At 45.8% G+C, this 71,696-nt stretch overlaps 1 protein-coding gene across 1 annotated transcript; it reads left to right on the top strand.

Moving 5' to 3' along the window:
* The first annotated feature begins 19,385 nt into the window (after positions 1–19,385).
* On the top strand, positions 19,386–56,224 carry GFRA4 (GDNF family receptor alpha 4). Its single transcript, XM_063310436.1, has 7 exons — positions 19,386–19,653; positions 37,266–37,346; positions 38,529–38,874; positions 42,952–43,064; positions 44,198–44,332; positions 48,525–48,682; positions 55,861–56,224. Exons 1-7 carry the CDS (start codon positions 19,386–19,388, stop codon positions 56,002–56,004), a joined length of 1,245 nt encoding a protein of 414 aa, XP_063166506.1. The 3' UTR covers positions 56,005–56,224.
* Positions 56,225–71,696: the final 15,472 nt, after the last annotated feature.

The following is a 71,696-nucleotide window of genomic DNA, read 5'->3' as shown; positions in this document are numbered from 1 at the left end:
CAGTTCTACCAGCAATGTGGCACTTCTCCATCTTCATTCAACTCAGAGGTGCTTCTGTAGAAGACTTGATAGCTACAGTCTGATGGATAGAGACAGAGATGATGGAGGAAAACCTTCTCCAAAGCTGGGGGTTTGCTCCTGCTCTCTCAGGACTGGTCTCCTCAGACTCATCCAGCTCCAGTTCCTCCTCAGAGGAGGCCACGCCAAGGGGTCTTAGTTGAGGGAAGCCTACCTCAACTGAATATAACCCTTCCTCCCGTCCATGTCCCATAAATTGTCCCTCTCCAACCTGGTGCCCTGTTAGAACTGGAACTCAGAATTCTTGGTCTGTATTTTGGCTAAGGATTCTGGGACTTGCAATCCAACGTAGTTGAAAGGGATCAAGTCAAGGGAGGATCTCTTAAATGAATCAGTATGATCCTTGCTCAGAAAGAGACGCAGACAGGCAGACAGTGGTGTGGTGGTTAAGATACTGGCTTAGCAGCAGGGAAACCCAGGTTCTAGTCCTCCATTCGACACAAAAATCAGCTTGGTGACTTTGGGCCAGTCGCTTTCTCTCTCAGCCCAAGACTGGAAGTAAAAAAAAAATCTATCTACCAACCTGCACTGGACCAGCTTGGTAGATTATGGACCGTACACATACAAATAGAGTACCTGTGTACAAACATACCTTAAATCAGTCTTCACCACGCATGTCTTCAACTGCAACTGCCAAAAGGTCCACCTAGCCTTTCAATGGCTACGCAGGGTCAGAAATTCTGGGAACTGTGGTCTAGCTCATCTGGAGGGCAGCAAGTCAAAAAAGGCTAGCCTTCGTTTACCCTTCCACTTCCACTTGAAGAAATGTCTTGACCTACAGAGGCACCTGCCCAGAATCCAATTTCGTCTTACTTGCCCACAGCCAAATTTTCCCCTAATTGTGCAATTTTCTCTGCAAACTGCTACTACCTGAAATATATCTGTTATCCTAGGAGATGATAACTCTGGGGGAAACACTGCGACTGGAATCTAAGAAATAGTTTGGTAAATCAAGAATGCTCTATGAACTCAACCATCTGCTTGCCACTTTTGAACATAAGAGCACAGAGAAGGGGCCCACTCGTGAAGATAAAGATGTCTTCAAGCTGGGAAAAACTGCTGAAATGCATCCCTACAGTTTTCTTGGCAACAATATGGAAGTGCTTTGTGGTTGTCTTCGTCTGGGATGTTCTTTTTAAATTCCCACCCAACCTTACACTCTTGATGTTCCTGGATCCCATCCAAATACTAACCAGGACTGACCTGGCTTGGACAATTTATGGAAATCCATGTCCCATAAATTGTCCCTCTCCAACCTGGTGCCCTGTTGGAACTAGAAAGAATTCTTAGTCTGTTGGCTAAGGATTCTGGGACTTGCAATCCAACATAGTTGAAAGGGGCCAAATCAAGGGAGGATCTGTTGGCTAGGTGGCTAGGTTCCAAGGTTGGCTAGCTGGCGCCACTTGCTGTAGTTCATCGCTCATAATAACTGCCTTGCAACATTCCCCAAATGGTTCTTCTTAAACTCAAGGTTGGTGCTGGGTTTGAAGTTTCTCCATGGTGGAATTGTCCATCCAAGAGGTCATTTCAGGGCAGAACACAAAAAGCTTCTCTGTTGACCCTAAACTTTGTATGTCCTCACTGACATCCCACATGGTGCACCTAATCTTGATTTTGCAGAGTGTCCTGATGCTCAGAGGGCCTCTAAAGGTGTGCAAACATTTGCATCCTTTCTCACCCTGCACCCTGCAGTCAACAGATGGTTCATTTCATAAAGGGAGAAAACACACAAAGCTACATGCAGCACACACACTATTTGGCTCACTAGTACTCTTGTGGAACGGGTCAAGCCACCTTCCAGTTTGTGCCTCCACAAAGCCCTGGCTGACTTAAGAGAGATCTACTCAGCCATCTATTTGCAGGCTAAAATTTTCCCAGGATACCAGCCTTCTCGTATCTGGGCTGCAAAAATGCAGGGGGTTGTGAGATGGCCAAAAAGAGGAAGTTTAATACAGTGTTTTTCAACCTTGGCAACTTTAAGCTGTGTGGACTTCAACTCCCAGGATTCCCCAGCCAGCACTGGTTTAATCTGGTAGACTGATTGTTGCAGCCCCAGTATGTATGTCTACTTAGAACCAAACCAAATTGCTTGGTTAATATATTTTAGTTACCACTATTTATATCGTTGGGATTGCACTGATATCCTGCCTATGCCCAATATCTAAACACAGCCCCTTTTTTTCGCTCTTAGAATCACTGCCCCTTGTTTTTATCTTCAGCTGTTTTTCTCTGAGCAAGCCTAGGAGAAAAAGCAGTATCACTCTTGCTGACACGCTATATAAATTTTTTAAAACCCCACTTCAGGATTGTGCAGGACTGCAACAGCAGTCAAACAGAGTTAATAAAAATTATTGTTTCGTCTGAGATGCCACAGCTCAACGTTACCCTTTTGTAAAATGAGCATCCTGCACAGACCATGGACATTTCTGGCGATGCTTGCTCTCTCTCGGTTGCAAAGATGTGACTAGACATGATGCAACTAGATCTGGGCTGCCAAGATCCAGGCAGCCATGAGATGGCAATAATGGTCAATTAAAATCTGATTGCCCAGATTTTCCAGTTTAGGTGCAGTAAGCCTATGTTAGAACTTTAGGTTTAAAATAGTTGCGAAGTTGCGAAGCAGAGAGGATAGTTCTCAGCCTCAGTGACTGAAAGATGTGTGGACCTCAACTCCCAGAATTCCCCAGCCAGCATGACCCAACGTCAGACCCACATTAACCCTATTTGTGGAGTCTATGGGTCTGCCTATTCAAGCCAACCCACACACAGCACAGGCAAGGCCTTAGCCAAGGTTAACAACTAATCAAGCTTAGTGGGTGTGTCTATGCAACAGCTGGGTTTTTACCGGACCTGGTTGAATCACTCCCTAATTTGCAGGAAAGGAGCTAAGCAAGCATGATGCAAATCTGGAGCTGCTGGGGGTGGGGGGTGTCAGACAGTAACTCTTTTTTGGGGTGGGGGGCAATATACGAGAAGCGGTGGCATTTTCAAGCTATCCAGTTCCTGCCTCTTGATTTAGCTCCACACTTAAAAGACTTGACACCCAGCGGTTGTGGTAACTGTGAGTTTTTCCCCAGAAAAGGGGATATTCCATCTTTGACCTTGGATGGGGTGGCACTCCCCCATTCAAGGGTGGTGAGCAATTTGGGGATGTTTGTGGAGTCACAGCTCCTGCTTGATGCGCAGATGGCAGACGTGGCCTGGAAGGCTCTTGCTCAGCTTCACCTGGTGTGACAGTTGTGCCCTTTCCTAGATCAGGGGGCCCTTCAGTCACTCAGGCCCTGTCACCTTGTGGCTGGACTACTTCTTGCAGAGTGCTGGAAGCATTTGGCCCAGAGAGATCAGAAAAATCACACACCAGGCATTTCTATAAAAATAAATTTATTTACAGAAAGCACAAAAACATATTTACAGGCTTGTGCATGGACACACGCTCTCAGAGAGAAGCGACCTACTTACTCGGCTGCAAGGCTAAAAACAACTAAACAAAAGTCCTGCAAGCTGCCTTCCCCTCAGGCAATGCAACTATTAACACCTAAACTGAGGACAATTAAATTCGACCTCTTCACCCGGCCAGAATGATTAAGGAAGTACTTAATTACCGTGGTAGCCAAGAGCAGAAAAAAATGCCAACACTCCCCCTTTTTTTATGCTAATGAGTAAGACAAACCAATTTTCTTTGTCAACTCTGTATGTCTTGGTAGAGCAAGAGGTTTGGTTAAAATACCAGCCATCATGTCTTTTGATTCACAATATTTTAACATTATTTCCCCTTTGGCTTAACAGAAAGCTACCATCCTTCTCCCTGTGTATTTCCAAGCCTAGGTAATTTGTGACAGTTCCAAGGCTTTTTTAATGTGAAATGGCTTTTCATGCAGTCTTCAAAATCAAGCCTTTGTTTTTCTGTTGATGTGAACAGCAGCAAATCATCAACATAAATGCACAGATACATACAGCCTTGTTTGTCCTTCTTCACATATACACATGGATCTGCTTTTCCTTTTTCAAAATGAAAATTCTGCAGTTTTTCATCTAATTTTTGGTTGCAGGATCTAGCAGCCTGTTTTAACCCATAGATTAACTTTTGCAGTTCACAGACTAGATTCTCCCCTTTTTCATAGCCAGGGGGTTGCTGCATGTATAATTTGTGGTCTAAATCACCATAGAGAAATGCAGTTTGAATGTCATAGTGGTGAACTGACATTCCCTTGAGTGCAGCAACTTTTAACAGTAATCTAATTGATTCACCTTTAGTAACTGGTGCAAAAGTCTTGTCAAAGTCTAAATCTTTCCTGTGAGTGAACCCTTTTGCAACCAACCTTGCTTTATATTTTTGGATTTTGCCATCAGCATCCCTTTTCAGTTTGAAAACCCACCTACAACCCAGACAGCGTTCATTGGGAGGTAGATTTACCAGTTTCCATGTTTTATTTTCTTTCAAGGATGCTAACTCCTGTTGCATGGCAGAATGCCAATTTTGGGCAATCTCGGGTGGTAAAGCATTCACTTGTTCTAAAGACTCAGGTTCTGTGAATATGTGAAAAGCCTTTACTGTTTCAGCCTGAAAACGTGATGGAGGAACGCCTTTATTACTCCTCTGAGATCTGCGAGGTAATACAGGGCTTAAATTTTGACTCCTATCACTTTCCTGAGAAGCATCTGTCTCACCAGACCGATCTTCAGTTTGCTTTTCTGGTTTAATGTCCTCATCAGGCAAAAAATCACCATCAGCAAGTCCTTGCTGTTCTCTTGTGGTGGTCAGTTCAACTGGAGAGCTAGAGTTTAATCTCCCCCCGTTTTGTTCAGCAAAAGAAGCGCTTTTGCTAATTATCAATTTCTCTCCCATTATGAACCTGTAGCTCCTTTGGCTTTGTTGATAGCCAACAAAGATGGCTTTCTTTGTTGTGGGGCCTCCTTTCCTTCTCTGTTGTTTTGGAATATGAACCCAAGCAGTGCTACCAAACACTCTAAGATGGTTTACCTTTGGTTTCACACCATAAAACAAATGGAATGGAGTGTCCTGAATCACAGAGTTATACGATCTGTTTTGCACATAACAGGCAGTGGACATTGCCTCTCCCCAATACTTAAAAGATAAATGGGAATCTTTAAGCATGCATTCCATTGCATTTTGCAAGGTTCTGCCCTTTCTTTCAGCAACACCATTTTGCTGAGGGGTGTAAGGGTTAGAAAGAATTTGTTCTATCCCCTTTTCCACTAGGAACCTTTTGAATTTGTGAGAAAGGTACTCTCCTCCTCTATCACATTGGAGTGCAGATACAGGCCTAGGGAATTTTCCATTTGCCCATGTCACAAAACTTTTAAATTTCTCAAATGCCTCATTTTTATGTTTTAAGATGTAGATAAATGTGTATCTTGAGAAATCATCAATGATGGTCATTGCATACCTTGCTTGTCCAAGACTTGGAGCAAAAGGACCAATAATGTCAGAGTGTACAATTTCCAAAGGTCTAGTTGTAACTCTGTCACTGTGCTTACTCACAGGAGCTTTTAGTGTTTTGCATTCTTTGCAAACTACACAATCTAAGTATTTGTCACAGGGTTTTATCTTTAGGTCAGCACACAGCTGTGGCATTTACTGTTAAGTAGGTAAGGAGGGACCTACTTACTTGGCTGCAAGGCTAAAAACAACTAAACAAAAGTCCTGCAAGCTGCCTTCCCCTCAGGCAATGCAACTATTAACACCTAAACTGAGGACAATTAAATTAGACCTCTTCACCTGGCCAGAATGATTAAGGAAGTACTTAATTACCATGGTAGACAAGAGCAGGAAAAAAAATGCCAACACTACTGCAATGCACTGTATATGGGGCTGCCCTTGAAGACCACCTGGAAGCTTCAAGTGGTCCAGAATGCAGTGGTGTGGGCAATGATGGGCATGCCTTTGCTTTGCAAGCTGCATTGGTTGCCAGTTTGCTTCCAGGTGCAATTCAAGGCTGGTTGCTATAAAGCCCTACATGGCATAGGGTCTGGTTATTCAAGGGACTGCCTGTCTCCCAATGTATCTGCCTGGCTGACTTGATCTGGCAGGGTTGGTGCACTCCAGGTTCCTTCAGCTAAGCAATGCCACCTATCAGGACCCCAGAAGTGCACCTTCTCTGTAGCAGCGCCTGCCCTCTGGAATAAGATTCCCTCCAAGATTCGAATGGCCCCCACCTGCAGTTGTTTCAAAGGGCCTGAAAGATGTGGATCTTAGCCCAGGTGCTTGGCGAGGACGATCGATGCCCCTTTACTTCCTTTCACTTGTTCCCATCTGGCTTTGTTTTCTCTGCCATCTCTGTTCTTTTGTTTTGAGTTGTTTTTGTGGTTTTTTTTTTTGTATTGTTCCTTGTTTTTACGTTGGTAACAATTTGCAAACCATCCAGAGTTGCTGGGAGTCAGGCAGCACTTACATTTAATATATTATGGTTGATCACACAGTCAGCCAGATGTTTAGACTGGATTTGGCATTTTTGTCCACCTAGCGAGACCTTCCCAAGGACCTGGGATAGGCAGATCTTGTTGTTTAATAATATTAAAGGTATTGTTGCAGGATGTGAGCTGTTCCAAGTAAAGCTGCCTTTTGCAGTTGACTGGTGGTGACCTTGTGAACGCTGATGGTGTTCCAGTGGCGCTCCAGATGTTTTGGAGTTGCACCCATTGCTATTGGGACGACCTTTGCTTGCTTTTGCCACAGTCGTCCTACTTCTATTTGCAGGTCTTTGTGTGTTGTGATTTTCTCCAGTCCTTTCTCTTCTCTTCTGCTGTCTCCAGGGATTGCAGTGTCCACTACCCAGACCTTTTTGTCCTTCTTATCAACAGTGGTTAAGTCTGGGGTGCTGTGAGGCAGATGCTTGTCCGTTGGCATTCTGAAGTCCCAGCGCACTTTGGCGTCTCCATTTCCTGTTCCTTTGTCTGTTTGTGGTCCCAACAGTTCTTGCTTGCAGGCAAGATTCTTGCAGATATCCCGATGCAGCGTTGTGGCTACTTCGTCATGCCGTTGTTTGTAGTCAGTTGTGCAATCTTCTTGCAGCAGCTAACTAGGTGGTCCACTGTTTCTTCAGTCTCTTTGCAGGGATGGCATTTGCTGCCTGCTGCTGTCTTCTCAATTCTGGCTTGATGTGAGTCTGTTCTTAAGTCTTGGTCTTATGCAGCCAGAATTAGCCCCTCTGTCTCTTTCTTCACCTTTCCTGCTCTTAGCCCTTGCCAGGTCTTTGCCTGCTAATTTTTTTTATGTCCTGGCCTTGCAATACTTTGCCTTGCCACGTCTCTTTTCCATTCTTCCTTTGGTCTTTCTTATAGGCCAGTTTGTTCTCTTCGGTATTCTGTAAGCCTTCATGGTGTAGCAGCTTCAGAGTTCTCTTCTTTGCTGCCCTTCAGATAGTCTTCCAATGCCCTTTTTTCTTCTTCAACTGTCTGGTGTACTTGCAACATTTCACGCCCGCCTATGCTCCTTGGTAAATCGAGTCTGTCAACATTGCCGCATGGATGAAGAGCATGATTCATTGTCATTATTTTCCCCCAGTGAGGCACTACCTTGACGTGGTTGTAGGGCTTATGTGCTCTGAGGAAGATGAGAGCTTTGCCAGAGGTTCAACCATACTGGACAGGTCCCATCAGGCGAGCCGGATGAAGTGTGTCTTTTCCATAAACAATATGGTGAGACGTAACCTATAGAAACCCATACCAGGTTGGTCATCACCCAGGTCAACATGGACAGCAGTAGATGTTGGTGTTCGTGGACATCTGGTGACACGTAGGCCCCAGGACTCGGGACAATTGGCTGAGCAACTAGGGCCAGCAGCTGTAGGACTACTGGAAGAAAAGTTGCTTAGTTGTCGCAAATATACAAAGACTGAAAACAAAGAAATAATATATTAGTGTGGTTGGTCACACAGTCAGCCAGCTGTTTAGTTTGGATTTGGCATTTTTATCCACCTATCAAGTCCTTCCCAAGGACCTAGGATAGGAAGATGTTGTTGTTGTTTGTTGTTGTTGTTGTTATTTCCCTCTTAACACATCAAAAGGTCCTCTCTCCTGGTGGAACCACGCATGTTTTAATGCGTACTTCTACTAAGTGCCTGTTTACGCTGCAGTAATTAAAAAGTAATTTCAGAAGAGTGGAGGATCAGTGTCTTCCTTCTTTAGAGGTGCTCAGTAGAGGCTGGATGGTCATCCACAGAGATGCTGGAATGGATCAGCTGAGAGGAGAGTAGGACCAGATGACCTCTGAGGTCCCTTCCCACTCTACCATTCTATGAAGGTTTATAATCTTCAGTGGCTGGCTTGGAGATGGAGAACACCGGTCTGTTTGTGCTAAAGGAAGTTATGGATGTTCTCATTATTTTTATTTTAGCATTGGGGGATTTCAGAAACAAAGTGGTTGCATGGCTTTTACTCTAGAGGAGATTTTCAGAGGTTTCCAATGTCTGCTTCCTGCCATGTCATTACTATGAGATAAACTTCCAGAAGATGGTTGCCTTAATTTTTTGTACTAATTGCAATAAAATGACCATTTTCATAGCACACGTGCTAAATCCTTCTTCATCTTCCAATTTCCCTTTACTTTTTGGATAGTAAAAGTACATTCATCATGCCCAACGCAATCGCGTAGAAGTATATCTTACCCCTTTTTCCCCATTATGTCATTTTATTTTATTTATTATCTACCCTCCACTTCCTATTCCCTGCTAGAAAGCCCTGAAGAGGTTTCTGAGAAAATGGGAAGCCATAGATTAAAAATAATAAAGCAGAATAAGAAAACAAGAAGAAATAGCAATGGATCATCATGAAGCGGCAGACGAAATTGCTCTAGTAAAACAGCCGTATCAGAGATCTGGCTCAGCTCAGCCCCCCACATGCAGGCCTCCTGTTCCCATTTCTACCTACCAATCCCAAGAAACAACCCCAAGAATTCAGTTCCACCCAGGGAAACCGGGGAGGGTGTGTGTGTGTCAAAAAAGTCAAGATGGCATCCAGAACCCCATGATCAAAGCTCCAGCCTTTTGTACATGCATTTACAGATGATGCAGATTAAAAGGGTCAAGGTTTTGATCACGCAGTTGTGGCCATCATCATCTTGACATTTTTGATGCCTGCCCTGGACACCCTTGACTCCACTCATTGTGGGGATATCCTAGCACCCCCAGATAGCCTGTTAAGTCCTCTAGAAGATTGAGAGACTAAGGCATAGCCCCCAATCTTCCTAGCATTGCTCACCCCAGATTTTGGGGTCCCAATACATTAGAAAGGGCTTCATTGCAGCACAGAGAGGCACCAGTGAATGGGATCCATCTGCCCACTTACGTCATTCTTCACCTCCCAAATCTGTACACAGATATCTGTCTGGAGGGAGCCATTCTTTAATGGCATATGTTGGGGTCAGGATGGAGTTGTATAACATTCTGTATGTTGCAAAAACTTGCGCATCATTTATTAAAAATGTGCATGTTTTGAAAATGATTCAGAAGAGGGTCTTCAAAACATTTTGGAATGTAATTTAAAAGACGTGCTGCTTTTTCCACCCAAGTTGGGGAAAAAAAAATACATGGCTTATTTAAGGGCTTGATTCATTAAAGCAGCTGTCTCGGCCGTGTGACTGGTTAAAGCAGCTGTATCTTTCTGCAAGGTTTCCAGAAGGAAGCCTGAGGAAAGATCTGGCTGCTTGAAAGAGGTGCTGCCCTTGGGCTTGTGTGTGTTGTGAAGCTCCTCTTCTAAAACATTTCCAAAGTGTGCGTAGGCACCTGCGGGGCCAAGCAATGACATGCGAATTCCAATGGCACGGGGCAAATTCCTCACATTATTTTCTCATGTGCGATATTGCAAGGCAAGTACAAAGCAGCAGAAGTTGCTGTATCACAATGCACTTGTTGGCATATTGGCATCATTGTGGTTTGGAATGGATGCCTATGGCAGAGGTGTCCCCGGGAGGATCGGGGAACGAGGAAAGGAACACTGTGCATGTATGAAAGGGGTAGAGCTTGCATTGCAGCAGCACGTCTGACGTCTTCACAAAAGCATTGGATCCTGCAGACACCTTTGACTCTAAAGTGAAAGGTTGAGGATCTGTACATTTCCAGCTGCAATCTTGGTGCAACTGACTTTCTTAACCCTGCAAGGGGACCTGCCCTTTGTCCCCCTTGAGGAGACGTTTCACAAATAGCAGTCTGGAAGAGTGCCATTGGGGTGGTCCAGACACTGGACTCACCGGGGAGATCAAGAGTCACTTCTGCTTTTTGGAATGGAAGCTCAGTTGCTTGGTTTTGGACAAGTCCCTCTTGCTCACTCCCACCTCACAGGACTGTTGTCAAGGAGGAGAGGGCATGGAAATGTCTTATAAATCTAAGACAGAAATGGCTGCTCCCTGGAGGAAGGGAGAAAAAGTTACTTCAGGTTTATTTGTCCTACACCCAGATTCTTCTAACAATTCCAACGTGGTTGAGCTTTTTCAAAAAAATTGTAACTGCCAACGCTGCCACTTAGAGGACAGCCTTCCTTATCTTCTCCTGCATTCAAAGTGAGTGGAGAGCACCACTCGGCAGCTTTGCTCCTGAGGCAGACTAAGGCCCAGGGTTCAAGGCAGCACATCTTATGCCAGCCTGGCTTAAGGCCTGCGGGGTAGCCCATTAATGTAGCCCTTAGTCAGGGCCACTGTGAAGAATATGCCAAGCAGATAAAATCTCTCAGATCCACTCAGGGTTAGGGTTAGGGAAGGTTCTGATGAGCTGGCCAAGGCACGGTCTGCCTGCTTACCCAGAAAATGTTTGATCCTGTGATTCCTGAGGAAGGGGACAGGTCCTCCCAACTCTTACTCCAGCCACTTGTTTTCACATCCCCATCCCTCCTGGTTGGTTAAGGCTTCCTAGGCGGTGTTATGTGGTTGGATCCATCTGGGGGTTAACTCACCCTTGAAGGAGGCAGCGGTCCATCCCTCTTCAGGAAGCCATCACTAGATCCAGTGGTTCTGCACAATTTTCTTCCAGGCTCCAAAATTCTGTTTTTGGAGAAGGTTGTGGAGAAGGTGTTGTACTACAGCTCCAGAGGGCCCTGGAAGAAGTGGATTATCAAGTTTTAGGCTGGGACATGGTCCAGAGAGAGCATCGATCACACTGGTTGATGGCTTCTAGCACAGCTGGGATAGGGGTGTTGCAACTTCCCTGTTTCTTCTGGATTTCTCAGCAGCATTTGATACCATCAGTCCTGGTATCCTTCTGAACTGGCAGCAGGGTCTAGGAGTCTGGGAGGCACAATGTTGTGATGCTTCTTCTTTCTCCATGGCTGGATTCAGCTGGTGTTGACAGGTGGGGAGAGGTCTAACCCAAAGCCTCTGGTCAGTGGGGTGCCTCAAGTTCAGTGCTCTCGCCTCTCCTACTTAACGTCTACATGAAACCGTGGGGTCTGGTACAAAACTGACACTAATGATATCCAGTTGCATATTCGACCCCTGTCAACCAAGGGATGCTTTTGAAGTTATGTCCCAGTGTTGGGGTCTGGATGGGGAGGAACGGGCTCCAAGTCAACTCTGACAAGTCAGTTAGGTGCGCATGGCTTTTCTAGTGCTGGTGGTCTTCCATTATTGGTTCTGAATGGGGGCACTTCCCCATTCAGAGCTGGGGTACAATATGGGGGTCCTTCTGGATGCACTGCTCCTGTTTGATGACGGACTTCACACAGATTGATCTGATGTGCCAACTGTACCCTTTCCTGGACTGGGAATCCCTTCCCACAGTCATTCATGCCTTGGTCATATCACAATGGGACTACTGCAAAGTGTTCTACATGGGGCTGTCCTTGAAGACCACTTAGAAGCTATAGCTGGTCCAGAATGTAGCAGTGTGAGTAGTTATGGGTGCACCTTGGTAAGCCCAGATGACATCTCTGCCATATGATCTGCACTGGTTATCAATGACCTTCTGGATACAATTCAAGGTGCTGGTCACGCAAAACCCTTCATGTCATGCTGCCTATCTATCTTTCTTGTGATTTCTGTCCTTCCCATAAAATCCAACAGAGAAGGCATGGTTGGTGTACCATCCACCAAGCAATGCCATCTGATAGGACCCCCAAAAACCACTTTAGAAGGCATTGCTGAAATATCCTGGTTTGTTCCTAAGGTGGAGGTGGAAAATTAGAATGATAGATGAGATTAGATAGATAGATAGATAGATAGATAGATAGATAGATAGATAGATAATAGATGGAGATGAGAGAGAGAGAGAGAGATGACCTAGGATGGATGGAGAGAAAGTGAAAGAGAACCTAGGATGGCTGGCTGGCTGGCTGGCTGGATGGATATAGAACAATGTCATTTCTTCTTTCGGCATCTCCTTTTTGAAACATGCCCCCCTCCCGCCGCCCATTTAAGTCCCTCCTAGCCTAGAATCCAGTCTCCTTTTGACTGAAAACATATTTTCTTTGCATCCTGGTCTTTCCAGCGAATCGCTCTGGCGTTTGGGGTGATGTTTCTTAATCAGCAGCACTGCTCTGCTTTTAATTGTTTTATTGACTTGTTTATTGTTTGCATAGATTTTCAGAAAGCCTCCCGGAGCTCTTTGTCAATTGAAAAGGAGGGTCAAAAGCATTTAATAAGCAAAGTGCCTCTGGGGGAAAAAGGAGGGGGGGATGTTTAAAAATACTACAGGCCGCCCCCCCCCCAATATCTCAATATACAGAAGAGAGGAGCTGGATTTTGTGTGACTTGTTGCATTTCTGAAAGAGAGATTATATAATTTCGTACAATATGCTTTCCTTAGTTATTAAAATAATTCATTTTATAGATTCTCAGAATATACTAGCTCCCCACCATAACCAAACTGGGTAAGCTTTAGAAACCTAAGATTTAACCATCAATCTTTAAACCCAATATTTAAATAAGAATATCTGACATTCCTCCACAATTTTTTCCAGTGCATTGGAAGAGGCCTGGTGACATCCAGATCACGCCTGCAGAGGAAAACTTTCCATGGGGAATTAATTCTATCAGGACATACCAAGAAGTTGCAAGCCAGCATATTCTTTCAATACTTTGGCACCTAAAATCTTGGCTTATCTGTGAATATATACAGTATATACTTATACAGGTAGTCCTCACTTAACAACCACAATTGAGACTGGAATTTCAGTTACTAAGTGAAGTGGTCATTAAGCAAATCTGACCTGATTTTATGACCTTTTTTACGGTGGTTGTTAAGTGAATCACTGCAGGCATTCAGTGGACCACACGGTCATTAAGCGAATTGAGTGGTTCCCCATTGATTTTGCTTGCCAGAAGCCAGCCGGGAAGGTTGAAAATGGCGATCGCATGAGAACCACAGGAGGCTGCAACGGTCATAAATGCAAACTGGTTGCCAAGCGCCCAAATTGTGATCATGTGACCACAGGGCTGCTTGATGGTTGTAAGTGTGAGGACTGGTCGTAAGTCAGTTTTTCCACCACCATTGTAAGTTTGAACCATCACTAAATGAATGGTTGTTAATTGAGGACTACCTGTAATGACTTCTGGAGTCTCAGTTATCAAGCCAAGATTTATAGCAGTGTTTTTCAGCCTTGGCACCTTGAAGATGGGTGGACTTCAACTCCCAGAATTGCTGGCTAGGGAATTCTGGGAGTTGAAGTCCACCCATCTTCAAGTTGCCAAGGTTGAGAAACTCTGATTTATAGCCACAGAAGCTCCACTCACACGATCTGCTATCCTTGGGAATTCTGTTCCTTGCTTCCTCTTTTAATTAATCCCCCAGCCTGGATTCAGACGCTACACTAAGCGGAAATCTCATTGGCTCATTAGAGGTTCGCCATATGTACGGAGAGCCCAAGGTCCACAGGGGCCCCTTCGGATCTCGCTCGCTAGCGCTTGAGCGCCTTGGAAGCAATTGTGGCCAGCCATATGCCGAGGGAAATTGGCTAAATTAGTGGGAAGGGAACTTTAAAATGCTTTATTAGAGGAATCCCATCTGTAATTGGGCTTGATGAAACCCTTGCCTTCCTCTTGCAAAGACACTTTCTCCAAAGTCTTCCCAGCCCTTCGCCTCTGATTAAGCGCTAAATTTCCAGAGAAACGGCCAATTGGAACAACAAGAAGAGGGAACGGGCTCCTGAGAGGGCCCATTAACCCCAATTGATTATGTAATAGAAAATGTAATTTTCCTTTAAGGCTCAGTCGATTGAAAGGTTGAAAAACAAGCTGATGTGCAGTGGCGGTTTTAATAGCACGCGGGTTCCCGGTGAAACTCCCTAATCAATTTTCCTTCCCTCTTGCAAATCTGCTGGCATTGTCTCTCACAAAGCACGCCTCTGCCAGGCCAATTCAAGGGGAAAAATGTATTCCGCACCCCCAACGTGTATGGACTTCAGCAAGATTAGCTTCACAATGGATCAGGGAATGAGGATTATTAATAACAAGGCATGCTCCCATTCGAAGGCGGGGGAAGTTAAATGGTGGGAGTCTCCAGGGCCTTTCTCTTTCTTTTCCATGGCCATCGCTCTGACTGAATGATGGGAGGGCTGTGAATGAAGTACATTAGCTTCCTCTTTGCTTGGGTGTCTGTATGGGCAGCTCTGTCTCTGTATGCCTCTTGCTGCCTCCCCAGGGGATTCTGGGATATATCAAGGGAGAGCCCACCACCATTCTCTAGAGACTACAGGGTAATCTTGGCAAACTACAACCTCCAAGATCCTTTGCAAGGGCTTCTAAGCTGGTAGAATGCTGATTTATGTACATAGAAGGTAGTGTTTCTCAATCTTGGCCACTTTAAGACGTGTGGACTTCAACTCCTAGAATTCTGGGAGTTGAAGTCCACACATCTTAAAGTGGCCAAGATTGAGAAACACTGCCATAAAGTACTGATGGGGAAGCGGCAGCTTGCCAGACCTTCCCAAACCACAGTGTCCCTTGCCAATGGTCCTATTAGCAGGGGCTGCTCTGTGTTGTCATTCAGCAACTTTTGGAAAACTCACAAGTTACCACTCCTGTCCTAAGTAAGGCTGGGAGTCCAAGTTGCAGAGGGACAGGCTTCACACCCCTGCAGAACCTGGGTTAACCAACCACAGTTGGTGCATTCCTGTCTGGGCATAACCCCAGAGAAAATTTCCCCTGTCAATCTCCTGTTTGCACTCAAGAAAACAAGAAAGAAAAAAAACTTCCCCTGAGATCCAGCAGCATCTTTACCACATGCGTTTCTTATGGCAAGATGGTACCCTACGAGGAAGAGAACAGCCAGATATACTTGCTACACTTTGGAGTAAATTAATGCATCCTAGGCTGGTTTGGAAAGTTGTCGAATTTCCACTGTTCTTTTTTCCTTTACAAAAAAAGTTTGGGTGATTTCCAAGTCAATCCTACATAAAACGAGAGTCTCCGGAATGAAGATGTTAGCCCCACTCAGGAAGCCAGACTAGGAAATCCACTCCCCTCCTTTTATTGAGATTGGCTCTAGGAACAGCATCTTGCAAGTCTGGTTGTGCTGTTCCTCCGCCCCCTCCTTATACTGCTGTGAATCAGGGAGGTGTCTGCCTGAGCCACTTCTGAACGTTATCTGGCTGTTCTGGACTTAGAAAATGCTTCAGTCCCTTTTTTCCTAAGGAACGGTTCCTACATTTCTCCATCGAGGTCCTCTTCCTGACTCTCTACACAAGGTCTGGCAAGGGAAAGGGTGGTTAGATGGTCAAAGTGGTGGGGAATGAGAACCCTTTTATGGATCCGGGCTCAACAGGCATTGCTGCAGGTTAGTTTTATATTGACTCCCTTAGGCCTTCTACTTCTCTTTTTCCTAACGTCCTGAAGACAAGCCAGGACTTGCTGGAGAGACAACCCATAAGCTCAGCGCGTGAGAGCTGAAGTCTTTAGGACCCCGTTCGAATGAGTCCCCAGGGAATTGGCCTCCAGCAGTTCTTAATGATGGACTTTCACAGTGGAACGCACACCGAAAAATGGTGCCGTGGCTAAAAGCAAATGTTCTCAGCATGCCTTCGTTGTAATGTTCCCAGCTCCCCTTTCAGAAAAACGTACTTGCAGAGAGACGGGGACATTGGCTTATTGCAAGCTTGGAAGCACAGTCCCAACGTCCAAAGCTTGAAGGAAAAGGCCTTGGAAGGGCAGGCGAATATTTACCTCCCCATCCAAAAGGAACATGCGCCTCAAGAGCCTGGAGGTACAGGGCCACTGGATGCCCGAGAGGCATCCAGATTTTTCCTTTGAATATTTCCTTCAAATGTAAAGTTCTGATTTCCTGGTGGCCTTCTTCTTAAAGAAGAAGCATCCAGCCCTTTCTCTGCTGTCCCATTTTTAAAGAATTTTTGGGCATGACGATTTGAGAGGTAACTTCGGGTCACTTCACTTGGATCTTTTCTGCCCATGGCATTAGCTGTGCCCCATCCGGTTGCATTAAAGACAGCCACAGTGCCGACTTGGTGGGGATGGCATCGATTTCCTTTCCTGCCTGGACTTTTACTGATGGGCAGCCTTGCTGGTGTGCACTGACAGAAGGTTAATGCCAGAGAAATCTTGATGTGGCCATACGTGTGTGTATGCGCGCTGTTTTCCAAGACACAGTTGCAGAGTTGCACATCTACTTCCCTTCTTTAATTAACTCATTATGGGTAATGAGGCTGAGTCTTAGGCGGTGAGCTAAGACCGTAGAGTTCAAGCAGAGGTGAGATCCAACCTGGGAATTTTTCATTTGCGGTGCATCCTTTCAGGCAACTTGCCACCTCAGCTCTTGGAACACCATTTTGGGTGGCCAAAGGTCTTTAAACTGATTCTAAGTACCAAGAACGCTCTCCAACTTCACCGGATGCAGAAGAGAAAAAGAAGCCGAGCCAATCTAAATCTCACTAGGTTTTTTTTTTCCAACCTCTCTCTTTTAGTAATGGTGCAAAGAAGAAAACAGGTCATTTGCAACACTCCAGTTGCCCACAGCACTTAATTCTGACATAAATATAAACTACAAAAACTCAGGGTGCTAAATATTTGCCCTGCTGCTCTGTCTGTTGGAGCAGAGATCTTCCCGGAGGGCGCTGCTGGTTTATTTCCGTTGTCAGTTGCATTTCTGACCTCTGTGCCAATCTTGCTTAATGTTTGCAGGCCAGGTCCCACCAACAAATCCGTTGAATTCAACTGCAGTGCTTTAGTTAAGACACGCACGCATCTATACACCACCCACTGGAGGACATCACAGTTGCAGAAACTGGGGGGCTCCAACGTGTCATCCACTGGCCAACCCTGGACATTGGCCACTGAGAAAAGGTTGTGGACACCAGTTTCTGCACCCCCTTTCTGCACTTCTGTATAAGGTTGCTTATCCCACAAAGGAGTAACATGATGCATATGTACGTCTGTATGTTCTCCAGAAGGTGTGATTGATTGGTTGATTATGTGCCATCAAGCCATTTTTGACTCCTAGAAGGTGTAGCCTTACCCAGTTTGGGATTCTCCTGCATCTCAGTGAAGATGATCCTGGGGAAGTGAAGTCCAGGATGTTTGGAGAGCTCCAGATTAGGTGGGCTTCCTAAGACGCAGGAAGTTCAGTGTTTTTTGCACCCAACAGCTACCATCCGATCTTCTGGAAACCTACCGGTATCCTAACCTGTTCATCCTCCATTGTATTGGACTTCCATCTCCCATAATCCCTCAGAAAATATTTTATTAATCATTGTCCCATGTTCATTGTCTTGCTGGATCCGATCCCTTTAGCCCAGTTTTAGTTTCCAATAGGACACTATTCCAGGGTTTGTGCATCACTAAATGCCGTCTGCATGTAGCTTATTGCCTTTGATTTCTGAGTCTCTCCTGGAGCGCAGCCCGAGTTAAGGTTCAAAAGTTGCTCCAGGATCATCCAGAAAGTTTCACAGCCCACTCAGGGTCAAAATTGGGAGCTCCCAGATCAAAAATTCATGATGTTCTCATTTGAATTAAGCTTCCATTGGAAGAATTCTTGCCTGGAGCTGCCACTTCACACAAAACACTTCAGCTGATATAGAATTCACCCCTTTGCTGAGTTCACCCAACTTGCCAAGCCACAAAAAACTAATCAAAGTTAAAACTAATCAAGCTTGGGAGTTTGCACCCATTCCGTCTTTACTGACCTGGCTGAGCATGTTGTGTGAACCCAGCCACTGACCTGCTTTCTTAATGTCCCTCTTTCCGCATCACACTTAACTTGGGGGAGGAGGGACCATGTGATGGGAACTCCCAAAAAGGGGTTAATTGACTGTTTACATTAGACCAATTACATTTAGCCCTAGACTGTTTCCTATACAGCATGAAGTTAACTCCACCCAATCAGTCATGTGGTAGAAATACCTATCAGTTGTCCCATTTTGCCCATTGTAATGGTAGGTGCGAATGACCTTGAGAGACGGGGCAAAGACATGCTGCCTAGAGATGGTCAGATAAGAGAGGGCATAGCCCACAGATGCATAATGGGTAGAGAAAGAGGCTTAGAAGGGATTTCTCAGGCTGTAAAGGAGACGGCGGGAGATTTGTACTTTCAGACTTGCCGGATTCTGTTAATGTAGCTTTACAATAAAGTTGAATTAGCTCATCTGGTCGTGTTTCCTTTCTGGTCTACCTGGAAAGGTGACATCTATCTGTTCCTCCAACTCAAGAGGTGAAGAGAAAGCGTGGCTGAAAAGACAAGCTTTTCCACTGGAGAACTCATTCCAAGATTTGGATGCACCAAATGTCTTGAAGGAAATGGAGGGGAATTCTGTATTCCCCCCCTACCCCCCCCCCCTCTTGGCAGTTTTAGACCCAGTTAGTGGGACTGTCTCCTGCCAGAACTGTTGATAAAGAGGTTTAACTGGGTTCATGATATGCTGGATTAAATATGTGACAGGAATGGGACTAATATGTGACCAGCACCTTAGCTGCTGAGCAGGATCAAGGAATACTTTCTTTAATGAGTTTTAATGCCAAGAAATAGAGAATAGAGTACAGAATCTTGACACCTGAGGTACAGTAGGAGCCCTCCATGCCTCCTTTGTTAGTGGGTTCATGAGAGCAGAGTGTCTCTGAAGTGGCTGTAATGACATCTCCCATTTTTTATTGCTTGGATGTACAGATATTTCTCTTTCTTGCTCAGCCTCTACATCAGGTTTTTTCCAAACTTGGCCACTTTAAGATGGGTGGACTTCAACTCCCAGAATTCCCCAGCCAGCATGGGAATTCTGGGAGTTGAAGTCCACCCGTCTTAAAGTGGCCAAGTTTGGAAAACACTACTCTTCATAGTACCTTCCAGTATCTTCTCCCAGCAGATCCAGTTGGAGAGAATTCTCATCTGTCTTTCTCCTTTTCTTGCTAATTTCCAGAAGGTATGACCATCAGCTCTGCTCGCGACTGCCTCCAAGCCGGAGAATCTTGCACCAATGACCCCAGCTGTAGTTCCAAATTCCGGACCCTCCGGCAGTGCATCGCTGGCAATGGCGCCAACAAGCTGGGGCCGGGAGCCAAGAGCCAGTGCCGCAACACGCTGACCACACTTCTGTCCAGCCAGCTCCATGGCTGTAAGTGCAGACGTGGGATGAAGAAGGAGAAACACTGCCTCAGTGTCTACTGGAGCATTCACCACACCCTGATGGAAGGTCGGTCCACCAGGAGGGGTGGAGTGGGATGGTGGAAATAGTGCGTAATAACAAGAACGGTGCATAGTGGTGCTCAGCAAGCCACAACTCTCTTCTTGATTCTGTAATGTGCATCTGTACTATAAAACATGGGCGGCATTTCTTCACCAGGAAGTCTGTGATGTTGGTGGGATCTAAGAGTGGGAAGTTGGGAGTCCTCCAGAAGCTTGGGATAACGATTCCCACTACTGATGGGGAGAGGAACAAGGTGTGAAAAATCAGAACAGGTGGGGGCAGTGTATTTTCTAGGAATGTTTTGGGGAAGCGTGACCCCTTCTGATTCTCATCCCTGTCTCCTGAACCCCAGCTCTGGCTGAGGCAAACTGATGGGAAGGGACACTTTGCAGGTGCTCAGGAACATCCTTGTTTCAATTGGTGCTACCTGAAGGCTAAGAACCAGCATCTGTGACTGCAGCATACCTTTGTGAGGTCTTCCAGACGTGAGGCCTTCAGTAAACTTAGTTTTGGGTTGGCTGGTTTCTGCTGTGATGACCTTTTCTGGTTGGCTGGGGAATTTTTCTGGTTGGCTGGGGAATTCTGGGAGTTGAAGTCCACCCATCTTAAAGTTGCCAAGGCTGAGAAACACTGATCTAGATCGATTTGTGATGGCCTCATACCAAGATTGTCCAAACATGGTCATCAGGAAGGCTTAAGATGCAGGGTTCACAGCAAATGTATGGACCACAGAATTATAACACTGGAAGGGGCTATTTTAGCCATCAAGCCCAAACTTCTCTTCCTGTTCTCTGCAGGAATACAAATGAAATAAAATTGTAGCAGAATCCCAGACTCAATTTCTAAGCAATCTAGTAAATCCCAGATGTATTCAGATACTATTATTCCAACATCTAATTTCACAGCCAAATACGAAAATCACACCCACCCACCCTTGCTGTCATTCCGATTTCTAATGTCTTTTTCTGCATTATGTATCTTTTTCGAAGTGACATACATTACTTCATCTCACATGTTTTCCTGCATAGCTATCCTCTTCGGCGTTAGGGGGTGGGTCATTTGTCTCCTCGATGCAGGTTTTACGTGCCTTCCTCAAGGGTATGTTGGTCCTTTTTGCAGCCTTTCCAAAATTTGTACAGATTTCCAACACCAGAAATGGTGAGCAATGCCGTTTGCATGGCTGACAGCTACAACAGAGTTTCGTTTGGCCTTTTGCAGCCCTTGAATTCATGACAGCGTGCTTTTCTGTTGATGGCATCCAGGGGTGTCCATGGGGAGGGGGTCAAAAAAGTCACACACGCAGGCTGGGGCCATGCAGTCAAAGCCTCACCCCCGTTTATGTGTGTCATAACACCTGGCTGAAAATCTACATGTAAAGTCTTTTTGACTCTGCTTCAACCTTGTCCTTCTCTTGCAATTCCTGCGCTTATTTCTTTATGCTTATTTCTGGCCCGTGGCCTGGAAAAAGTGGGTCTTAAAAATACCAAGACCATTCCTTGCTCTTACTAGCACCTGCCTGTGGTCCTCCTGAGGACAGGAGATCTGCGAGGAGGAGAATATTTGCAAAGGAAGAGCTAACAGAAGCTACGCAAAGTGTTTTCTCTGAATCTCCTTTACGATTTTGCAGAGCAGCCTACATGACGGAGGTTTGCCATACTGTCAAGGTAGTGGGCCATAGAAATCCCAGAATCTTAGGACTGGAAGGAATCTTGGAGGCCTTGGATGGGGATCCTCAGACCATCTCAGATCATTGGTTCTCCAACCCTGGCTTGAACATCTCCAGTGATGGAGCACCCATGACTCCAGGAAGGAGGCTGTTCCACTGCTTCATAGCTCCCACGGTCAAGAAATTCCTCTTTATTTTGAGTTCCTTCTGTAAAGCTATCCCCAGTCGTTCTTGTCCTACCCTTGGGCAATGCAGAAAATAAATCCACAGTCTCTCCCCTGTGACAGTCCTTAAAGAACTGGAAGACTGCTATCACGTCTCCCCTTAGCCTTCTCCTCTTCAGGCGAAACATACTCAGCTCTTTTAACCATCCTTCCGAAGTTTTAGCCTCCAAGATCCTCACAGATCTGTGGGTTTTTAGTCTACAAGCATACAGAGTTTTGAATTTATGCCCAAATACATAAATAGCAAGCAACAATCTTCATTAATAAAATTACTCCCCAAAGCCTCTTGCATAATCCTTCTGGTTTTCTGATTCCATAATCCTTCTGGTTTTCTGATTCAACCTTTCTGTCCTAAAGCTGAAAAGGATCTAAACTTTTATCATTTTGCCCCTATTTAGATCTCAGACATCTCAAGATATTGCTTTTTTCAAAAGGAATACACCCATTTTCTTGGTAAACACAGAGAAATGGGGAAATGTCTTGCAAAGCATACAGTTACAGTACAATAAGTATTTACAGTTACGTATAAAATAAAATGCAATTTGAAATGCATGTTCCCATATAAAATGATTGGTGCAAAGCTAGTTGACTTCCCTATGTATTCCAGGGGAAAATGATATTCTTAGCACCTATTTCCTATAGCTTCCTTGGCAAGTGGGTAGTGTTAGAAATTAAAATTATAAATAAATACCGCTTAATAGAAAAGACAAGTTGGGAAATTAAAATCTACATTGAATTTGGGAAGCTTCCTTAGCTGAAAACTTGAGTTAGATTTGAAGTCCCATCCTTTTCCTTGAGTGAAAACAGATGTTCCAACAGGTCTTTCCTTATTTCAACAGAAATTCTTAGTTTGACCAAGTACACAAGCTGGTATGAATGAAAATACGGGCAGCAGAGGTCCATATCTATGGCCCCTTCTGATGGCAACCATAGCAAGTTTATCCACCGGAGGTGGGTCAAAAAAGTCAAGCTGTGGCCACCACTTTGCAAATGCACATCCCCTTTTTTGTGCATTCAATCACAAAATGGTGGCCACCATCTTGACTTTTTTGACTTCACAGAATTCTGGCTGAAAGGGTACAAGAGGTGACAATAAGCAAAATTTAACATGGTTTTTACACCTTTTTAATGCTTTTAGCACACCACCCAGAGTTAAATTATTAGTATTATGATTATGAATATTGAAATGCAGTGTGGTTTGATGCCAGGCGAGGAGTATGCAGACCAAGTTTTGCTTTTCAACTAGTCCTTAACAAATGTGTGAATGTAAGAAAGAACATGTATTGTATTTCATGATTTAGAGAAAGCATGTGATGAAATGCATCAGGTTGAATTACTGAATATTTTGCACAGATATGGAGCTGAGGGTTGGTTTCTGAATGTGGTAAACGAAGGGAGTAAAGTGTGCATGAGAATAAACAGATTGCTTAGCAAATGGCTCACCACTGAACAGGGATTAAAATAAAAATGTATGATGCCCCCTAGTTTAATTGATCTATGGATAATTGTATAAGAATTGCCTGTGGGATGTTAGAGGATGTGAAGGTATGCATATATGAAGATGATGCCAACTTCTTGATTGAGAAATGGAATTATGTGCAGCAAATGTTAGGTAGAGTATACGATACAAAGAGGATTTGAACGTTTATACTGAAAGACCAAAGGCCAAGGAAAACGTTATACATAAAGTTATACACAAATGACAAAAGAATTACAGCAGGTAGATGAATGTGTGTGCTTTGTAGAATGTTACCTAAAGGTGGGGAAATGGATGGAAACATTTCAGGACGTGCACATGTTGGGTGAGACGGACTATTCTGAGGAATGAACGTTTGTCAAAAGAAGCCTGAAGTTGAATGTGATGGAAATGAAGGGTAATCAGACAAGAAGAAATGGGCTCAAGAATTAAGGGTGTGTGGGTGAATGAATGAATGAATGAATGAATGAATTCTTGAACTGAATATAAACATGAATGACTGATACAAAGGAAATAGTTTGAAGTGGTCTCGTCACAGAGAGAGAATGAATTCGCAGCTCAGATATAGAAAGGAAGAGTGGATGGGTTGAGAGGAAGGGGGAGATGGAGAAGTCACTGTTGAGTTGATGAGGCTGAAAAAGAGAGAGGTGGGAAGTCCAAAGAACACAGTGTACAAAGTGGTGGATGGACAGAGTGGAAGAAAGGGACGGAGAGATTTAGCGAATGGTGTCTGTGTAAACTGGTTTTAGCTGAGTTCCCATCTCCTTGTCTTACTTTATGCTTTTATTATCTTAAGGTCTTATTATTTCTGACTCATTATATGAGTCAGTTACTTATGTGCCATAAGGAAGTGGAGTGAAAAATAAGGTTTTCACTTGCACTTGGCTCTCTCAGTAAACTCCCTCTTTGAACAAATAGGTTCAAAATGGAAAAAGAAAAGAAAACAGAAGGAGAACACTCGGGGCAGCTGGGGACTGAAGGAAAGGAACATCCATTGTTAGTGTGTCCTTGATAATGTGATGCTGCCAAAGAACTGGGTGCATGTTGAAACTGCCTGTCTCTTTATTATTATAGTTTCCGTTCCCCAGAAGTGAGGCAGTTGGAAATCTTTCTTCAAAGCTGTCCCATTGTTCCAGCCCATCAGCATGGGGGAGAGGAACCTCTGCTGTCCTGAGAGGGCCTCCTGGTTTGCAAATGGTTGTCTCGATGACCTTCTTTGCAAGTTCTGTGCTGCACATCATGTGGTAGCTGGTTGGCATGACAACCCCTCCAAGCCTCTTGAGCTCAAGGAGGGCCTTCCAGATGCAGGGGGAGAACATAGAAAGAGGAGGCCGAAGAGAAGGCCAACCCTCTCCAACTTCCAGCAGTCAATCTTGAGGCCATCAAAGATGCTAAGTGTTAGTAGAGGATGGACTGAAGGCTGGGACACACCTTTCCCCACCTTTTGGCTTTACAGTACTTGTCTCAAGCAGGTCCTTAGCTGAGAATCAGCATCATTCCAGCCCCATAAGGAATCTGGATGAAGCCCCTTCTCCCTTTGCTGGTGAGCCACCCATTCTTCATGTGTTGCACTAACGGACAGCCACTGATGGGAGACATGACCCTAGTTTATGAAGCTATGCATGGAAAAAGGGGAGATTTTTTTGCCCCTTCTCGAGACATGAGGACCTGGAATCATCCAACGGAGCTGATTTGAAGATGTACAACAGCATAATTAACCTGTAGAATGCATCCCCACAAGACATGGGGGGGGTGGCCACTAAATTCAAGGAGGACAGGTCTCACATGGGCTGTTGGTCTTGAAGGTTCAGTGGGTTGGGGCAACAGGCCTCCTAATACCAGTTGGAGCAGGGAAGGGGCATGTCTCCATCTCCTGCTTGTAAGCAGCCCAGCAATGTCTGGTTGAGCACCAGAAGAAATCTGTTGGACCAAGCTGAGCCTTGGCCTAATCCAGGAGGGTTGGTTAAACTCCAGCAACGAGAGTTGCATTTCCATTTTCTTTCCACTTATTTCTGAACTTCCTCATGCTGTGGTTGGGTCTGTTTATCACATCCCTCAGCAACAGTGGCTGGTTGTCTAAAGCTACAGGTAAGGTTTCCTCCAGCTGGCTCCGTCTAGGAGTGTTGGACCAGATGATGGGTATGGATGCTAAAGTCCAGCCATTCTGGAAGGAAGAAGCCAAGCTGGGGAAAACTGGTGCAGAGGTTTACAGTAGCTATTCCTGATGGCACCACAAGCCACAAAAACCAATCTACCATACACATTTTGTTAAATTTATAAGCTGTCCAACTCCATCATGACTGCAGTAACACTTAACTGCTCTGTTTGTTTGCTATGTGCACTGTACATACCAAGTCATCCAGTGCGCAGGGATTTACAGAGAATAAACCAGGACTTGTCCTCCTCCAGCTGATGCTGAACCAGTTTTCAGTAGACCCAGCTAGAAAGGCCAGCGGTGATGGATACTGGGAACTGTAACGTCCAGAAAGCCATACATTCCCCGTCCTTCATATAAACAGGCAGGCCCTAGTCCCTAGTCTGGGTTTACCAACGTGCTGAACCAAGGTTAACAAGCCACATGTAGCATGCTCTAAATACATCATAGGTTAATGTGACCTGATTCACACAACATGCTAAAGCAATTTCCACAACACCCTTGTCTCCAAGCTACTTAGTCCCAGTCTGGTGAGTTTATTTATTCCCATTTTCAATAACATGGTAATACAGAAACCCAGCCACAGTCTAGATATTTCAGCTCACACAAAAAGATAGATATTGGAGAAGAAAAGATATTGGGATAAACAGGGAAGACAAATGTAGTTGTTTCAGCCAGACACAGAAAGATGGAACTTATTTATTGTAATACTATAGAGCAGTGTTTCTCAACCTTGGCAACTTCAAGATGTGTGGACTTCAACTCCCAGAATTCTTCCCAAGCTGGCTGGGGAATTCTGGGAGTTGACGTCCACACATCTTGAAGTTGCCAGGGTTGAGAAACACTGCTATAAAGCATGCACAAGAAAAATACCACTTAGCAATTTTAGGAGTAATAATTTTGATGTTATGGAATTCTCTAAGCTCAGGAGCTGGGATAGCTCTTGGAAAACATGGTGGAGCAGAAGAGATGCACATTTCTTAACAGGCATGGAGCAGCATCTCCCCTGCGTGAAGAGACAGTTAGAAAGAGAATCAGAGGGATCATAAATACCCTACCTTAACGTACTCACCAATAAATGGGGGCTGGAGCTCAGATATACAGTTGCCCAGACTCTGAAACCGAACCCTCTTTTTACTTGCAATAAACCTGACCAGTATGACTCTGTAAGAATCTCGGTTGTCAGTGGCTAGTAGGGGCTTGATGCACCATGATCTTATCTGGGAGACCTTCAATTCAGAGGAAGGAAACTGGGCCCATTTTTGGTCAAGCTGACCATGGATATGACTGTCATTTCAACGATAGTGGACAACTTGGTGTGAGACTTGGAAGTTGGAGGAGAATCACTCCAGAAATAATGCAAAGAGAGCTGAGGTGTTTCCAGCCTTGACTTAGAATGAGTCATTTTGATAACGGGGGTCTTTCCTCTCAGGTGTAACATCAGAGGAACATGGGAAAATAAGCAGAGATTGCTAGAACTAGGAGGGTTTCTCAGAGAGTACGAGAAATCCAAAGACAACGGAGACCTTCAGAAGTTCAGCTTCCCCACCAGCATGGAAGATGATGGGACCCCATTTCCAACAGTGGGAGCTTAACCAAGATACAGTCCTTAGCCACAAAGCAAGGGGCCATCACCACAGTATACAGGGCCTGGATCCATTTTTTCCCCTATGAGAAGTGAGAAGAAGGTGGAGGACTGAAGCTCAGCAACAACCGGTGCCCTAGACATTGTCTAACCCTGTCCTGGGTCTCAAACTGATTGCAGAACCTCAGCTTCTCCAACAGGTGATTACCCAGCCAGCTGCACTGGGGGGAAAGAGGTCAAGTGGCTCAATTATCCCGCTTCTCAGCCTCCCAAGCAGCCTCCCAAGCAGCAGTTGGCTTTAACACCAACATCCTGATTAGGACCTGGAGGGCCCAGAATTGGCAGATGTTGCAAACCAAGGATCAGCAGGAACAGGGTGTGTTGCCATGCATAAATCCTCTTCCAGGCTGTACAACATCTCCAAAGACCATTCATGCCCTGGCAATGGTTTGATTTCCATCACAGGTGTGATTGGCGAGGGCACACCCACGTACCAAAATTGTAATAATAGCCACTTAAGCATGATAATTAGAGCATCTCAGCCGTAGACTATATTTTATCCCTTCAAGAGACTAATTTTGGCAAGTACTGAGTTTTTAAAGGGGCCTCGTAAAAGCGTTAACTCGGGGAACATAACTCTTGTCTTGTCAGGGTGGTGAGTGTTTTATGTGCCATGAAAATTAAACCGGGAGTGAAACATGCGCACCCAAGCGTGGGCTGGAAAATAGATGGATTAATAAAATGCCACTGGGGGCTGACAGCAAAGGTGGGCAGGCTGAGAAGGAAAAGAGGGGGGGAGAATTACAATCAACTTGGGGAAGCGGGGTGGGAAGGGAAGGGAAGGGAAGGGAAATTATTTTGCTGGGGAAAGATATGCAGAAAGACCCATCCTTGATATCTAAAGGTAATCCAGGTAGTAGCATCAGATAACGAGATTGCGACAACCAATAATTTATTGTTCTCTTAAAAGATCCAAACTCCTGTCCTGCCAGTGATACCAACACAGCTCCTTAATTATTTCTTTTCTTTTTAATCCCAGCTCCAGACCAACCCCACTGATGTAATTTTAGGCTTAATGAAGCCAAAGTGCATTTTACTTTAGATTCTTCTTTAGCTTCATCTGTTCTTTCTCCATCCAAACCAGGGTCTCTCCAAAACTCTGGGACTTCGACTCCCATCCTGCCCAGTGAGTCTGGAAAGGCATTGGAAAAGAGGCTGGGCTTATGCTATGAATTCGTGTTTTTTTTAATAAGAACTTTATTAGTTTTCAAAGTGTAGTTAAAATACGAAATAGAAAAAATAGAAAAGCAAGAAAAAAATTATAAAAGTGCAAATAGACAAAAAATAGAAACAGAAAGTGACTTCCGACTTTCTGATGTAGATAAATTTACAGATAGTATCTCTTACCATTAGTTAAACCTTAGTAATGTTATTTCTGTCAAAACAAGCCACTGCATTGCTAACACCCAAAGACAAAATTTCATTTTTTTTCCTATCACAAGAAAGTAATCTAAAAGTGGTTGCCAAGCAGAGATAAATCCAGAAACAGTCTTTTCTCTTATTAACGCTGTTAACTTGGCCATTTGGGCCAAATCCAATAATTTAATAATGCAATCTTCCACTGTAGGTGTTTGTAATGTAATTTGAGAAAGCGTCTCAGGCAGGACCCTCCCTAGTTCTCATGAAGATAAAGGGAGGGAGGGGAGAAGTGCATTCAGACTTGTTACTGTAACCTTATAATAAAAGTAGTGCTAGCATTCATAACTTTGGTTTCCTAGTCTGGTCTACCTTGAAGGGCTGGCAAGGGCATACAGGTAGCACCTCTCTGCAGCTCTTTAAAGCAGCTGTGTCCTGTTCCGGAAGGACCCTGCAGTGCAGAGGGCAGCCACACATTCCTGGGAATGGATGCGGTTGCTGTAAAGCGTTTCAGACAAGTGCTACATTTGGGCTCCATAGTGCCTTTCCTTACTCTGTCCTAACAGCCAGTTAAAAGTCCTTTTCCTGAGTTACCCCAAGACCATGAAATGCACCTGTTCAAGAGCTGTGTTGGGCCTCCACTCTTTCAGTACTTAGAAAGTCTCTTTCGCTGGGTTTTCACTTTGAGGATTTTAGCATGTATTTGATCGTGAATTTTAACTGTATTTTTCCCTTGACTCTTCAGCAGAGTAGAAAGACAAGGTATCAGTTAAAAGCATAAACATACCTTTGTCCAAACCTTTAAGCTTCGGGCTCTGAATAAATGCAGGGGGACCTCAGAAATAACCCCAGCAAGCCTGACTGCTGCTCGAGAAAGTTGTTTGAGGGTGGAACTGACTCCCTTGCGATGGCCTCCTCAGCGTTGGCTTCTCCTACTGGATATTTTTAATTCGAGATCCCTGCGCCGTTAGGGAGTTCAGGTCCATGGTCTGCTCATCTCTGGATTCTGCCCTGCTCTGATTAAATTAACCAAAGTCCTGAGAATGTAGGACTCTTAAGAAGAGACTTCAGGATAGATCAGACCAAGGACTCACTTGGTTCAGGAATGTGAAGTACAGAGGAGTCAGCCTGATGCATCTTTGAAACTCACAGGTGGAGTTGAAAGACGGCGTTTACGGGATGCTCTCTGGAACCACCGATATCCAGCCTTCCATGTATTTGCCTAAACGGGTGGCCCCTCAGCATCTGAAACCAGCAAAAGATACTTATTTAGTTTCTTCCTTATTGATTGCAATTTGAATGGCTGCCTGTCTCATCCTTGTCATTCTGGGCAGCTAACAATAATTAGAGAGACAACCTAACAACAGCAGGACAATGGATGTGTCATCGGCAGCTGGGATTAAACTAGAAGCAATCGTCCAAATCCAACACCAGCATAACCATCCCACGGAGTCTCCGATGCCCTCTGCCCCCATGCCCGGTGACCTAGCCACATCTTCAGGGCCTTACAAAAGGCCCAAGGGGTTGGGGCTAGTCCGATCTCGGCAGGGGGATGATGTTGTATAGGGCAGGCGCCACGACAGAAAAGGCCCTTTTCCTGGGTCCCACCAAATGGCACTCTTTAATCAACGGGTCCCGCAGCCTGCCACGCCTGCCACATCTGATGGGTTGGGTAGACATAATCGGGGAGAGATGATCCCTCAAAGAACCCAGCCCCAAGTCATGAGCTTACCTCTGCATTTTTCCAAGGAGTCAGGATTTTTTTTACTAATTATGAATCTCACCCCTTTTAGACCGATCTCTGAGCACGTTTTCCATCCCATAAACGATTTCAGCAGGCAACAGCGACCAGCCAACCTTGTCTGCACTCCAGACTTAAGAGCTCGGCCTGGTTAGTATGTGGATGGGAGACCACCAGAAATCTCAGGGCTGTAGGCTGTAGGCTCAGATGGAATTTCTGTCCTGCTGCCCAGAAAACCCTGTGGATATATCCAAGGAGTCACCAGAAGTCAGCCTGAAGACACCATGATTGTGCCTCAGGTGGTGTCTGGGAGCAGACAGGGGACTTGAGATTGACAAAAGCAGCGTTGCGCTCTTGCACATAGGTCCAAAGGCACAGAGCTTGCAAAGCAACCCTGCAGTGCTGCTTATGTCCTCCCGGTGAAAGTGTCCAGTTCTTGCAGACGCTGTTATCCATCTTGGTCCTTAAGTGAGAAAACTGCAAGAAAAATCATCATTTTTTCAGCTTTGGGAATGATAAAATTCAGGATAGGATTGGGCCATATTTTGTAATACCTAACGACTTGAAGATGGGTAGACTTCAATTCCCAGAATTCCCCAGCCAGCATGGCTGGCTAGGGAATTCTGGGAGTTGAAGTCCACACATCTTAAAGTGGCCAAGGTTGAGAAACACTGATCTATAAGACACAAGAATCCTCATAATTATCACATATTATTGTGCTTGTCATTCTTTTGAATTCATCATTCTTGTAGCTGCTGTATTTTTTTTTCCAGAAACCTGAATGCTGTAATCTTTCCTCAAAAAAGGGCTGCTTGAGCCCCCCAATCGTGCCAGTTGTCCTTCTGAGGACATTTGCCACCCCTGTAATAGCTATTTTTTTTCCCCAAAAAATTCCCTTGCAGAAAGCGAGGCTCGATGATTGCCCCACAACTTGGTTGTCTCCTCTTTCCAATTCTCACCGGCAGCGTTCTGGCCTCATTTTCTATGCCCAGAATGCCCCTGCTCTTTCATTCCAGCCCACTCCTCTTTCAATTGCTTCCCTTGTCAAAGACAATTCACTGCGCAGCCCGGCCTGGCCTCTTGTGATTCTTCCCAATATTTCTTTGGCACTACAAACTGGTCCACCAGGCCTTGTCTCTCTCAGAAAGGGCTGGTTTTCTGCCTTCCCTTGTCCCCAAATGTTCAAGTGATGGATGAGTCTCAGAGCGAAAGAGCTGAGACAATATAGACACCTTTGCAAAGCGTCAACTTTCTCACACGCACACCCTCGAGGGGCCATAAAAGCCTCCAAGATGCCATTTACACAATCAATTATTCCCAGGCCCTGGGAATTTGTGGAGCGTATTATTTACTTAACGCCAAAGCTAGCAAAGATGGGGTTCCAGGCATCTGAATATCGGCATCTGAAAGATGGCAAGAAGTTGTCTAAGGACAAAATGTGTCCACGCGCTTACCCGTGCAATTGGCCTGATCCAACAGGAACAATCCGTACGCGGCAACTTGGTGCAAAAATCTTCCCTGCTGGGTATGAAAATGAATGTCATAGGAAGTGACTAAGCATTCAGCCCTCAAGGGTACACATGCTGTCCTTCCCTGCCAAACAGATCTATTTTTGACCCAGAGGTAGTATTTTCAGAACTTGCAGAAAATCGCAGATTGGTCTAGAGAAGGACCATTTTGGAAAAGCTGCTTCTGGGGATCCAAAATTCGTTAAATTTGGATTTAGAAATCCAAAGTCTGTCGTTAAAATGCGTGACCTCGGCTCCTGACACGGCAAACTCTTCTCCATGGTTTACGACGGAGCCACCACCCAACCTATTTGAAGGGCACCAGCTTGGGGAAAGTTGGTGAAGATCCGGGGCTTTTCATTCACCGCTTTTCTTCCCGAAAGGGACGGAAAGAGGGTGGGAAGCAGGAGAAAGCAGCTCTGATCGATTGGGGTCATGTTCGGTTAGGCATCAGTTGCAGGCGAGCAGTTGGTTGGTTGATGGGAGTTGTAGTCTCACACTCTAGAAGGCAGTTTCCTATTTTGCACTGATTCTGACTGCTGGCCACCTCTGTAGAGGTGGGAAAGTAGTGTAAATCATCTCCTTCTAGTTCACCTCAGCTTCTGGTAATGGCACAGACATATTTTTAGGCAAAAATACAGAAATGGTTTCCTACAGCCTTCTCCTGGGATCTTTCTTTAATATCCCAAACCAACCTACCTCTGGGATTTCCTGGTGGCCCCCTATCCAAGTTCAAACTCCATCCAATCAAGCATAACCTCTTGAGATCCACCAAGTTCAACCAGGTGCTGCCACCTGCTGTACACAAGAAGGTATGGCACAAATCGAACGCATACATATCTCAGTGCTCTGTCTCAGTGTTTCTCAACCTTAGCAACTGCAAGATGTGTGGACTTCGGCTCCCAGAATTCCCCAGCTAGCCATGCTGGGGAACTCTGGGAGTTGAAGTCCACACATCTTACAGTTGCTAAGGTTGAGAAACACTGCTCTATCTGCTTCTCCAGGCTTACTTTTAAGTCGCTGTGAGCAATTTGGCGTCTCTCTCAAGATGGGAACTTTGTGGAAAATTGGCAATTTCTAGCGTAGCAAATTTCTATCTCGCTTTTCTATCCCCTCTTAAAATTTACCAGTTCTATGAAGCCCTAATACCCCATTCTGACCTAGAATTATGCACACTTTCCTCCCGTATATTCTTGCCTCCCTCTTCATCTATTATACACCCTGTGTCGAATTTTATATTCTAAGTTTCCGGGGAAGGAAAATGCCCTCTTGGACTCGATAACATCCTCTGCACACTGATGGCTTTCTGAATCTTATTCTCTGAATAAATATTCTTGAAGCTTCCCCTGCTTTCTGCTACCCATCTAGAAGTCAGGAATTTAACATCGGATGCCTTTACTTGCCTTGCCTTATAGGCTATTCCAAATTCAAGCAGCTCTGAGCAATGTATGCCCCAGCTTCCATCAACTGGGCTAAAAACAGTACAATAACAGAAGAAATCGGTGTTACGAACCCTACATATAACATCAGGAATAATCACCAAGCTTTGAGCAAAGCTTTGAAGGGCTTCCCTGCCTGGAGGGAACAAGATTGCAGCATTGCGGCCCCTGAAATCCAGGGGTTTTGAGGGAAGGGACCATCTGGAAAAGGAGGGGAGGCTGTTCCACAGCAGGGGCAGCGTCTGGGAAGGGTTACTGCCATGCTCCCTGGAGACGGTGCTGCCAGAGAGAAGGAGCGACCCGGAGGCGCTCACTATCAGATCTTTGGGGGCGTGCAGATGCTACGGCTGAAGGCGTTCCCACATATCTCCAAGGCCTGAACCACAAAGGGTTTCCAACCCGCAGCTTGAACTGCACCCAGAAGCCAACCACCGCCAGTGCGGTGCTCAGCGGAGCCGTACAGGAAAACTAGGAATGCCCCATTCTGGACCAGCCGCAGCTTCCAAATGGTTTCCAAGGGCAGCCCCATATAGAGTGCCTTGCAGTAGCCTAATCAGGAGCAGACTAAGGCATGAGTGAGGGAGGCAGGGAGGGAGGCAGGGAAGGAAGGAAGGAAGGAAGGAAGGAAGGAAGGAAGGAAGGAAGGAAGGAAGGAAGGAAGGAAGGAAGGGAGGGTGGGCGGGCTCAGGAAAGCAAGCCAAGCTGCAAGCTTCAGATCAAGTTACATTTATGGCCAGAATGAAAAAGAAAAAGGCTTCTGTAAAGCATTTATCTATTTTACAGATTGAAAAACATTGGATCTCTGAGTCATAAAGAAGTTTCAACCAGACCCTTAAATTGCACCTTGAAGCCAACAAAGTAGTGACATTCCAGGGGGACAGATTGTGACCCGCCCATTCCTCCCTGAGCTGCTGTGTTCTTGGCCTGCTCTAATTTCCAACGGGTTTTCAGTACTGTAGCACAGTGTCTCTCAAGCTTGGCAGCTTGAAGATGTGTGGACTTCAACTCCCAGGATTCCCCAGCCAGCCATGCTGGGAGTTGAAGTCCACCCATCTTCAAGCGGCCAAGCTTGAGAGACACTGCTGTATCAGAACCTCATGCAGTAGTCCAAATGAAGCATTGAACCACGAAAACCTCTTTTCGTGGAGTTGGGTGGGTGGGGGCTGTCTTAAGACCTCCTTTGTCTAAAAGAGACTGGGGCTCCGCAAAGGGAAAGCCAGCTTCCTAGGGATTTCTGGAAACCCTAAAGAAGATCCATCCAAGACAGCGATCTAATACCAGTGTCTGCTGCATTCAGAAGTTCACAGCTAGGCTCTTTTGAGGTGAGTTGAGGAACACCTACAGTATAATGACTGAACGGCTGTATCGTCAGCATCTCTTCCAAACATTCTTTAAGAATTCTTAGCCAGCTTGGCCGGGAGTTACAATTCCACCACGCAGGGGTGGCCTCAGGGGATGGTCCAAAAAGTCAAGATGGCAGCTCCCTACCAGGGAGTCCCGCCCACGAGAGATTATTCCAGGATTTCTCCTTCCCCTGAAGAAGTTTGGAGAAATTGCCCCTTCAGTTTTTCTGCCTGCAAAATTGAGAAAAACTTTGTGAATTGCCATTTGTGTTCACAGAAGTACATTTCTCAGGACGTCTTCCAGAGTCACCTTCCCACAGCAGAAGTCTACCTAAGAATCTACAGGATGGTCTTCTGGGGAGGGTGGGAAATATTTATTGGTTGGAGGACAACCACGTTTAACTTTTGGGGATGGGGGGCATGTGACCTCGCCAGAGTAGGCAGTGTTGAGACTCCCAACAAAGTAGGGTCTTGTTTTGGGTGGGTTGGTGTGTTAAATAGACTTACAAGCTTCTTGGTTTGTCTTCTGCCAAAACAGGAAAATAAATCCTGCTGCAGGTTCTTGAAAGCTTGTCTGCAAAATTCAGAGGTGTGATTTCTCAATCTCTAGATACTGTCAAAAGTAGTTTTTGCAGATTATGGGTTGCTCACACTAATCTAATCCTACATTTTATTTCCACTGTGGGCAGATACACTGAAAGAGTTGAATGGATTAAAACTAAACAAAGCCAGTATTTGTAGCTCAGGGTTGAACTGTGCAGTCTTTGGTGCTCTCTGGCTGGGGAATCCTGGGAGTTGACGTCCGCCCATCTTAAAGTGGCCGAGTTTGAGAAACACTGGTCTGGGGAGTCCTTGGTGCTCTCTGAGCCTTGTTGTTTTCTTGCAGACATTTCATTGCCAGGCTAGGCAACATCTTCAGTGTGAGGACTTCAGGACTTTTCAAGCCCCCGCCCCCTCTCCCAGTGGAAATGTTGCCTAGTCTGGCAATGAAATGTCTGCAAGAAAACAACAAGGCTCAAAGAGCACCAAGGACTGCACAGATTAAACTGGCCTGAAATTCAGTAATAGAATCATTGCATACAAGGAATGTGGCCATCCGAACTGGGAACCACTTGTGGGCCTTTTGGGCTCCATGAATATCATGTGGCAGGGAGTTCCACCAGTTAGAAATGCATGCCATTAAATATCTATCTATCTATCTATCTATCTATCTATCTATCTATCTATGTCTGTCTGTCTGTCTGTCTGTCTGTCTGTCTGTCTGTCATCTCTCTCTCTCATTCTCTCTGTCTCTGTCTCTTTCTCTTCTTTCTGAGGATGGCTGTTTATGCAAAGTAGCTACACCCCAGACAGTGCCAGGTAACTCCATACAACTGTGAGCTGAGGTTGGACATATGTAATTGGCACGGAAGACTCAACCATTTCCCAAAGACCCAGGTTTTCGATCAATGAAGCTTTGGGCTCTGCAGATCTCAAAAAGGCTTAGCAGGAAGTCAAGCAGAAGCAGGAAATTATTGGAACATCACAGGAGAACAGCGATAGGCAGAACAGATTGCTGCCGCCAACACCACCAGGATTGTAAAATTTTGGTGTGTAATTTGCAGTTCAATCTGCCCCCAGCACTGTCCCAGTTAATCCTTCTATCCAGATCAGAGCAAGCACACATGCCACTCCATTCAGCTGGGTGTGTGTGTGTGGAGAGCTTGATGTTTAGTTATTAAACATCAGCAAAGATCAAAAGAGTTACCTGCAAAAGACAGGGATAAAGAGCATGCAACATCAAGGAGAGATTATATATATATACATCTATATATCTATTTACATCTATCAAAACAGCACAGAACTTTCGAGAGCTGCTGGAACCAATCCTGTGGGTAATAAGCACAGCCAAAGGGTGTGCGTCACAGCAGCAGGATAGAGATGGAAAGTAGGACACCAGGTGATCCCTCTTCTATTCTGCACCATGAAGGACATAAATTGAGGGACGGGAATCTGTGTCCAAGAACTAGAAGTTATTATTTAGAGCACCAAAGAGAAAAGCTTCATAGAAAAGACTTTAGTCTTTTTATTTCTCCTCCCCTTGAGTATTCAGTTATTTTCTTTTAAAAGGTATGTAGCAATGTTTTCGTGTAACAGTAAAAGCAGGCTGATTTACAATGACACTAGAATGGAGTCCCCCTTTGGGAGAGATGGGCGGTAACAGAAATTTGAAAAATAAATAAATAACTCTCTAGGTTTCTTCTATCTGTGGAATTGTCTGTAGCACTATGCATTATGCATTTATTTGAAAAATTATAGATTTTTTCTCCCTCCCCTATGCACATTTTTACTGCCTCAGAAAACAAGGGATGGTAAATAGGTTACTGTTGAAATTATCTTCCCCAAGCTTAGTCAGTGAGCAGAGAGAAAATAGATAGCTGAGAAAGAAAAAAAGGATATAAGGATACAGACATGGGAAGGGTGAGAAATGCTTTCAGAAAAATTTAAAAATGCCATCTGCTTGCCCTCCAAGGAACTCACCCGTCCCTCATCTTCTTCACCTACCTACCAAGGCTGGCATAAGTCTTGCACAATAGAAACACCCAGCGTGTGGGATGAAGCCAAGAAATGGATTAATTCGGGGACTAAGGGAAGATCCCTGGCAGCTATCCCTGCTAGTGTGGGAGGGCTCAGGGTGCAAACAGGGCAGGCAACGGCCGGGTGTGTAGACTTCAAATCCCAGCATTCCACATTGCTGGGAATTCTGGGAGTTGAAGTCCACCCATCTTAAAGTTGCCAAGGTTGAGAGACACTGATCTACCTGGAGAGCTTATGAAAGGCATTTGAAGTCTGTCCAAGGGAGGTAAGAGGCCGGTCGGCTTTAACTTGTCCCCCTCCTGCTTTGTGGATTTGAGCTGCTCTCTGTTTTTACTTGTGCTACCCGGCTGTGAGATGCCCCAGGTAAGTCCCGCTCAGCCTGACGGCAGAGCCTGAGGTTTCATTCACCCACATAGGAAAGCAGAGGCACCATGATGGCGACGGCATTCTTTTTCCATAGTTATCTTGGTTGTTTCGTCCCCCTTAGGCACGAACGTCATGGAAAGCTCCCCGTATGAGCCCTTCATAAGGGGGTTTGACTACGTCCGGCTGGCATCCATCACGGCAGGTAAGTCCCTTGGCATGAAAGATGCACTGGGGACATGCTCAGAACAGCAAAGGTCAAGGGAGCATCATCAGCAACGTCAGCGTTTCCCCAAAGGCCGGCTTGGTTTCCCACCCGCGTTGCTGACAAAGGTGGACAGCGACGCAGCTTCTGAGAGGACACATCGCATGTTCTGCAGTGGCCGTAATTAGGAGTAGCACTATGCCCAGTAATTGGCCGATCAATCCTGGTGTCCGCTTTCCACTTGCAGGGTTGGGTTCAAGGTTACAGACGGACCTGGAAATGGATTCTCCACATGGTCCATTAGACACTTCCATCAGAGGGAGGTCGCCAAGCCGAGGCCAGGAAGGCTCTAGGTTTCCTACACTGAGCAGCAAGTGACACTTTGTGCTCTATAGCAGTGTTTCCCAACCTCGGCCACTTTAAGATGGGCAGACGTCGACTCCCAGAATTCCTCAGCCAGCACGCTGGCTGGGGAATTCTGGGAGTTGATGTCCGACCATCTTAAAGTGGCCGAGGTTGGGAAACACTGTCTATAGCGCCCACCCCCACTGTCTTCTTGTACGATTCACTGGGGACACCAGAATCCAGCATTTTCAGTGGTTTCCTAGGCTGATCCTGTAGGTACCCTGAGCCTACGACCTTAAAAAGTCAGCACCTGGAATTGTTCCTGGCTCACTGGAAGCCAACCCAGCATCCACAGTAATAAGTAACATATCACTGAAGCGGCTCAGTTGAGTTCCATGCAGAGAATTTGAAGTTTCTGGACGTGTTTAGCCCTGAGAAGCAGAAACTATATAGGGACATGATGGACCTCTTCAAGGTCCTGAAACAGGAGTGTCTGCAGGGAGGGAGGCAAAGAATTAAAGTTGGTGCCTGCCACTGCACAAAGTCGCCATCTTGACATTTGTGACAGTCACACCTACACCCCCATGGGAACCTTTGTCTTGAATGGCTGTCACACAAGTGGAAATTTAAGTTACGGGAAAGCGAATTCTGGCAGAATGCTAGAGAAAACGAGGAAATGGTGGGTCGAAGCAGAGGCTGGACAGCCGTGGGTCTGGGATTCTTCCACTGCAATTCCTGGCCTGAGCGGAGGGTTGGACTTGATGTCCTCAAGGGACTCTTCCGCTGTAGGACTGCATAGATCTGCCCCCCCCCTCCTGGTGCGTTTCTCCTCCGCAGGCTCCGAAAATGAGGTGACGCAGGTGAACCGCTGCCTGGACGCCGCCAAGGCCTGCAACGTGGACGAGGTGTGCCAGCGGCTCCGGACGGAGTACGTCTCCTCCTGCATCCGGCGGGGGCCCCGGGCGGACCCCTGCAACCGCTCCAAGTGCCACAAGGCTCTGCGGAAGTTCTTCGACCGGGTGCCCCCCGAGTACACGCACGAGCTCCTCTTCTGCCCCTGTGCCGACACGGCCTGTGCCGAGCGGCGCAGGCAGACAATTGTGCCCACCTGCTCTTATGAAACCAAGGAAAAGCCCAACTGTTTGACGCCGCTGGACTCCTGCCGAGGAAACTACGTCTGCAGGTATCAAAGCTTTCCGGCCTCCAAGCTCCAAGGCTGCTTTCACACAACATACTGACCCGGGTTGCCCATTTGCTAGGGCCACAGAACCCACTGAACCAACAACTAACCCAGCAGGCAGGGTTCATACCGCGCACACACACACCCCAGACTATCCCGGGTTTATCAAGCTGGGTAAACTCAGGCATTTGGTCTTTCCTCTGTCAGGTTAAGTGGGTTGTGTGAACCCGGTCTGAGTCATCGGAGGCAAAATGTTCACCTGAGGGGCACCAATTTCTCCTGACCTCACTCCAGGGGCGTGTTGGGCATTGACATCCATGGCACCACCAACGGATGGAGGGGGAAGGAACCTACTGACACAAGTTTTGCTGCCTGTACTGTAGTTTTACTCCCTGCCCAGGCAGGCAGGCAGGCTGGACTAGATGACCTCTAAGATCCCCGCAACCTTTGCATTCTGAGAGCAATCTCTGTCTTTGACATCCTGAATCACAGGATTGGAATCGCCCTGAATCTCACCCTCTCTCCTCTTGCTCCATCTGGAACAAAAATCCAAATAAAAGCCATGCTCTGAAGGTTTCCAGAGCTTAATAAAATGTTCTTTGTGCCCACGGTGGCCTTGGGGGAAAATGTGGTCTGCTGTTGCCATTGCTGGCTTCATCTTAGCAGAGGTCCCTGTGTAATGCCCAGGGCTCAGACGGGGCCAAGGCCCACTCACCCGGCATTCTCGGATGCCCGCATTCCCTGGCATCCTGGACAATCAGTCACAGGAAGCGTAATGGTACGTGGGAAAGACCTTGGGAGACCAGGCAAAGCAACGCTGCCAAGGGAGTGGCCAGATAAGAGGGAGCATAGCCCGCCCCTGCATAATGAGTAGAGCAAGGGGCTCAGCAGGGACCCTCCCTAAGTTCTCGGGCTGGGAAGGAGACGGCGGGAGACCTGCACTTTCAGACCTGCAAGATTCTGTTAATGCAGCCTTACAATAAAGTAGAATGAGCTCATCTGGCCGTGTTTCCTGTCTGGTCCACCTGTGTGGGCTGACAGGAAGCCAGCAGAAGAAGGCTTCTCCATTGGAGGAACTTCTTCAGGCAGGAGGAAGAGGAGCGGCAGTTCACCCCAAGCAGCCCTCGCCCAGATGCACATCGACAGCCCAGATTTGGGGGAGCAGAGAGCAGGAGAACATTCTGTGCGGGGAGAGGCCTCTCGGGCAGTCCTTCAATGGCTTAATTCCCAGCTGACTGAGACTGAATCCAGTGTGTTTGGGTAGAGGGACTTTCCAAAACGGTTTGGGGCAAACACCCCTACACAGTCTTGAACCCTGGACCGAAAGGCACCCAAATAGCTAAATTTGCAAAATCAGAGCAAAAATGTCGGGCAGCTCAGCAACCCCAACCTTTAAGAAAGATAGCTTGCAGCAGCCTTCAGTTCTGCAAGTCCTCAGCCTGGCACCTTCCAGCGGTGGGAAATTATAATAGGAGCCAGTTTGCCGCTGTGATCAAGATGCTGGTCTAGAAACTGGGAGTTTTAGTCCCCTCTAAAGCACTGAAGCCGGCTGGGTGACTTTGGGCCAGTCCCTCTCTCTATCTCTCTCAGCCCAACTCACCACACAGGGTTGTCGTTCTGGGGAAACTAGGAGGCAGGAGCACTGAGTACATACGCCACCTTGAGTTGTACAGAATAAAAGGAGGATATAAACCTGATAATAAGTAAAACACCCATCATTCCATCAGTACCGGGATGACCTCAAGGCGTGCCCTTAACTGCATCTTTATATTCCAGAGCAATTTTGGTTTTGTTGTAATTGCAAATAACACCAGTGATCAGGGGGACAAGCCAACAAAGATGGAGACAGAATTTAACTTCTTCCTGTCCGGAGAAAAATCCCTATTCTCAAATTCAGATTGGGGGAGGGGAAGGAGGGAATCCCCTGTTGAGCCTTAAAGAGGCCTAGTGGGATGGAAAAGATTTGTGTCAAAACACTTCAGGTCAGAAACTAAAAACCAATCCAGAGCTGCTTTGAACGTGAATGGAATCCTTTTTCTTGCAAAGCCAAATACTCAGTGCAGAGCGCACGCCCAAGCGTGTCTTGACCACTCAGAGCCGATTCCGGTTTAAGATGGGACCACCAGGGCTGCCCCCCTCCCCGATCGCAACCAAGCCCCGTTTCCGCCCTTCCCAAATTTCTGCCACCTGCCCAGGGGGCTGGAGATTTCTTACTCAAGAGGAGGCCACCAAGGGCTTCTGCAAATCCCAAGTTCCACCAAGAGGATGCAGCTGTCACCTTCCGTGGCCCTTCCATTTGCAAAGGAGAAGAAAGAGGAAATGCAACGCGTGGCGAACAGCTCTGGGTCCTGAGCTGACTTGAATTCGTGGCTGGCCATCATCAGGTCTCCTTGCAGGCCCAGCGCTGGGGAATAGGAATAACTGGCTTGTGTGGCTGTGTGTGTGTGTGTGTAAGAGTGTGTGTGTGTGTGTGTGTGTGTGTGTGCTAAAGCACAGCTTCAGCTTTGGCAAGGCTTCCCAACACCTTTTTTGTTTCCACACCGGACCATATGTTGCCACCGCTCTCACCATCACAGCTCACCATTGCTTGTGCCGTGTTTATTCTTTACGCAGCGGGTTCTGCACACCCGCTCACATCGAAAATAGCATCAGCTGTGAAGGATGTTTGTGGCTGTCACAGAAATGGGAAGCAAGAATTGCTGGCACGAGGACAAGGCGAAGAGGCGGGAGGCTGTGGAACCCAGCACCAAGCCATGCGCTTGGGCACCTTGCCTCTGCCTTCTGGCTTGCCTTGGATTACTGACTGGGGAGGTGGAAAGCCACTTTTCTGCGAGGGAAACAGTCACTGCAGATGTGCTCCTTCAAGGGGCATTGAGTAGCTTCTCCTGTCCCACCTGGCTGAGCAAGAAATGAATTCCTTTAGGCTTGCTATCTGATTAGGTACCTGCGGATAGTCGCGGATCTGCAGTTGGGAATTTCCTAGCAATCAGCCATGTGCAGAGCATTACAACATCTCTGTTATGGCTTCTGCTAAATGTGTCTTCTGTGCCAAGTCTTCTGTCTTTGTTTTCTTGGCTGTCCACAGTCTTCTCCAACAGCAAAGTTCAAAGGCGTCAATACTCTTCCTCTCCGGCTTTTCCAAAGTCCCACTTTTGCTTCCATAGGACCATTGTCCAAATCTTTCCATAGAAAAAGGGCAACAGGTTGTTGGATGCATCGTGCCTGTTCCCCAAATTGTTGATGCAGAATAGAGGAAGGATCACCTAGTGTCCCACTTTCCACCTCTACTCTGCTGCTGGCCATGCTTTCCAGTGGCTCTAGAAAGCATTGTGTCCTTTTGATACAAGTAGGTAGATAGAGAAATCATGTAAAATTCCGTTGTACACATCTCACAGAGGTAGAGATCTTTTGCAAGCCTTTCATCCCTTTCTTTTGCCCATGAACTGTTTGATCTTGGCTGATGTTTAATAAATAAATCAAGACTGGAATTTTTTTGTCATAGCTGAACTGAATGGCCTGTGTGCTTGCTCTGGTACGGGCAGAGGGATTGATTGAGAGTGTCCTGGTTGCAGACTAAGCTGGAAATCACCCACTGCGATTTTATTTATTCATTCCTCTATTGCTTGCTTGCTTGCTGCTATCTTGCTGTCTCTATCTACGTATCTATCATCTCTCTCTCTCTCTATGTATATATATATATATATCTGTCATCTCTATTGTCTATCATTTATATCATTATATCTATCTATCTTTCTGTCTGTCTGTCTGTCATCTCTCTCTCCCTCTCTCTCTCCCTCTCTATCATCTCTATTTCTGTCTATTGTCGATCTATCTATCATTTCTCTATCATCTCTCTATCTATCTATCATCTCTCTATCTCCACCTATCATCTCTCTGTCTATCCAATTTATATACTGCCCAACTCCCAACAACGGGTGGCTTTTTTTTCCAATCCAGGACTTAAATCTATGCCTCAAAATACATTTTCTATCACACCTTTATGTGCCCAGCCAGCAAGGAACAGCAGCTCAATCCTGTTCTTAACAGCACCCCATATGCACCCCTTCCTCTCTCTCCTAGATCCCGTTATGCCGAATTCCAGGTCAACTGCCAGCCGTCTGGGCTCCTCTTGGGAACGGGGTGCCTGAAAGAAAACTATGCGGCCTGCTTATTGGCCTACACCGGCATCGTAGGTAGGGAACCTGGGATTTGTTGGAAGGGTATTGGGAAGGGCAAGGGGATTTGGTGTTGCTGCTGTTGGCTGCTAGAAAAATCAAGGGGAGGTAGAGGTGGTAAGAGGAGCAAAGCACATTATTGATCCCACTAAGAGTGGGAGCCACTACTGAAGATAGCATTCAAGGTCCAGGACTTGTTTCACTAAACCAATGTTTCTCAGCCTCAGTGTCTTTAGGATGTGTGGACTTCAACTCCTCCCAGAATTCTCCAGCCAGCATTCTGGCTGGGGAATTCTGGGAAATGAAGTCCATACATCTTAAAGTCACCAAGGTTGAGAAACACTGATATAGAGTGCGCTGTGGTCGAAGCAAGGCTAGCTTGACCAAAGGTGTTTGGTTCTTGAGTGTACAAACTCATGCACACACGTGGGCAAGCTGGTGTGCACTGCAGGGTTAGAATTTGATGTCTCTGTTTGGGAAGGCATTCTCCCATCATTGCGTTTCGTTCAGCCTCACCCAACCTGGCATCTTCCCAACGTATTAAAATGAGTGTCCAAAAATTCCCAACTAACAGAGAGGCTTTGGCTAGCTTCATTTTATCTATCTATCTATCTATCTATCTATCTATCTATCTATCTATCTATCTATCTATCTATCAAATTTGTCACTGCCCATCTCCTCCAACTGGAGGGACTCTGGGAGGTTTACAATATAGAATAAAATATACAATAAAAATTCGAATAAATATATGATAAAATTCTAATAAAATCCCATTAAAACTAAAACAATTTCTTAACTACCCTCTTAACTACTATTTTCCTGGTGTTCTGCAGTCTGTTATCAGCCATGGCCAGAATGATGGAGCTGTGATGGCGGGATGGAGAAAAGGAATGGAGACAACGGTGTCTGAATTAAGAGAGGTCTCTCTATACGTCTTGGGGTGAACTCTGTACAGCAGTGTTTCTCAACCATGGCCATTTTAAGATGGGTGGACTTCAACTCCCAGAATTCCCCAGCCAGCCTAGCTGGGGAAGTCCACCCATCTTAAAATGGCCAAGGTTGAGAACACTGCTCTAGATTGTCCACACCAACTTTGAAGGCTTTCCTTCACTTCTTAGAGATGTTCTCTGTTCCTTCCCTCACCGTGGCAGGCAGCACCATCACGCCCAACTACATTGATAACTCAACCTCCAACATTGCACCCTGGTGCACTTGCAACGCGAGTGGGAACAGGCAGGAGGAATGTGAGCACTTCCTGCACCTTTTCACCGAGAATCCCTGCCTCCGTAAGTATTGCACGTCGCCCCGTTGATCTCTTGTGCAAGGGCACCACCTTGGAGGGATTGGAGCGGGGAAGCGGGTCACTCCACACCCCCCACACCAACTGCCTCCCCTGACTAGAGGGCCCGGTGGGACCACAACACAACACGCCTAGATGGGGTTGTATTGCTTGGGACTGTGGTCCTTGGGGATGATGGATAGCTAGATGTTTTTAAAAAAACAAGCTTTCCCAATTGTCTTCTTTACCTGCAACAGCCCTGCAAGGATGAGAAGGCCTTTCTCACAGTCATGTGCGCCTTAGTCTCCTCCTGCTTGGATTACTGCAATGCGCTTTCTGTGGGGCTGCCCTTGAACACTATTCCGAAGCTGCAGCTGGTCCCAATTGCAGCAATGTAGGTAGTTCTGGGTGTGCCTCCATATGCCCATGGGACACCACTACTTCACGAGCTGCACTGGGCTGCAGGTGCCATTCAAGGTGCTGGTTGTTATCTTTAAAGCCCTTCATGGCACAGGACTGGCTAATTTGCAAGGCTGTCTGTCTGCCTTTAGGTCTGCTTGTCCCTCTGGCTCTGACAGAGTTGGCACTCTCTGGGTGCCCTCTATCAAGCAGTGCCATCTGATGGGGTCAGGAAGGGCCCCTTCTCTCGTGCAGCACCTGCCCTCTGGAGGCAGGTGGCCCTGAGCCTGTTGGCCTTCCGTGGGGCACTGAAGACATGGCTGTCCCCATGGGGGTTGGGCCAGAGGGCTGAGTGAGCCCTTCTTAGAGGGGTGGTGAAATATAGTACTTGGTGTCCTGGATTGCCAGTCAGTTCTGGGTTTGATATGCTTTGTTTTTATGACGGTTTTTAAACATGTCTGTAAGCCAGCCAGAGTTGTTTTCTGAGTTGGGTGGCCATACAAGAGGGAGGGAAGGCAGGCAGGCAGGCAGGCAGGCAGGCAGGCAGGCAGGAAGGAAGGAAGGAAGGAAGGAAGGAAGTGGGAAAAGGAGGGAGGGTTTTGATTGCCATCTTAACTTTTTCAACCAACCTCCTACGGATGCTCCTGGACAGGACTATATCACGTGTCTAGGCAGGTCCACAATTTTGTTTTTTCTCATTTGAAGGAATGAGAGGGAGAGTAAGTATGTGGGTATGTTTGAGGTTCTTCCCCCTTTATTTTTCCTGCCTCATGGGAACTATGGCCAAACGGGATCACTGTGTGGAACAAAACAGATGTCAAAGGCTGGGAAATGAGTTGTTCTGAATCTGTTGCTTTGAAGAGGCAGGGAGAACTGCCATTAAACCCCGGTCAGCGAAAACTTTGAAGAGAGGTTGGAAATTTCAGCAAGACAAAGATCCAAATCTTCCCACCAAATGAAGTATGTTAGGAAAGAAAGATAAAGTTTTTGCAATAGCCTTCACCATCTCCAGACACTGACATTATTGAAAAATTTGGGAGAATCTCAAACATACAATCTGTGCAAGAATGCTTAAGAATATTTTTGAGCAGGACAAGTTCTGCAAGAAAGAGTGGGGGAAAATATCCAAAGGCAAGAACAGGAAAATCTCTTAGCTGGAAACTTTGGAAGTTATTATTTCTCCCAAAGCACTCAACATACATCCAAACTTCTGCGCCTGTTTTCTTATTTTGAATTGGCAAACAATTGCTTATAAATGCTATGTTGGAGTTTAAATTTAGTAGAGAGATGCTGGGTTTCCCTGAAGCAGGCAGAAGTGTGCCAGTTTCTCTTCACTAAGGGATCCACTGAATAATGCCATCTGATCCAAGGGGCTTAAATGTTTGCAAACAATTTTATAGAGGGCTTAATTGAAATGCTCTGCAGCAGGCTGATCCCTTGCACATCGCCACCTTCTTTCAGATCTACAATCAGAGCTCTCTCTCTAGCCAGGCCTTGTCCTTGCAACTTCTTTGAGTTTTGGAGGGGGGAGATTTATTGTCAGGCCTGGTGTGAATCCTGATGCTAATCCTGACTAGGTGCGAGACCGTGACGGAAGAGACTTTGGAGTGAGCCAAACCTGCCTGTTCCCAAACAGATGTCTTGGTCCTTGAGGACGAGAGCGGAGGGCCTTGTAAGGGGGTGGCAGGTGGGGGGGGGGAACCTTTCCAAATGACTGAAACAGCCTCAGCTCAGAAGGGAATGAGTCTGGATGTGTCAAAACTCACCAAGGATGCAAAACGGCCCAGCCTCAAGGCGAGGTGACAAGATTGCGGCCAGAAGGACATTGGTCCGGTTTGAACAGCTGGCAAGGGCAGATCGTCTGGGAGTTGGCTTGTCACTGGCTGTCCTATTTATTTATTCATTCATTTATTAGCAGCAAGGAGAGGGGCCCGGCTCTGTGGCTTTGCTTCTGCGTGCAGGAAAGGAGGCTCACCTGACCAATTTCTGCCTTGCTCCCATCTCCAAGTGGGCTGCTGGGTTGAGCTGGGGGCGATGAAGGGCAAGCTTTTTGCTCAGGGAGAGTCAGGGGTGGAAATGCCTAGCCGTTGGCTCTGTCCATGTGGTGATGGCTCTAAGCCAGGGTTCCTCAACCGTGGCAACTCTAAGCTGTGCGGACTTCAACTCCCAGAATTCCCCAGCCAGCTTTTCCAGGTAGGGAGTGTGATTTGTATTTATTTTTATTTTTTATTTATTTATCCTATTTTTCCACCACCCATCTCAGAAACGACTCTGGGCTAATGCTTTTTCTTTCGGACAAGGACTTGAAAATACCCTCCCCAGTTGCCCGGCTTTGTGCTGCCATCTGTACGATACGCCACACCATTACTTAGGTTTAGAACTTCTTAAAATAGTACTTTATTTTGATTTATTTTAGTATTTTTATTCTTAATGATTTTTAGATCCTATCATGCTTACTGTTTTTCTGTTTTATATATACCTGTGTATAACGGGGGAAGCATGGAAGGCATCCGAGCAAGAGAACTGGCTGGCCTGTTTCTAAGTTATTGTTTCACTGCAATGATTTTCTTTGTGTGCGTCGAGTGGTGGCAGTGGGACTCATCAACCAGTTCAAAAATCAAAAAGAGAACAAATAAAAGTAAGAACCAGCAGTGAAACCCCATAATTATAAAATTATAAATAACGGCTCCCAAATTCAGAAGAGCTCTAACTCTGGGAAGATTTAATTGCCCAGCTGTGTTTGAGAGGAAATTACGGGGCATCCCATTCCAACATCCCATTTGCTCCTGCGGTGAGGGAGTTCCCGAAACATTAACCCACATTTTGTTAGAATGCCCTTCTTAAAAAGATGTCGGGCTGCAGCTCATAAATCCCCCCGTCGAGTCAGATTTCCAGGCCACCCCGATCTGTTTTATTGTGTTGCTATTATCTGGTTGATGTGGTTTAATTTCTATGAACCTGGCTAAGTTTTGTTTTGCTGTTTGTGAAATACACCCGACTTGGACCACACCGGTTTTATAATTATTAAATTTCATGGGGCTTTTTACTTGCTGTCTCAGGGTTTGTTTTCCTTCTGGTTTTTGAGCTGGTGGGTTTTAGGGACTAAATGGTTTACATTGATAGAAATAATATTAATACAGTTTAATTACTGGTAGATTATATTTTGAATTGTATTTGTATCTGTAGTGGAGAAGTCGGAAACCATCTTTCGTTTCTTGATCTTTATAGTTTTTTCTTTTTTCTTTAGCTCTATTGTCTTGCTTTCCTTTATTTTCTACACTGTATTTCAACTATATATTTTGAAAGTGAATAAGTTCTTATTAAAAAAAAAAAAGGATGGTAATACTGCTACTACGTGTAGAGAGTCAGGAAGATGACCTTGATGGTGACATGCAGGAAGCATTTTTTAAGCGCAGAACGAGGAGATAACGTTAGGAAGCGGCTCAGACAGACACCTCCCTAATTCACATGGTAATAAGAAGTGGGAGAAGGTCCGGCACAATCAGACTTGCAAGTTTCTCTTAAGAAAAGTAGTTTTAGCCTCCCTGTGGCGTTGAGTTCCTGGCTTGGTCTACCTGATGGGGCTGCACTGTGCATGTGTGAGCATATATTTAAAGAAAACCCTCTCCGTAGAGATACCTAGCACACCAAGGAGAAGTACTTGCTTTTTCCCCTGAGATGCTGGTTTTCTATGTGAAAGGAGCATTCGGTCACACTCAACCCCAGCCTGCACTCCGGTGGGGCGGAAAGAGGGGCGCTGTGGGTGTATGGCTGGCAGGCCCCCTTTTCTTCTCCTTCAGAAAACGCCATCCAGGCCTTTGGCAACGGGACGCACCTGAGCGCAGCTGCCAGCCCCTCCACGTCCCCCACAATGCAGATGAGGAAGCAGGAGCGAAACAACGATAAAGTGGCCACCACCCTCCAGGAGAACGTCTTCGAACAGCTGGAGCCAACCCAGGTAGGCTGACGAACCAGGGCCTCTTTTGGACCGACCCACCCGGTCCGCACGCCAAGACATTTTCGGATCTCCTGGCTGCGTTCGCACAAGATGCTTGGTTAGCGTGTCGGACTCTGGCTGGTTGTTTGGGGCTGAGCGAAACCCAGCCCAGGTGGTTAGATGACAGGTCAGGGTACATGCAAAGCCAGAGAATGGGTGCATTGGATAACTGGGTTAGGGGGTTTGTGTGAACGCAGCCTCAGAGAGTAGAGATCAAGCTCCGAGCAGCTACTGTGTGCATCTGTTGGTTGGGAAAAGTATTTTTTATATATACTGCATTTATTGTGTATTTTTTAAATCCTTGTCAGCTGCCCAGAGTCGCCCACGTGAGGTGGGCAGCCGCCTGAATCGATTTAAATAAATAAATAACTGGCAAATTCCCTTCTTCTCTGATTGCAAACCAGCCTCCGCCACGCCCATTCTTTCCTTCTCCGGGGGGCTTGCTGAGATTCCTTTCTTACCCAGAGCTGCACCCTCTCAGGTGGGGGAGGAGGGGATCTGTGTGAGTTTATCCCCTTTGCCAGTTTCCCTGCACTTGTCAGCTTCAATCACTTCCTGGGGAGGAAGGGAGGCGGTTGCAAAGTGGCTAGCCAGCCTCAGTTCTCCCTCTTGCTACTCCTGGCAAAGTCTGCCTTGTGCCCTGGGCAAGTCCCTTTATTCCTCATTCATTTAGGGTTGGGAACAGCCCAACCAGGCGAAGCAGGCAACTTTAAGATCCCCAGGTGGAGTCCCAAAACTGGTTTCCTCCCATCCTAGATGCCCTGCCCTGATTGGTGGAAATGTTCCTGGCTGACTGGCAGGACACCGAAGAGGGGCGGCAGCAAACTGAGTGAGCAACACACACACACAGAGTTATCACGAGTGGGGCCTGCCTCAGTCAGAACAGCTTCATTCAGCAGCGATCCAGAACAAGGAAGGTGGGCAGGACAGGGATGGGCAACGGGGCCAGGAGGGCCCTTCATTCAGTTGCAGGAAGGACTGGCTGTGAGTCTAGGAAATCCTGTGTGGCATCAAAGAACTTGATCCCTGCAAGGTCCAAAAAAGGCAAGATGGCGGTTGTTCTGCACAACTGCTTCAATCATGCAGCCACGACTGCCACCTTGACTTTTGGGCACACATCCACACAAACACACACCATGATTGTTTGTATCAGTCCAACTTAAGTCTATCATCTATCTATCTACCTGTCTATCATCATCTATCATCTATCTCTATCTAAACGTCATCTATTTATTTATTTATCATCTATCTCTATCCATCAACTATTTATCATCTCTATCATCTATTTATCATCTATCCATTATCTATCTGTATCACCTATTTTTCATCTCTATCATCTATCTATCATCTCTATTTCTCTCTGTCTATCCATCATCTATTTATCATCTATCACCTATCAATCTCTATCATCTATTTTTCATCTCTATCTATCCCTCATCTATCATCTATATCTATCTATATCTATCCAGCATCTATCAATTTATCATCTCTATCATCTATCTATCTATCTATCAATCATATCTATCTATCTGTCTATCATCACCAATCCACCTGCCCAGCTTCAAAGCATCCTTCATTCCTGCTGCAGATTTTATGCAGCTGAAATACAGAACCGACCCCGTTTTCCTGCCTTTGGGGAGGAGCAGGGGTCCAAGCGTTGCCTTCCCTCCCATTTAACAAGCTGCTGCCCAGCTAGTGGATTTCATATCGGTGAACCTGGTTGTATCCCTGGCAATCAGCTTCAATTTCCTCCTAATTGGTTTCTAATCCCTATTAGAAGCTGCTTGTGAAAGCTCATATAAACATCGGGGGGTCCTTTCCGTGGGCAGCATCCCAACAAATAAAATCGAAAACATCAGAGTGTTCGGGCACCTAGCATTAGAGCACAGGAATCCTCCAGTTTCCTAAACAAACAAACAAACAAAAAACTGTCATAAAAGCAGGTTGGGGGGAAGAAAAATGGATTTTTATACGGCCAGTAGCATCAGGACTGAAGCCTGCAGCCTGGATTCTGGACGTGGGAGGATTAGCAAACAGGCCAAGTCAGCCACAGTCGCTTTTCTTGGTTTTAGCCTTCTTTCCCACCTTGGTGCTCCTCTTGGGGGGTCATCTGGTTGGGCTCAGTCACCATTCGTATTTCACCAGCTTGGTCGATGACCAGCATTTAAAAAAGAGAGAGGAGAGAGAGGGGGGCAGGGTGGAAGGAAGGAAGGAAGGATTAAGTGTGCAAATATGGAGTAAGTAAAGCCCCAGTTTATAGTCTAACTCTCTAGTAGGGCTCTTACCAGGACTATCATAACTGGCTGCAAAATTGCAGTGACCTTTAGGTGACAGCATAGAGATAAGTGCCTTTTACCCTCTGCTGCCCTCTGGGGTTGGACCACAGTATTGCAGCTCAGGCATGGTAGTCCCAGGCCCCAGCTTTTGACCCGTTGCCTCTTGGCCTGCAGCCCTGGGTGCAAAGATAACACTGAGGCTTTCCCTCCGCCCCTTCTCCACCCTCCTCACTCCTGAACCGAGCTGCTCTTTTATGCACCCTTGGCTCGTCTGCCATATATTTCCTTTTGTAGCAGACCTCAATTTGGTCTCTCATGCCCCTGTTGCTCTAAGAAAGCTTTTGCAGGTCTGCATCCTTCAAGGCTCATTTTCATCCTTTTTCATCTTTTTAATACATTTTAATTAGGATTTAATTAGGATTTAATTGGAATGTTTCAATTCAGTAAAAGTATACAAAACAAAACAAAAAAGATAGAAAGGAAGAAAAAAAAGGAAAGGAATGAAAAGAGAAGAAAACATACCATCAGGCCTTCCGCTCTTCTTTCTATCGAGTATGTCAGTCAAACTTTTATTAGTTCAAACAAAACCATTAACAAACCGTTTGAAAGCAAAAGAGGAGGACCAAGCATAAAACACAAGCTAAAAGAATAATGCAGAATATTATTGTCACTATTGTTACCACTGTAAACTACGTCTCTGGGACTAAAAAAGCAGAGTATTATTTGTCTAAAACTAAGGCATAAAGCTAAAAATCTAAGACAGAAGTAGGTTAAAATAAAATAGAATAAAGCAACATCTATCTATATGTACTTAGTTTTAAACAGTTCGTTAATTGTTTCGTTCTGTACTGGTCTTCGACTGAAATAAAGTTTGACTGACTATTGAATAACTATCATCTTATTCTTTTCCCCATCCTCTTTGGCCCCTTTGAATCCCCAAATCCTGAAATCATCCATTCCATCTTTTCTTCTTTCAACAGAAAGGCCATATAAGGTTTCTGGTCTTTCAGAACAAATCTTTGTCATTTTCTCTCTGACCAGACCGGTCAGCTTCACCATTCCTGCACGTTCAGTTAATTTCATCATCCAATCTTCCACTGTAGGTATTTCATTACTTTTCTAACATTTTGCTTGTAATAATCTTGCCGCACCCCAAGGCTCATTTTCCTGCATTCGGACCGGGATTTGGAGGGATATGATCAAAGGGCAAAGGAGCTGCTGATTTGCACGTGAGACAGAAGAGGGGATAACGCAACAGGGACATCAGGGACATCCATTTCAACGTTTGGCATCTCCTGGTTCTGCAGACAGTAGTGCAAAAGTGGCCAGCTTTGTCTCCTTCTGGGATGTATTTTTCATCTTCTTGGTGGTCTCCCATCCAAGTCCTAACCAAGCCCAACCTGGTTTTGCTTTTTGAGATCAGTCAATGTTGCTCAGGGGCGCCACCTGCTGGGGGGAGAAAACAGACGTTCCTACTAACCCCTTTTTCTCTGCAAATTCTTCCTCTCCGTCATTTGCCTCCACCTCTCTCAATGTCAGCCTGGTTTTTCCACTCCTGGGGAACACCGATTGAGGGAGAGGGTGCAGAAGAAAAGAGCAGATCTAAGGGTGCCCATCATCAGCAACTGCCGCTCCTTCCTTACAAATACTCTTCAAGTCGCTGAATGCTGAGATTAAATCTAAATTCCCTGGAGTTGCAGCTCTTCCCCAGCACACGGACATCTTGTCTATTTCTTAAAACGGAAAAGAAAGAAAAAAACCACTTAATCCTCCCCATTTCTTGAAAGCCCTGCATATGCCACCGAGCCTGGTGTGATAACCATGCCTCTAGGTGAACTTCGCTAGCTGTATTTAACTCCTGGGGGAGCCCAGAGGCTGCCCGGATGAGAGAGGCACTAAGCCGATTGCAAACTCCTGCAACCGATTTCGGAGGATGATCAAGGCCCCCCCAGCTCCAGCAGAGACGCTGGGTGCCGAGGCTTGCCTCCTGCCTGACTTTTCCTCCTAAAACTGCCTTCCCTTCGCTCAGGTCCAGAGCTGGATGGTTCCCAGATTCCCAAGCTTTCTTCAAAATGAGGAAGCCAGACAGGGAAGCCCAAGGGATGAAAAGGGTTCTGCTGCAAATCTGAGGTCTCTGCTCCCACAGGGGGGCAAGTGATGCAGCTTAAAAGGAAGCATGCAATTGAAAACTGTGGGTAAAGCAACCACGGTTACTTTGAAAAGGAGGAGGTACGTCGAGGCGATGTGCATTTTAAGAGCCTGTGCCGATGAAATGCATGTGTCAAAGGCTGCTCTTTTTAAAAAAGAAAATCTTAAAGTTTTGCAGGCAAACTGTGCTAGATGGATTAGGGGCAGATGTCCAAAAATGTTCTAGCCTTAAAAAAATCTCTAGAAAAACACACCAGTCTGGAACGTCCCGTTGACGCACATGGTAGAACAGAAATGCTTTTGCACCCTTGGCGCATCCACAGGGGAGGAGGGCCATGCGCATTGCACGCAGGTGGTTGCAACGCTCGCAGCTAAGGTTGTAAGGGGTTTGGGGGGGGAATTGCCCCCATGTTCGCTGCTGCATATTTGGCTAATGATGCACTGAAGCCTTGCCAGCACTTTTCCCAGAGTCATTATCTGGTGCCCTTGTCTGAGTGTCTGCGGCAAGAGTTATCCCTAAGAAGAGTTGAGGAGGGTCATCCACAAGGGGACACAGCCCTTTTGTATACATGCAACACTTCAATTGCACCATCATGGCCTCCATTTTGACTTTTCTCCCCCAGCAGATGGCCCTGGGGTGGATAGGGTTATGGGCTGGCTGGGTTAAGCAGTTTTTGCAAATTGGGGCAGAGAGGGAAGCTTACAGCCAACACCTGGGGAGATCTGAAAGGGCTGGTGGGGGAAACTCAGCCAACAGATTTGTCAATCAGTTCACAGTTCTCTGGGGATCTCCATCCAAAAGAAATAAAGCAGAGGTTGGTCTGGTGCTCTGAGAAACAAGGCCCAAGTAAGAATCTTGTTTTGATTTTTCTTTCTAAAGTGTCTACGGTGCTTTTCCCCAGCCAGAGAATCGATTTATTGGTTATGTGCCATCATGCTGGCATCGACTCTTAGCAACCACACAGAAAGCGTTTTTCCAGGAGGGTCTGTCCAAGCAGCTTTTCCAATGGTGTCCCGTCGCCACTGTAATGGAGCCTGTTTGCTCCCTTTCACTTAAAAAAAAGAGGATATCAGTGACCGCCTTCTTAAGTAATTTAATCAAAATTAAGTAATTTAAGTAAAAACTTGGATGTTGGCCAGGTGATTGATTCGTTCAGAAGACCAGATAGTTGGGCAAAACCAGAGGAAAGGAAGGCACTGAGTGATGTAACAGGCAAAGCGTTGGGCAAGATTTCAACTTCCATTTGGGGTGAACCACCTCCCATTCCTGCCTCTCTTCCTGGAGAATTGTGGAGATCCTGTTTCAGCTCTGCTTCTGAACTCCCTGGCATCAGTACAAGAAGCATGCTGGCTGGGGAATTCTGGGAGTTGAAGTCCACACATCTTAAAGTTGCCAAGGTTGAGAAACATGGATGAAGTGGGACAGTGTCTGGATCAGCCGTGGCCTCCCCCTTGCTGGATGCTTTCAAATGTGGCCCAGAAGGTCACCTGTCAGGGATGGTTTTGTAGATTCCAGCACAGAACAGAGGGTTGGACTAGATGACCTCCAACTCCCCTACTCATACCTTCTAGAAATCGACAAGTCTATGAAAAGTTAATATAACACAAAACAAATCAATAATGTCCACAATGATTCTTTGTGCATTTCTTCAAAAGCAAGCCCTAGTTCGCCCAAAGTGTCTTGCGCTACCTTAATTGATCTTAATTAATTAATCAATCCATCCTGGTTTAGGCATTCATCGATCAACTGCCACTCCATCAGACACCAGAGTCCTAAAACAAGGAAAAGGTCATTTAGACACCTTTAAACCATGAGGATACACACCTGGCAATCGAGAATAACACCTTGTACATCTGAGAAAATAGGTCATTCTCTTTAAAAGTTTATGTTATAGTAAAACCTTTAATGGGCCATCGCAGTTCTATTGCAGTGGACTCCAAGGGTTTTCCCTCTGGCCGTGACATAAAATTGTGGCAGTGATTTGTTGTGAGGCACTTAAGAACCAAATGAGCTAGTTGACATTCACTTTTCACACACAGACACACAATGGGTGGTACCAGAGCTTCGGTCGTAAAATGCCAACCTCGCAGTTGGACAGTTAGCAGTTCAATCCCAAACTTTAGCATGAAGTCAGTGAAGAATTACTCTACCAAATGAAGCAAAGGTTGGGTTCAATCTAGGCCACTTTCCTATGCACTGGATTCATCGGGGAGTGCTTAACCATGATTTACTGAATAAACCCCCATTGCCTAGTTCAGCTATGCCAGGCCAAAATCAACCAACCACAAGATGACGGCGTGGTTGTGTGAAGCCACCCCAGGTCTATGAAGCATCTATGTTTATAGAACCACCCTATCAGCATGGACATTTAGGAATCTGCCTCTGTACTTAATTAATTCATTGCATTCATTGGGTTTAGATCAAGCTTTTTCTGCTGCAGCCAAAGGAAGTGCACATGGGAACATTAGTTCCCATGTCATCACTTTCAATGACTGTTAGCTGCCCAGAGTCATGAATCTGAGATGGGCGGCCATATAAACTGAGATAATAAATAAACTTTCCTCATTTTATCCCCACAACAATCTTCTGAGGTCAGATGGGCTGAGAGAGGGGACTGGGTATCCTGGTGCCAGTCCAATGCCTTCACCACCACACCACCCTGGGAACAGATGAGGTCCATCTTCTCATGTCCACCATTTCTGTTGTTGTTCTAGATATCTGCAGAGGAGACGTTGTTGCGTGATGCAAGTCACCTTGGATCCAGCGCATCCAACTCTGCCTTGGCATTGACGGTTGACATCTGGATGATGGTGTGGAGTTCCACAGCCACCAGTACTGTCCTCCTGATGGCCATGTGAATGAGAGAAAGGCCTTGCTCAAGAGCAGCAACAGAGTGGCCACTCTGTCTTGTTTTTTCCAACTTGGGACGCAGGAGGGTGGTCACACCCGCCGCCATCTTCCTCCGCATCGACTTTGTAGAAAGGAAAGAGAAGAGGAAAGAAGCTCATCCCATGAACTTGTCTGTGAATGCCTTTCTGATGAGCAAGCGTGGTCATCCAGAGGAGGAGTCAGCAATGACTCTCTTCAAGAAATCCATTGTAGATGTGTGCTGAAGTCACAGACAGAACTAATTCATACATGAGCGTCTTTCTTCATTTTGACCAATGAGTCAAAACTGCCTTCTTTGGTGCAATGAAGCCATCTTACCTGCCACCCAATATGAGAAGATCTTGCTGTCATCTTGGAAAACCTTCTGAAACCAGGCTGAGATCCAAGGTCTCCATGCTTGGAGTGAGTAAACTGACTGCTTCACCACACCAATGTCTGGTATAATAACCACCCAAACCCCTTATTTTTCAAAAGGGTTGAGTGATTTTAAGAAATTGAGTGAGGCCAGACCACCCTGGAGGGTCCACACAACCAAACCAGGAGGACCTTTCACCACAGTGACCTGGTGAGAACCGGAAAGTAGGGATGATGCTTTGAGGTGTTGCTTTGGTGGGACTTAGTGGGCCTCAGCTTTTGCTACAGATGGAAATCGTCCACTATTCTTACTGGCAAGACGTTAATTGGGTTCAGCTCTGAGGTTCTTCGTGATCCAAGAGAACTATTGTATATGGACAGAAAATCCCCCTGTGATTGACATGTGGGGTCCTTCCAGGGACTTGCCTTCCGAGCACATCTCCTCCTGCCAATTCATTCTCAGAGTGGTTTGAAAGATGGTGTGGGTAAGACATCTCAAAAGGGTCTGCAGGATGGAAACCTCACAAACCTTTCCATTGGCAACATTTGAGGATTTCAAATGCAAAACTGTCACGGCTGGTGCCTCCAAGCCTCAGCAATCAAACGTTCGCTGATGGCCAAACGGGCTTCAAAGCAGAATTTTGTCTCCCGACAAAATCACCACTCCGTTCAGCTTGAGCTGGCTTCTTGGAGAAGGGCAGTGTTTGGCACTGAGACTAAATGACTAAATGAGAACAGATGTTCCCTCTGTGGCAACCGATTGATCGCAGCTGATTCACAGCCACTGGTCACCCCTTGACCCCACCATGAGGCCCACAAGCACCAACTGGGCTTAACAATAGCAACTTTCAATCCTGCCGGGTGAGGAGTCTCAGCTGCTCTTCATGGGAACGATTGATGATCATCATTACTGCCCAGCATCACAGTTTGACCACAATTATCCTAGCTTGGAGTTATTCAGCCTTTAAAATCAAGGAGAATGAGCTTGTATCGTGACAGTCCTTCCCTTGCTTCTGGAAATTGCCCTGATGCTTAACACTCCAGAACTCTCCAGCACAGTGCCCAAGAAGTGGGTGATTTCCTTCTAAAAGGGTTTTAAAAAAAGGGTCTCAGAAATGTTGCGGACACGGAAACTGGGCTGGATGGAGTGCGTACCCTCACAATCTGGGGGTGGGGGGGAGGGGGTTGAACAGTGCCACTGGGTTCATATTAGGGAAAATTGCAACAAGATTGTATCTGGCTACCATCCAGTGCTCAGCGCGCCACTTCAAAACTCCATCACCTAAGCAGGAGATGCTCAGTCGCGATTAGTTTATAGTGGGGGTGCTAATCTGGGTCTTGAATTGGAGCTCTTGAATTGCCCCATTCAAGAGTTCCAGGTGAATGGGGCAAGGTGGTGTTTTGTCTACACTAAAGCAGGGCAAAGTTATGGCAGCCCCGCCCTGCCATGGCACCGCTGCACCATGATGCCGCTATGGGCTGTGTAGTGATATCACTATACATCGTGAAATGCTGCAAAAGCAGATCTTGTTCCTTGCTTGCTGGCAAAAACCAGGCCAGCCGCCCAGCTGGCTTGTGTTTGCCAGTAATTCCAGTTACAAACCAAGAGGAAACTGATGGCAGCCTGCTGTGGTGGCTGGCCTGGCTTTTGCCGGAAATAAATAATAAAAGCACCAACATCACCATTCAACAGATTCCATTACAACGTTTGGAGGCAGGCTAATCCATTTCTACCAAGGTGGAGAATCTGAGATCTTCAGCTATTCCTGAACCAACTGTTCCTCGCAGATCCAGCTCTTGTGAAATCCCGAGGACCTTGAGTTCCTCATGTCCAACTGTCATCCTTCAAAACAAAACATTGCTGCGTCCAGGGACTTGATGCTGAGCCTGCCTGCAGCCTCCAAAGGGGCCTGCGTGACGGTGGAACATTGTTCTCAGCAAAGCAGAAGGCTTCCTATGAAGCTCTTTCCCAAAGCTGCTGCTTTTCAGGAATCCCTATCAACTGCTGCTGCTTCTTTGTTTTTTCCAAAGCAGAGGAATTATGAAATGTCCCTCGTGAGATTTGGCAAGGAGGAGGTTTTGGGGAATTCAAGGGCATGTGGTCAGTTTAGCTTCCCTTAGAACACTGTTTTTCAACCTTGGCCACTTAAGATGTGTGGACTTCAACTCCCAGAATTCCCCAGCCAGCCATGGTTGGGTGGCCAAGGTTAAAAAACACTGCTCTAGAATATCTTTCCTACGCTATTTCCAAATTTAGCTTCATCATCAGGCACGGGAGAAGTTGAATCAATCTCCTTGTACCCAAGAGCATCCCATTGTCTTGAACAAAAGCATTTAATAACCCATCTCAGTCTATCCTCTGGATTGCAGTTTATGAGACTGAGATATCCCTTAAAATAAAACCACAGGTCAGAATGAGCTGAAAGCAAAACTAACCAATAAGTAAAAAATAACCAAAAAGTAACTCAAGGTAACCCCAAACTTGGAGCAAGATAACAGTAATGAAATAAATATTGCCCTTGCCTCCTATGATCATTGTTTTTATTCTTATCCAAAGATAAAAGTGCAAAGCACCAAATATTCTGTTTTTTTTTAAATAGCATAACACTCCAATAAAATTAATACAATCCAAATGCTTTATGTATAACATTCTTAATAACCTAGCCTGCACTAAATCTTTTGACCAGCAGTTTTATTCAGTGAGAAATAGCATGGATTCACCCTTTCTTAAAAAGTTTGCTCACAACCAACATTTCCTTCACGGATTATAACTCACAAACACCGATCTTATTAACAGCGCATTTCTTTAATGTTGCAGGTTTCACATTGATTAAAATAAATATGTCTGTCTATATCTAAATTTTAAACAGCCGGTGATATAATGCTTGTGGCCCTTTGGGATGTTAAAGAAACCCATCAAGTTTTAGGATGGTTTAATTTTTGTCGAATTTCTCTCCTCGTAAAAAGACACGCAGCAGTCAGGCCTTTCTGGGGTCGGCGGGGCAGGGGTGTCAAAAAGTCGATATGGTAGGTAGAACCATGCAATCAAAGCCCCCTTTTATGCAAGGGTCGCACAAGCCTTTTGGTAGGTTAAACTATTAGCTCCCCTATGTGTAGGTGACTCCTTGATGCTTTCAGGCCATGGGCCATCCGCCCTGGAAATAGTTGCTCTAACCACGAGGGAGTGACGAGGTGTGCATCGAGATGTTCCACGCATGCTTTGCCCTCCCGCATGTGCACTGCAATGCAACTGCAGAAGCGTGGCAGTGGAGCTCACTCTGTGAGGACCGTTTCACCACTTGTGTCTCCTGAGGAGGCCCGTGGGCCCCAGTAGCAAACTTGCATCCGCTGCAACAAAGAGAACAATCCTTCAAATGCAGCTGGTCTTTGGCCGTAAGGACCCGATGCAAAGGAAACCGCCCCCAAGGAGTTCGTAATTTCATTTCTCCATCCTACCATCAGTGCTGGCAGCCATTACAAGAAGTCAAGCCTTCTAAACGTTTGGGTTGCTTTCTGCTCCATCCATGTCACCATTTAGCTCCTCAAGTATGTGGCAGCTAGTCTCTGATCGGTGCCTCTGGAAGATGCTCCTTCTGTGGCCATTTGGTGGATCTGGCCTAGGCCCATTGCAAACCCACCATTCCGGCGCTGCTACCTTCCATCTCAAACCAGAGTGAGACATTCCTCCCACGCAGAGCATCACATCCAGTGGACCTCCTGCTGGCAGTGGGAAGGAAAAGGGGCAGTCTGCTCTCCTGCAGACAGTGTGTGTGTGAGGCGGATGGAGAGAAGGAGGACCAAGGGATCAACATGACACTCACTCCCACCAACTAGAGCGGTGTTAGCAACTTTAAGATGTGTGGACTTCAACTCCCAGAATTCACCAGCCAGCAATGCTGGCTGGGGAATTCTGGGAGTTGAAGTCCACACATCTTAAAGCAGCTGAGGTTGAGAAACACTGACCTAGAGGAAGCACGGGGGTTAATCCCAAGCCACCACTTGTTGAATTTGACCCGGTTAATGAGGGACTTCGGTGAGAAGCAAGAGAGGCTTGATTGGCTCATGGATGGACATGCAGGTGGGAGGCATCGCTCTGATGCTCCATTTGTTCGTGGAGTAATGGAGAACATCGGGAGCAAAGGATGGCTTCTCCAATCTCTTGGAGCAAAGCTCTCTGTTCTTCCCAAAACATCACACATCAGTTGAGCGCTAAGTGTTGTTGCTGGATTCCAGAACAGGGTTTTCCAACCTGGCCAGCTCCAGAGGTGTAGAGCTGCGACATGGCCACGATGGGTAGACAGAATGGAACTGTAATTCAGCACCTGCGGAGGGCAGCGAGTTGGGGATGGTGGTTCCGGAACATTCACAGAGGACTCGGTAATCACACATTTTAGTCCTACTGTCTTCACTGCAACTCCTGGCACTGCTATGGAGCCCAGCAGAACTCCCTGTTTCTTTTGGCTTTTTAAACAAAGAATACTAAATGGAAAGCTGGTTTACTGCAAAGCCAAATGCCAGTCTCAAGAATATGCTTAGGAAATGTGTTGGAGTAGATGGCACATCCTCGCCTTTTGGTCTTCTAGTAAATGGATGCTCTGTGACCAGCTGCGCCCCTGTGGTCACCGTTTGGCGACAATGCTCACCCTCCAATGTGCATCATCATCATCCATAGATTTGCCTTTCAGCACTTGACAAGAATGCCCCTGACCTCATCCCAGCCACAGTTCGACAAACTTAAAAGAAGAGCTGAGAAAATCCATGGCCCAGAAGGTCCTCCTCATCCATCAGTGGTTTCCTAGGATGGCCCAACAGATGCTCTTGGGAACCCCACAAGAAAGGAATGGAGACCATGGGCTGTTTTTTGGTAGCACCTCTTCAGGACTAAAAACTGTTCCAGCCCTAAAATCCATCCTTCCTTCCCAAGAAGTTCAGCCTATAAGGAATACCACAGAAGATCTGAAGCTGGATTAGACCAAACACCCATCAGTTCCACAAAGAAGAATCTAAGAAAATGAGACCTTCCATACCCTGGTAGTCAACCCTTCCCCCACTCCCATCACATGAAATGTAGAGGATATGGCAGGGGTGTCTGCAGGTTATGGTCAAAAAAGTCAAACTGGCTGGTGCAAAGGAAGCTGCACCTGTTTTTATGTGCATCACACACAAAAAACAGGTGGAGCTTTGATCACACTGTTGGGGTGGCCATCTTGACTCTTGACCATGCAGGTGGCTATAAATCTCCAGGAATTTGCAGAGTCCCCTTTCCCAGGCATGGAAAGCCAGTGGCTTCACCAAGTTCAGGCCACTGAATGGCCTAACTGAATTTGGGTTTGTGGCAGCAATGCTGCCTCTTCTCCAGTCTAACCAAATCCGTTTCATCTGCTGGGGCCCCAAATTTTAAACTTGTAAGAAAAGGTGAAAACATCCCCTGCTCCAGAACAGGAAACGTTAAGATGAAAAATGAAGAACAGAAGATTAAAACAGATAACCATGGAAATACAAGCAAAGTTCAACAAAACTTGGAAATAAACATATGCAAAAGGCCTGTATTTTTAAACCTTTTTTTTTCTCTGTCCTGATCTTTTGTCTGACCAGGTCGGAGTTCAGAAGCTAAGCAGGCTTGGGCCTGGCTAGTATTTGGATGGGAGGCCACCTGGAAATCCCCAAGTTGTAGGTAGATTAGGAAAAGGGGGAAAAAAACAGAAAGGGACAGTGGCTGTCTAAATTTCACATTTTTGCCAAGAAAATTACATATGAGATGCTTATCAAGTCACCAGCGGTCAAATTTGACTCGAGGTCGTCTTTGGACACATAAGCAGACAAATCTATATATTATATAGAGCGGTATTTTTCAACGTGGGTAACTTGAGCCTTGCTGGCTGGGGAATTCTGGGAGTTGAAGTCCACCCATCTTAAAAAGGCCAAGGTTGAGAAACGCTAATATAGAGAATGTAAACATTAAATATTCAATTCCTATTCAGTAATTTCTACTCAGAACCTTTGTACAGACATGTTTGTTAGTGAAAAGCTAGTTAATTTGGCTAAAAAAAGTATGACCGAATTTGAATAAACTCAAGATTTGGGATACTTATTCAACCAATGGGAATAATTCCCTCCCCACACACACACATTGGATGCTCCATGCTCTTTGGGATTTGCAACAGGGATCTGCAACATGGTCTTTGGGATTTGCAAACTATGGTGTCAATTAACTGCCACAAATCTTCTGGGCAATGTCTTAACAACCTTCCCCAACCTGGTGCCCCCCAGAACTTCTGGAAATGATCCCACTGCCTTTGAATGCACCATGTTGAGAAAGCCTCCTCTAACTCAGCAGAAAGGCAGCTATTTGAGCAGAATAATTGGGCTTGCAAATGACAACTTAGAGGTAGGCCACTTGGCTTAGAAAAGGAATGAAGATACTTTTTCAGGAGGCTGATTCTGTTGCAAGGCTTGGAAGCAGTTAGGAGCAAGCATGGACCCACCCCTGGGTACAATGACCACCCATCCTTCATTATAAAGGACAGGCCTTTATTTCAGAAAGCTGTCCTTTAGATTTATTTATTTTTCAAAAACTCATTTTCGTCCTTTCTTTTGGTCATTCGTGGAAATTGAATTGTCTTTTTAAAACGAAGTGTAAAATCCATACATGTACTGTTTGATTTCGGATGTTTTTATTAGAATGTGCATTTTTGTAAAGTTTTCCTTGCTTTTGCTCCTGAATTTTCTTTTGCAAAGCAAAGTTATAAATGTAAACAATTATTATTATTATTATTATTATTATTATTATTATTATTATTATTGATCCTTATGAAGCTTTTTCTGATTTGCCCCTTTTTCAGGTGGGTCCTTTATTTTTTCCAAGAAAACATGGTCGGCATACCCATGGGGGGAAATGCCCCATTTGTGGGCTTACGCTGGGGCGCTGGACCCACAGCATTAAAATGGTTTTGGAGCTTTCAGGCTTGATGAAGAATTAGTTAAACCTGCCCTGATCCCTTGGGGGAAAATTCAGATTAGGGAAACTGAATCATAATTGCCACTCCTATTTTGCATACCGTGTGGAGCTCCTTAGAACAAAGCAGTTTGTAAATCTTATCAACAAAGAAATAAAACAATGGCTCCTAACTCTGACAGCCCTGAATCCCATCTTTTTAATGGCACTGCATCACGCTCTCCCATTCTTGGATTATCTTCCTCTCCCCATTCCAGGATCCCAGAATTAATTTCATAGCATCTGTCAAACTGAGAAGGGCCACAGCAACAGAGTAATTGTATTCGCACAACTGGCTTAACCTGGTTACTGGATTCACCCATTTTCGGGCCTCGTCAAGGACACAGAATGCTCAATGTGCCAAACGGGCTGAGTTCCCCCCATTGATGAAGACCCAAGAAGGCCAACCCAGGCTGCAACTAACTAAGATATGCAGATGTTGCTGGGAGGCCGCTGGGTTGGTCACTAACCTGGTTAAGGTTGTGTGAACAGTAGGTTGGTCACTAACCTGGTTAAGCAGGTTGTGTGAATTGTCTCTTCCTCTCCTCCTTGGAGCCAAGAAAGTTGGGCAAATGCTTCAAGAAGGGACTCTGTTGCAAATGGCAGTCAAGAATAAGGCTGCTCCTATAGATCCCACATTTATGTCCTTCCCTGGCCGTGTTTACCCCACATTGCCAGAGGCAGAGGGGAGGGATGGACCAAGGGAGAACCTGGCCTCCAGATATCTCTGCAATAAGCTGGTGTCCTTTATTGCAAAAAATGTCCTTAATGGCAAGGAAACCATTCAAAGACTGCAGGGGGTTTATACACGTGTTGGTTATACTTTGGGGATCTAACCTGTACTTTCTGTATGTATCTGTATTCCAAAAACTTGTACCTGAAAATAAAGCAAATGTGCGTTTTTCCTCTATTTGACCTCCGCTGCCTGCCCAGGGGCTCCTGAGGGTCTTCAGGATGAACCACCTTGTGTGTAGCAAGCACCCGGGCCAGAAAGCTGCCTTCTCTTCTTTGGGGGTGTGTGTGCTAAATATCCCAGAGAGGATGCCCAAGAAGGGCCGGAGGACCCCAAGCCAGACCTGGGGAAGTTCACAGGGGAAGGAGGGAAACAGGAATTTACACCTCCTGAGACCCCAAAATTGCAGGACCCTTGCTTTGCCTTTATCACAAGTCTAGGTAAAGGTAAAGGTTTCCCTTGACATTAAGTCCAGTTGTGTCTGACCCTAGGGGGCGGTGCTCATCTCCGTTTCGAAGCCGAAGAGCCGACGTTTGTCCGTAGACACTTCCATGGTCATGTGGCCGGCATGACTGAACAGAACACCGTTACCTGCCCACCAAAGCAGTACCTATTAATCTACTCACATTGGCATGTTTTCGAACTGCTAGGTTGGCAGGAGCTGGGACTGGCAACGGGAGCTCACCCCGTCATGCGGATTCGAACCGCCAACCTTCCGATCAGCAAGCTCAGCAGCTCAGCGGTTTAACCCGCAGCGCCACCGCGTCCCTTCCCTGGCCGTGTTTACCCCACATTGTCTAGCCGGTCTAAATTGGGATATTGCTGCTCAAGGGGTGTCCGTGTGTGTGTCTGTGTGTGTGAGAATGTTGCAAGTCCATGCAGGTTAAGGGTGCCAGACCCAGGTCACAAAAACTCTGTGGCATGTTCTGAGCAAACCATTAGTGGGGCATCATCATGCTGGGATAAGCAGGATGCTTGAATGAGTCTTAACTTTTGGCCACAGGGGTCCATGGTCAGGTCAGCAAGGTGGGAGATGTGGAAATGGGGTGGGAGTTTTATCTATCTATCTATCTATCTATCTATCTATCTATCTATCTATCTATCATCTATCTATCATCTATTTATCATTATTTATCATTATTTATCATTATTTATCATCTCTTTCTATCATCTATCATCCATCATCTATCTATCTATCTATCTATCTATCTATCTATCTATCTATCTATCATCTATCATCTATCTATCTATCTTTTTAATCTTTATCTATCTATCTAATCTTTATCTATCTATCTATCTATCATATTTATATAGCCACCCATCTCACACAGTGACTCAAGTTTTGCAATACTTGATCTAGCTCAAGGGAACATAGGGAACAAGTGAAAGGGGACAAGTGAAAAAATAATTATAAATAATTATAATCTGTAAATAAATATAATATAGGGGACAAGTGAAAAGGGAATAAGTGAAAAAATAATTAAATCTTCCCCACTGTTTTCCCCTCAAAGAAGACTATGTAAAGAACCAAGAAAATGTGAAATGTGGAAGAATACACACACAGACACACACACAGTTACAGCTGGGAGGGACCCTTGAGGCCACCCAGTCTGACCCTCTGCTGAGTGCAGGGATCCAAGTTAAAGCCTGCCAGACAGATGACCAACTTGCCTGCACTTGACACCTCCTCTGAAAGAGAAAGATTGCCCAGCACCTCTCTGGATATCTGGTTTCACTGTCCAACTGTTCTTAAGATTAGGACGTTTTTTCTAACATCCGGCAAGAGCTCCCTTCCTTTGTCTTAAATCCATTATTCCGCGTCCTGTCCTCCAGACACAAAATAAGGGAGTAGGTCAACGTGACATCCTTTCAGGTATTTGAAGACTGCTGTCATATCCACCCTCCCAACATGATTTCTCAAAACAATTAAAATAATAATGATTTTCAGCCATTTTTTTTAAGGAGGGGAAATGAAAAACAAGGGTCAGAAATTATATTTTACATGACATTTGGATGCCTGAGCAAGCCGCAGGCCACAGATGATTGGTTGAGGGGTTCAAAGCAGTGTTTCTCAACCCTGGCCACCAGAAGATGGGTGGACTTCAACTCCCAGAATTTCCCAGCCAGCAATGTCCACCCATCTCCCAGTGGCCAGGGTTGAGAAACACTGCTGGCTGGGGAATTCTGGGAGTTGAAGTCCACCCATCTTCCAGTGGCCAGGGTTGAGAAACACTGGTTCAAAAGGGCAGTGAATGAATCCTCAGATCGACTTGTTTGTTGCAACCTGTTCTTTGGTTTTTCCCAGAATCAAGGAACTTGCCACGGAGGATGGCAAGGAGTGAAGGGAGACCCAGAAAAACTGGCTGGAAATTCTTGCAGGAATCCCCATCTTGGAGAACTGTGGGCCACATCTGAGTTGCAGCCCCAACTGTTGTAAGGCTGTGTCTTCTCTGAAACGTTTTCAGTTTCATTCGGCATGTGGCCAGCCAAGTTGGGCCCGGGGTGGAAAGACAGGATTGATCTTTGCCAGCCTTCAGTCTTCCAGGCAGGGGGCTGAGGTGCCTGCAGCATATGGTCAGAAAAGTCAAGGTGGCAGCCACCACCCTGTAATTGAAACCCCACAATACACATAACCATGGTTTCATTAACCATGGCTGCTTGAATAAAGCCCAACCCCTTGGACTCACCCACACCAAGCTATGAACTATGGTTGATCAAACACAATAATGGGATTCATGGCAATGCTATGGTCTGAACGAGCTAAAATGTCCAGACAGATACAGGGTAAAACAGAAATGGTGGTTTATAAAACCCAACAGCTACCTTTCTCCACTGCTGCACCAAAGGCAACCAAAAGCTTTTTTGGCTTATCTGGATCTGCAAAGCAACCAGGTTTAAACTGAGTTCACAGGTTCATTATAATTGTGGGTAGAGGGAACAAAATGTGCCGCATGGCCAGGTTTCACCTTTATTTACAGTGACTGTGCATCCTTTATTATAAAGGACAGTCCTTTATTGCAGAAAGCTGTCCTTTAGAGTTATTTACGTATTTTCTTGGTTTTACGCTTGAATTTTCCTTTGTAAAGCAAAGTTACAAACATAAAAAATGATAGAGAGATAAGAGATATTATCCTTATGAACCTCTTTCCGATTTGTCCTTTTGTTTTGGATTTGTCCTTTATTTTTTCCAAGCAAATATGGTCACTGTAGCTTTATTCCATTTTTTGCCACTGCCTATAAAACTGGGTAAGAACTTTAACCAGGCTAAGGGAGAAATTGTTTGACTCGGCCCAGGCCAACTGGATACCCCTGTGTGTGCAACAGGCATGCAGTGATGCCATTTGCAGAAGAAACCTGCAACAGAAAGCTGGGCCATTTGCACCAGCAGATGTCCCCAAGACCCAGCCAGCCAGCCAAAGTGTGTGTGTGTGTGTGTGTGTGTGTGTGTTAAGGCACTGGCTTTCCGAGAGCCAGAGAGCTGATTTTCCTGATGGCTGGGTCTCCCGCGGGGAAGAAGAGTCCGTTAAGAGGCCCACAAATTAATAGTGGCTCATTACTCAGAGCGCCAGTACATTTGTAGTCCATATAACTTGAATTCACAGCAAAAGGCAGAAGTGGATTGAATCCCTGATGACCCACTGCTAGCAGCTTAACCACAATAATCATGGGATTTCTTGGTTCCTGCGATTACTGGCCCCAGCACTCATTCCCTCTACCTGCTGTTTCTTGTACTGGGGGGAGGGGTTGTATCTAGAGGGGGCAAAATAGTCAAGATGAGGCCGTGCGGTTGAAGCCCTGCTCCTCTTCCCATGCAAGGACTAAAAAGGGGTTTGGCTGTCATTGCACAGACACAACCAAGAGAGGGAAAAATACTTGGAAAAATAGGTAACTTCCCCCTTCTTTATACTGCAACCAATTTGCAATATTTATAAACATTTAGACCCCGTTAGAAACCATACTGGACGTATGTGATGCGTGGTATATATGGAAGCCATTCTTGCTTAAATTCAGTCAGATTTCTCTTGGGACCGTTATTCCGTTCTGTCCTGCAAGAATTAGAATAATCTTCGCCATGTGTGCAACACAGACAAAGACAACCTCTCCAGCAAGACAAGATTGCAATCAAGCAAAGGCCGTTTTGCCCAGCTGCAACCGAAGCGTAGTGCCAGATCGTGGAAGATCGTAGTTCCAGTCTGGTCGGCCTTGGTGAGATCCTACCTTGAGTGCTGGGTCTATATTTTAAGATGGATTCAGAGAATCAGGAAAGGTGGAAAGAAAGGCCATGAAGAAGATGAGGGGACTACAAACTAAACCTTAGGAAGAGACAATGGAGGGATGGGGAGGTTTAGCCTCAAGAAAAGATGATGGCTCTCTTTGAGGTTCTCAGAGGACATCACAGAGAAGATGATCAGGACCTCTTCTCTCTCCTCCCAGCATGCAGGACTGAGTAATGTATGTACGTTACGGGAAGGCAGATTCTGACTGAACGTTAGGGAAGTTCTCCCCAGCAGTAACAGCAGTTCAGCGGTGAAATCAGAGATCCAGAGAAGTGGTGGCTTCCCCTTCAGTGAAGGCTGGAGAGTCACTTCTCAAGGACGCTTGAGCTGGGATGCCCTGAGCAGATGGTTGGCCTTGATGGCTCAAGTGACCCCCTTTTCAACCTTAGAAATCTTTGATTGTGTCCCTCCTTGCCTTGATGAGTTGCTTCCATGGTGCGACGCTCCTCATCAGAGTTAAGATTAGTTGCCCACACAGGCTGTGTGTGTGTGTGCGTGTGTTTATGTGTGCGCGCACGTGGGCGCAAAGGATCCACCCATCTGTTTCCAACAAAAACGCCCTGCTTTGCACTATAGGAGGTAAGGCTGATTGGCTGAGGTCACACAACTTGTTCAGCTTGGTGGCCGAGGCATGTTGTCTCATAAACCAACACCATAAACTGTGCTGGGACAGGAAAGGAGTTGTTTCAACCCCCAACAGTCCTTGCAACATTTAACTTTCTCCCCCTTGGTGAACCTTTCTGAGATCTCCACCAGCAAACAGGATGCTTTTTGGAGAAATACTGAAGAGCAGGGGTGCATGATCAAAAAAGTCAAGATGGTGCCCATGCAACACCCAAAAAACAGGCAGAGTTTTGATCTCAGTGTCGTAGCCACCATTTTGACTTTTTTGACCATGCCCTGCAGACACACCTTGGGTGTTAAGAAGTAATAAATTCAGAGGATCCACTCGTCTTTGAGATGGTTAACGTTTCTCCTTCATATGTATTTGGGTGTAGTTTTACTTGGGGTGAAAAAAAAGAGTTGAAAATTGAAGTTTTTGCAGGGAAAGATTTGAAGAGAAAAGAAACTACAGGAGGAGGGAGGCACTCCAGCAAAAAAGAAAAGAAAAGAAAAAAGCATCCAATATAAAAGAGGAGATTTATTTCTTGTTGCTGCTCTGCAGTACAATAACCCTGTACAATGTGGTGACTAGAAAATACTGGTTGTTTCCCTGAAAAGCTTACAATCTAGAGTTGACAGGAGAGGTAATGCAGAAAAGGGACAAGATATAAAGGCTGGGATTGGCAGGAGGAATGTGCATTTATTTCTGCCTGATAGGGATTAAGGTGGATGGCAAAAGCTTCATGCAAGCAGCGGGATTTAAGAGCAGCAAAAAGGAGATAAGATCATGCCATTTCTTGAATGGGAAAATACAGTCAAAAAAGTCAAGATGGCAGCAAGAACACACCTAAGAACAGCCAGAGCTTCAATTGCACCATTGAGGCCGCCATCTTGACTTTTTTGACCATACCTTTTGGACACTGCTGTTCTTCAACAAGTCTGGATGCCGGCGCATGACACAATCACTGCCGTGGCCCCTTTTCAACCAATGTATGTACTGAGCCACTGGATTTTTTTTTTTCAGTTTTCCCACAATGCCCCAAAATGACGCTATCAAGGTATTTCCCATAATACCTTGAGGCCAAGAAATTATTGAGAAATGATTACGGGTGGTTGCACTGAAGACTTGGTTGCTCCCTGCCCTCTCTGGGGAATCCCAACTGGTGGGGGGGCGGGGGGAACCTTAATATAGGGAAGGGCATTTTTTAAAAATTATTTTGATGTTGGGCAGGAAATCTCTGAAAAGGGAGCATGGTGGAGTTGGAGAACCCCCGGCATCACGAGAAAAGGCAGAAAGCTGAGCCCCAGAGCTTAATGATGGAAAACAGAAATGTAGGTGAAATGGAAAACCCTGGAAAAATGGAGAGTTAAAGTAAACGTGGGCTAAAGTAATGTTTGAGACAATGGACCATTTTTTTCTTTTCCCCAGCTGCTCATTTTCCTCTCTCCTCATTAACAAGCTAACTCAAATGCTGGAGGAGTGGGAGGGAGGTCCAGAAGAGAAAAAAGAAAATATTTTTTACTGCCATGCACTGAAGTGTGACCCATCAGTGTAAGTTTCCCAAGTGGGACAGACATAAATCCATATTCCAGTTTCTAATTTGCATTTCCCCCCCCTCTCTCCCTCTTTCTGGAGCACTCAAGTTGAGATGTCCATTCATTAATGGGGACCCAGGTCAGCTCTCCTTCTTTGCCTGGAGCAGGAAAGATTAATGGTCAGAAACTAATCTCCCCGCTGCATTTGGTAAATTATCTGCAGAAATCAGACGAGAAAGAACTTTGGTGGTGGGAGTCAAAAGGAGAAGTTAATAGGGTCATTTCTACGTGATTTCTTTTTCCTTCTGAGAATAATCAGTTCCCATTCTATTCCTGGGCTGAACCCAACCTAGCACCTGGATTTCAGTTTAGTTTTCCTTCTGCAATAAGGAAATTATTTGTCCTAGATCAGGGTTTCTCAACCAGGGTTCCATGGAACCCTAGGGCTCCTCCAGAGGTAGGGGTTCCCTTGAAAATTATTTCAAATTTGGGCAACTTCACATTAAAGAGGCAAGTTTCATTCTTTATTTTTAGTTTTTAAGAACAATGCATATACAGGTAGTCCTCACTTAACAACCATTTGTTTCGTGACAGTTCGGACTTATGATGGTGGTGAAAAAACTGACTTACAACCAGTCCTCACACTTAGGACCGTCGCAGCATCTCTGCAGTCAAGTGGTCACAATTTGGGCACTTGGCAACTGGTTCGCATTTACGACCATTGCAGCATCCCGTGATCACCATTTTCAACCTTCCTGGTTGGCTTCTGGCAAGCAAAATCAATGGAAAGCCACGTGATTCAGTTAACCACCATGTGGTTCGCTTAATGGCTTGGTGATTCACTTAACCACTGCCACAAAAAAGGTGGTAAAATTGGTTGGATTTGCTTAATGACTGCTTTGCTTAGCAACTGGTCCCAATTGTGGTTGTTAAACGAGAACTACCTATATACAGGCCTGCACATGAAATTAATATAACAATTTTCTAACTTCTGGCTTATATTTGAGCCTGAACGTGCAGAAGTTCCCCGAGGCCTGGAAAATATTTCAAGGCTTCCTCCAGGGTCAAAAGGTTGAGAAAGCCATCCCAAATGGTCAGCCTCTCAACTGGTGGTGAAGATGGTTTGCCAACTATGGTCAGGTCCAACCAGGTGGTCTGAAAAGT

The sequence above is a fragment of the Candoia aspera genome, chromosome 8, assembly GCF_035149785.1.
Source record: "Candoia aspera isolate rCanAsp1 chromosome 8, rCanAsp1.hap2, whole genome shotgun sequence".
Taxonomy (NCBI): Eukaryota; Metazoa; Chordata; class Lepidosauria; order Squamata; family Boidae; genus Candoia; species Candoia aspera.
This window is presented reverse-complemented; position numbering and strand designations above follow the sequence as displayed.

What these genes read in the sequence shown, in the direction of transcription:
- GFRA4 (XM_063310436.1), top strand. Translation starts at nt 19,386, where the DNA reads ATGACCATCAGCTCTGCTCGCGACTGCCTCCAAGCCGGAGAATCTTGC. An exon ending in CGAGGAAACTACGTCTGCAG is followed by an intron (nt 38,875 to 42,951) that starts GTATCAAAGCTT and finishes TCTCTCTCCTAG; the next exon opens with ATCCCGTTATGCCGAATTCC. An exon ending in CACCGAGAATCCCTGCCTCC is followed by an intron (nt 44,333 to 48,524) that starts GTAAGTATTGCA and finishes CTTCTCCTTCAG; the next exon opens with AAAACGCCATCCAGGCCTTT.